The 72,089-nt window shown below is 35.4% G+C and overlaps 3 protein-coding genes and 1 pseudogene across 9 annotated transcripts; 2 read left to right on the plus strand and 2 right to left on the minus strand.

Annotated features, from left to right (window-relative positions):
* Positions 1–17,300: 17,300 nt before the first annotated feature.
* Positions 17,301–18,784, plus strand: LOC124889660 (uncharacterized protein ZMO1243-like). Its single transcript, XM_047401636.1, has 3 exons — positions 17,301–17,720; positions 18,377–18,427; positions 18,596–18,784. The coding sequence occupies exons 1-3, from the start codon at positions 17,301–17,303 to the stop codon at positions 18,782–18,784; spliced, it is 660 nt and encodes a 219-aa protein (XP_047257592.1).
* A 6,138-nt stretch (positions 18,785–24,922) lies between these two features.
* Positions 24,923–27,491, plus strand: LOC107851492 (receptor-like protein CLAVATA2). The gene has a single exon (XM_016696542.2). It carries the CDS (start codon positions 25,186–25,188, stop codon positions 27,424–27,426), a length of 2,241 nt encoding a protein of 746 aa, XP_016552028.1. The 5' UTR covers positions 24,923–25,185; the 3' UTR covers positions 27,427–27,491.
* A 1,367-nt stretch (positions 27,492–28,858) lies between these two features.
* Positions 28,859–43,075, minus strand: LOC107851017 (protein TRIGALACTOSYLDIACYLGLYCEROL 3, chloroplastic). Of its 7 annotated transcripts, none has more exons than XM_047400396.1 (12): positions 42,561–43,040; positions 39,895–40,026; positions 38,797–38,892; positions 38,598–38,675; positions 38,428–38,489; positions 38,198–38,273; positions 37,790–37,897; positions 37,680–37,705; positions 37,518–37,578; positions 34,070–34,245; positions 33,904–33,988; positions 28,859–29,374 (listed from the first exon to the last, which is right to left on the minus strand). In XM_047400396.1, exons 1-12 carry the CDS (start codon positions 42,798–42,800, stop codon positions 29,336–29,338), a joined length of 1,179 nt encoding a protein of 392 aa, XP_047256352.1. In that variant the 5' UTR covers positions 42,801–43,040; the 3' UTR covers positions 28,859–29,335. The 7 variants fall into 7 exon arrangements, with proteins under 7 accessions (XP_047256352.1, XP_047256353.1, XP_047256354.1 ...); XM_047400397.1 differs by having other exon boundaries at positions 39,895–40,023; positions 42,561–43,039; XM_047400398.1 differs by lacking the exon at positions 39,895–40,026 and having other exon boundaries at positions 42,561–43,041.
* On the minus strand, positions 40,370–40,496 carry LOC124889988 (annotated as a pseudogene).
* Positions 43,076–72,089: the final 29,014 nt, after the last annotated feature.

Raw genomic sequence — 72,089 nt, forward strand, 5'->3', positions numbered from 1 at the left:
TCCACACAAACACGAAGACTGATATTCCATCCTTCAAGAATGTTGTCCTAACTCTAGGAAGGAAATTTTTGGCAGTATAAAGAGTAAAAAACAATAATTTCAACTTTAAGCGAAACTCCAATCCACACTCAAAATTCATGCTGAATCTCCCGAATACAAACTAAATATGTCGATTAACCATAAAATATTTTTCAAGCCTATGGAAATCATCAAATCACCTATTTAAGGTCGTCTTGATCGAAAGTTGACCTTACTGCAAAAATTCATTAAATGACTCAAATCACTTTCAAATGTCTAGGGATTCATACAGACCATCCAACTCAATCCAAAATCACCTTCTAAATCTAATGAAACAATCAAAATTCAAATTGAACCTCACTAACCTAAAATGTTGACTATTCATAAATTTCTCAAATTTCAAACCTTCAAAATTAGAACTTTCATCTAATATTCATTCGATCACCTCAAAAATTACGACATTCATCTCCTCGAGTAATTAATAATATGTAGAAGCCACCTAAAAGGTCAAAATAAAAAACACCCAAAAATCCTAAATAACCATGAGGATCATTATAAAAGATACACTTGGAATCTGATCCATTCGGGAGTAAATTTTCTTTATGCATTTTAAGAACTCAGCACAAAAAAGGATTTATTTGCACATTTCTACTTTTGGTTCAACTTTAAATAGAACATGTCCTGCTATCTTCATATTGAGTCTGGTGAATGATGTATTTGGGGCAATAAGTAAGATTTTCCTAATAGGATAACTATTTAGTGCTAGTGGGTTGCTTGAATTCATATTTTCCACAACTCTTTGATAAACCATCTCTTAATCTTATGTTGCGATTTGTCACATTAATTTTCCTTGTTGCATTATTAGGATCTTTATGATTTCTTTCCAATCACGTTTCCATCATCATCCACATCGATGGAAGGCCAATTTCTAGTCATTTGCCTGTTGTTTTCTCCTGTGGAGTGCTGACTTTATTGATTTTAATAAGAAAGTCCTCATTTTCATTTCATGAAGCTTGTTTGTTGCCTATTTGTTATACTCAATTTTAGACATAGTTTTGTTGAACTTTTCACTAAACAAATCTTACCAAATTAGAAAAAAGACGAATGGCCTAATCAATATCAAATTTCTCAAGCCCCACAGTGGGCAATTATTTACTCTTAAAATTAGTCTAATTAAATTTGTCCACATAATTTAATGTCACGTGAGTTTAATTGACTAAATTACAAGATTGTAATGAGTTAACTCGTAAGAAATAAATACTAAAGTTGATAATTAAGTAATATAGATTTAAATTTGCCTAAGTCCTGAGAAGTTGGTTGGCAATGGCCCTGAATAATGTAATAGTGAGTACTGAAAATATAAGAGCTTGCTAGGTTTTAGAACATTAATGCAACAAAAGCGTGAGAATGAAATTCAAATGCCTCAATAATAAGATAAGCCTCTATCTATAGTTACTTATCCATGGATTAGATCGAAAAAAATACGCCTTCTTAAAGCCTATTACAAAAACTATTAATTACTCATTATCATCATTGAGTAACGACTGACGACAATCTCATGATATTGCATAAAGGTTAATGTTTGAGTATTTATAATTTGGTTTGCATAAGGTTGAATATTGAATGATGTCATGATCATTCCCATATCTTTAGACCTAAATAGCCATTTGTCTGAATATCAACCATCAAGGATATCGCATAGAACCTTCTAGTTATCAAGTCATTTATCAGACCTTAGGGTGCGATGTCATTTGACAAATGACATGAGTTGTGGGCTAATGGAGAGGGATAATCATGTGAAGTCCAATAAGATAGACTAACAATATTTAATTGGTCTTTCATTTAAATCAATACATAATGAATTTAGTGTGTCTTACGTAACTGTACATGAGACCCAAAAAATCAACAAAATAGTAGCATGTATATGTAATGTATTTGTTATTATATAAATAGTATATAATCATGTATATATGTGGTATAAATAGAGGTATATACATTCATATACACTATTTATACATTGTAATAGTTCGTCTTTCTTTGCGAGCTAATTTTTCTATCCCGACCAACTCAATTTTTTTTTTAAATAGGCTCAAATTTTAGATATGATCACTTCTCAATATTTCAATTTTTTGAAAATATTATTCACTCTAAATGATTCACGTTTGTGGCTAGTCAAATTTAGAAGTATAGCTTCGAAGCGTTTGAATGGTAGATTGTTTTATTCTCCTCTAAACAGTCTCAAATATATGAGCTCCTCTCAATATTTTAAGTCATTTAATATATTATTCACTCAAAATGATTCATATTTGTCATAGGGTGAATTTTAAAATTTGAGTTTCGAAGCTCTTCAATAGCAAATTATTCCATTTTTCTTTTTATGTTCTTTACTTCTTATTCCTCCATGTCTGAACTTCACTTGCAACAAGAAGAAGAACAATCTCTTCTTCTTTTGTACCTATTCATTTCTTGCACAAAGAAGAAAAAGTAGTTCGCCTGCACTTCATTGGAAATAAAAATGGTTGAACGACCATTTTGTGTAATAAGTAATAATTTGGTTACTCGGAATACGTAATAAGGCCTAATTGCCCCTCATCGAGTATATATTGTACAAAAATACTTTTCATCTATTTATTAGCTATATTATACCTGTGACATCCACCTTTGGGATCCATATTACTCTTCATTTTAACAAACCCCAAATTAAACCAAAAAAATCATTAGTGACCTGGCTCTCCCAATTGATCCAAATATTTCTACTATATAGAAAGGAGAGTTGAGGATGACCTAGGGTAATATCATAAATTCACACTAACAAATACTATCTTCAAGACTCTGGAACCATTCATCTCCATCTTACTTATTCCAAACAAACAACAGCATGCTCACTCTTATTTTTACCTCTTGAAAATCTTCAGTTTTGCCAAAAATTCTTACATATCTCTTTCAGCTTCTTAATTCATGGCTGAATGAATGTTGTTGCGTACTTTCAATTCTATATTTTGGAAGAATTGATAATTTTTTTAGCTAACGGGAGATCTCTTCACATTTGTCTTTGTTAATTGCTACTACTTCTTTACTATTTCAAAGTTCCAGGGATTTCTTGGATGAGTTCTTTCAACTTTTCATTCACTTTTCTACATTTTTCATGGTGCAATTTTAGGTCAACTTTTATCTAATTAATTTTGTCCTAATCATCTTTGGGTTTTCATATTTTTTTATTTTACAGCTTCAATTTATGACTACTGCCATTATTATTCTACCCGACTATCTTTTTAGTGTTCTTTGGCATTCATTTTCTTTCGTAGATGCTTATATTAGATAGACATAGTCTCTGTGAAAACAATAATAGCGTTGATGGACGTATCTCGAAATCTACTTTACTCAAACTCCTTAAAAATATGACTTATGTTAGATACTTCAAAAATAGTGAATATTTGGAGAGTCCAGCACGAGTGCAGTAATATCTTGGGAGAGTCCAAGCAACATAATCCAAAATTACTGCATAATAAACATAAACAACCATATAGATAAGAGGATTTAATGGAAACATATAAGATGTCAATAGAGAACATCTAATAGTTGTTTGCTTTATAAGTTTGAATTAGTTCCTAGCATAAGATGAAATTGATTACTTATTAGTATATAGAAATACCCAAGGATTGAAATCTCAAAATTGCTTCCTCTTTTAAAATAATTACTTTATGTATAAGATTTTCTAAATGTGATTCTTTTGTTATACTTGGTATGTTTGTTGTTGTTGTTGTTGTAGTTCTTGTGTTCGGAAGATATTGACACAATTTTATTATTCAACATTTATTTTTTATTTTTCATGCTAAAAGGTAGTAAAAGGAAGAACACCTTTTACCTAACTTAATAAATAAAGTTGCCCAAGTAATGCGGATTGTTACACTCGGATCCATATCAAAGATATGGATTTTCCCTGGTTGGCTTGTTACAAATGATCCAAACGGCATGCTAAAAGAACATGGAGTACTTTCCTATTTAATATGGTCATTATACTGCTCTCATATGTTTATTTTTGTGAAAAACTAATTTTACTTCAAATGTGTTTTGTCGTTGATACTATTATGTTCTTTATTACAATGAAATATTTCTCGTAGTACTGATGGTGCGGTCAGTTTATGCAATTTTCACTTTACTTTCTTGGGACTTCATGACTATCAGACTTTACTTTACTATCTTAGAAAATCTTGATTTCACCCAATGGTGCCTTTTGAGACACCCTTCCATCATCAACAAAGAGGTGATAAAATTGTGCCATGTAATTGGAAATAGAAGTTTTGTTAAGAACCTTAGAGTTGGTTCTTGTTGCAGTCCTTTTCCTTTCTCCCAGGTTTATGTCATTGATGGTAGGGATGAATAGGATCAACTGTTATTATATGAAGGACAGGGATAAGGAGGACTTTGGTGTCAGCTACATAAACTTCAGTATTTTGTACTTGGGCTTAATGATTGATTTAATAATGTGTTAAAAACATTTCTGTTGATATTCCTTTTTACTTCTAATGATTTTTTTGATTTCTTTTATTGGATTTTCTCATCAATTACTCTTGCTTAAATAAATAAATCATGAGGTACTCATTCTATGCTGGTTTTACTTTTAGTTTTTTGCGAGTATAACTCAAAACTGCTCAAATACAGTAATTACATCACCATAAGACAAGCTATCAAGGTAAGGGAAGCCACCCCTCTTCTTGTAGACAACTTGTGCTGAATAATATTCTTCCGAAAAAAATGTGTTCCTTCAAAAAATTTACACATCGTTCAAAAAGTATCTTTGTGGAACTGTGTGCACTAACTCATAATGTTTGATGAACATTTTCTACCTCATATACATAGAAAACTTCTTTTCTGGATCCCTTTTATACTAATCCTTATTTTGCTGAAAGAGTTATTTTTGCAACTTCTTTTATTTAGGGTTGTGTTTAAAGTCGGCATCATAATTTCTTTCGAAAATACTTTTATATGTACCTTTTGGGTTGGGGTTAGGATAAATCCTTGTTTCATGATTAAAGCAGGGAATAAGAAGAAATTGAGGGACTTGGATAAGAGAAAATTAAATGAAATTCATGTATTTAGAACTAAGCAGTTGTACGATTTTACTAGAATGGAAAGATACAATTTGTTCATTGATGGGAAACAAAACCTTTTGACTTTGAGGAGAAATTTACAATAGTTCAGTTTTTTCCCTTTTATGCAAGCTCTTTGTCATTTCTTTCTAACCAGAAATTCATATTGTTTTACATCACTAAAAGTCATTGTAATTCCAGAGTGTTTCTTCCTCACACAGTAAGTCTTTCCAATTTGTTTTTAGGCAACTGTGACTGGTATCCCAACAAGAATCCCTTTTTTGTTGATTTTATTTTAATCGTTAAAGATTTTTGTTTTATTAATGCAGATTTTGGGAGATATCTTGATCGGCCGCTCAAATTCTATCGTAATGACACATTGCGTCAGTTCAAGAGACAACTTAAGGATCCTTATAAATCTTCTCAAGGTGTTGAACTATATTTGTTGCATTGTTCTTATTTCAACTTTCTCTGTTGGACCATCATTCAACTTTATTTACTTGTATGTATTTTCTTGAAGTTTCATCATTGCTATCAACTGACTATCTTCCTATTTTGTGGGTGGTGGGAAATTTATCATATTTATGATGAAACGGTTGCATTTGATATTCGCTTTGCAACACCAGTTCAATTTTTTTGTCTGATAAGTACAACACTCCAACTCAACCTAATGGACAAATCGTTAACTCGTGAAATGAGTAAAAATTAGTTGTACCACTTTTTCTTAACACAAATACACTTGGAATTTGAATATATCACTCACTCATGTGAACAAGATAAAAAACTAGGATGTCAAATTGTCACTCTAAAAATCCAAGACTTCACTGATGTGGTACAATGTGTTGTTTCAACAAACAACAGGTCGCATTAGAGTGATTATAATTTGACCTTCTAAAATACATAAATATTTGTCAGGGCAGAGTAGTAAGTTTTACGAGGATAGAGAAAGTTGTGTGGATCCTTTCCGCATCACTTTAGCTGATGACCTACAAAGTGTAGCACGACAGTTGATTTTTATATGGTTATTCAACTAATGAATATTATCTCATAAATTCACTTTCTTGAGAAAATTGGAATCAAATAGAAAGGTGACCTTTTGAGATAGTAACTATTAATCAAGTGACCCCCTAGCACCAAGAAAAATGGCTAGGCCATCAAATTATCTTATTGAATTGTGTCATTTCTTGTTTATTGCCGAATTCCTTCTTCTGCAGGAGTCAAGCAAGAGTATCCAGATAGAAGCATTCCATGTTTTCAAGGTACACTCTATTGATTTTGACATTTTCCCAATTAACCTGTGTTGATTGTTTCGATCTCACTATTTTGTTGTAGTTACTGATCTTGCTTCAATATGCTTTGTCATACTTGTCATAGTATTTTTCCATGATTTCATCACTTTCTATATTTCTTGTTCGATCTATTTTCTTGAGCTGAGAATATATCGAAAACAACCTCTCTACTTCCTAAGATAAGGGCAAAGTCTACGTACACTACGCCCTTCCCAAACCAATTTGTTTTATTAATCCGAATATGTTGCTGTTGTTGTTGACTGTTCCATTAGCGATGACTTTGTTTGACTTTTAACTTTTGCAGTTATTTGTTGCAAACAAGAATAAGCCTTCAGATATTGTCAACATCCTCATCGCAAATAGAAGCAAGCTTCTACATCTCTTTGCCAATTTTAAGACTAAAAAATGTACATACTTACTGTTGTTTATCTGTTAAGCTCTTTTCTTTGGTAATTTTTACAAGTGGTGTGCCTTTTGCAATAGTTTTCTATATCAAAATAAAAATAATCAGACAAACATTATACAACAACCAATTGGATTGAAACTTCATTCTCTAATGCTAAAGTTTAAAACAGAATGACACTGAGTATAAAAACGAGAAGCACATAGATCAATCATAGAACTTGACTGACACATGATTCTCTAATGCTAAAGTTTGAATAGAATAACATGGGTGCATAAGAATAAGAAATACAAATCAATCATAGAACTTGATACAAAGTTAATGACTAATGTAGATGGATCCATTTACATTTTTATGGTGTTGATATCAAATCATCAATGTTAAAGGACAGTTACTTAAAATATTAATCATGTAGTTTAACAACCACCCAATCTTTGGGCTTAGGAATGGAAGAGGTCGAGGTAGTACCAAGTCAAGCAAGTTATGCAACACGAACTTACAAGACAGGCTACTTAATATGAAGCAATACAAATAATGGTACATGCTTCAGCAACCAAATAATAGTAAGGAGATAAACTAACAGAGGGTCTGGATTGGTTGTTGGAATGGTATCATCCTTGTGTAATTTTTCACTTAGTTTTGTAAAGAGAATAACAACATTATGTCATCTTGTGACTTATATGGAAAAATAATTTGAATATTGTTATTTTTATTTTTATATAGAGCGTGGAGTGTTGGGCCCGTGCATAGCAAGAGCATAATTATCTAGTAGCTAATTAAATTAATTTAAAATACCTAGCCCACAACCCGAATCCCCAATTAAAAAAAATTGCCCCATTACTTAACCCCGCATATAGTAAACCTTTTAACCCAAAATTCCTTACACATTGACATTTTAACCCATATATCCTAATTTTCTTTGGTAAATGATAAGTTCTATAACATAAAATGTCATTTTTTCCTCTCCAATAGCCAATCTGATAAACCTACTCTAGTTTATAAGTTCAAATTGACTTCTCATGCAATTTGTCTACTTCCACATTTCAAACTCTTAGTTACATAATTCGATAATAATTAATTAATATTATGAAATAACTAAGAATAAAGAAGAAGAGTAGAGAGAGAATAGAGAGTAATTCTTATTTCTCTTGAGGGATGATTTACAATGAACAAAGTCCTTCTATTTATAGGAAAAATTTACTCCTAGTTTCTGACTAAAAGGTGGATACTTCAAATCCTGATAGATATCAACTAGATCTTGATTGATCTTGATAAATCTTATCTATATTCTTGATAGACATTTACTATAATAAAAATATATTTATAACACTACTCCTTGAATGTCTAATTGATAGATAATGTGTCTTGTTAAAACCTTACTAGAAAAATCCGATGGGAAAAAAATCTAGTGAAGAAAAAAAAGTACTTATCTTTAACAATACGCATATAGGTTACCTCATTAAAAACCTTACAAGGAAAAACCGGTGGGACAAAACCTCATAAGGCAAAAAGATTACAACGCATATTAACTCCCCCTAATGAGAATATCCTTGAACCTTTGCATCCCAACCTTGTGTACTATCTTCTTGAAAGTTGCAGTTGGAAGAGACTTGGTGAATAAATCGGTCACATTATCACTTAAACGAATTTGTTGCACGTTAATGTCACCATTCTTTTGAAGCTCATACATAGAAAATCTTTAATAAAGTGCTTCGTTCTTTCTTCTTTTATGAATCCTCCCTTAAGATGTATTATACATGCTGCATTATCTCTATATAAAACTGTGGGTATATTGTCACATTTCAAGCCAATTTTTTCTCGAATGAGATGTATCATGGTCCTCAACCATACACATTCTCAGCTAGTTTCATGAATATCTATTACCTCATCATGGTTCGATGAAGTGGCTAGATAGACTTCTTTGTATATCTCTAAGATATGGCAGTACCACTACATATGAACACATAGCCTGTTTGAGACCAAAATTTATACGGGTTAAATTAATACCCAGCATCATCATAATCAACAAGATCGATACTGCAAGCTTTAGAATAAAATAAGCTCATGTCTTTTATACCATTTTGATGTTCCCTAATAGGAGCAAAAATATACCTTGCTAACAATTTGACTGAAAAGGTTATATCAAGCCTTGTAGAATTTGCAAGATACATTAGTGTTATGCACCAATTGCACTAAGATATAATACTTCATATTTCTTATTTCATCAAATAATCTATTATTTTTGAAAACTCTCCAAGAGTTTCAATAATATTCAAACCATCAATTTATCCCTAAAGATAATAAACAAGTTTTTCAGAAACTTTATATGATTCGGGCATTTAAAATCCTTTAGGGATTTTCATATAGATTTTTGTCAAGTGACAATATCAATATATATGAGATCTTTTAGTGTCTGTACTACAAATCAAATAAGTGTTATGCTTATCAAGATGCATCCTTTCATGTCACTTGATAAATGTTTCTGCGTCAACATGCTTAAATTAATGTAGAATTCAGATCCTCATAATCTTTTACAATATTGCATTAATATTGTATCAAAGATATCGTCGACGATTTCTCATTTTGTATCGGTTCACAATACGACATAACATTTTGAGATCTCATCACTTCAATATTTTCAGGTACCTGAACCTCTTATAAGGTTTCATAAAGTGTTATATTGTACGTTCTTCAAGAGAACATTGCCTTCTTATTATGATTATTTTTTCCTTATCCTTTTAAGAATTATTTCTTTTGAAACCGATTGGTCTAGCATGCTTCAGGCATGCATAGACTTTATCCTTTAGGGACACAAAATAGGGGCACTTGTATCTTAATGTGAGATGCTTTCAACATTTGACTTGAATTTTTTTTTGAAAGAGGATCTGATGATAATTTCTCACATATTTCTTAGTTGCTTATAATCTCCCCCTTATGTTAGTAAAATAAACATACATCCTCCATCTTTTTGAAGAATCCATCTTTGTGCATCATAGTATGTTCATTAATCGTATACCGCACATCAAAACTATTAAACGGAATAGTTGGTTCCTGACCTGGAACCAATTGAGGGGGGAAGAAATAATCATTATTTATTGGTCTAATGCATACAAGTGTTATTGTATGCAACATATCATATTTCAGACCAAAACATAAAGTTTTGTTCTCATTAGCAATGACTTAGCTATTTATCGAAGGCATTCAATGCCAAACCATCGTCATCAAGATGAATTGTCTTGATTCGACTATTTGAAAATTATGTTCTTAACTCAATTTTATTGAGAAAACAACTTTATGAATGTCAAACTACAGGTTGACAATAAATATAGATGTGATCATCTTATTGATACATCATTTCAACATATTACATGATAGGTGAACAAGCACTTATTCACCTTTTATACTTTTTAGATTTTAAGGGATCCAATCCCAAAATTAGTTGGTCCAACCAACTTATAGTAAGAACAAGCAACATTAAAACTAAAGAATTTTCTAATTCTTCAATATGTGCTCAATACTCAGTATGCACATATTTGAGATGTCGCAATCGTTCATGTCAATTTATGAACTTTTATACTAGTAAACTCCAAGTTTACCATGACATGTTTTTTTTGCTTTAGTAAATTTCAGATTTACTATTACATGAATAAATTTTCAAATTTACTACTTCAGAAGTAGATTTCAAAATAACTCTTCTCATTTTTTCTGCCTCATTCGGAGGTGAATTGTGATATCATCACAATCAAGTGCACGTTTTCATTAATAAGCTTCTCATTCCCCAGGAATGAAATATAATTGTTCCTTAATTCTATCAAATTATGATAGCTTATAACATCTTTCACGATATTGCTGCTTCAGGAGCAAATCGAGGCATTCGAGGCATATATATAATGTAGAGAATTTTTTTTGTAACATATCTTATAGTCATAATAAGCATGTGAAAATATCATCAATTTTGATGATTATTATCGTATTGTTCCTCCACACTTATATTTGTACTTGTCTTCTTTCAGACATATTAAACATTGCTACCACATTCACTTCAGGGAATGGAGCATATTCAATGAGACATGTTTCATGACTTTTCATGAAATACACATTATTTTGCCTTAGCTATCATTATATCATCAATATGGTGTATTGAGATTCAAACTCAACATTTTATCCATATAAAGGCGTCTTAGGCATAAATTGATGGGACTTGAACCCAACATTTTATCATCATCGTGCATCAGGACTGTCCTAATATTTTACTCTCTTGATGCGATGAAACTCAAATTCACCATGTTATTGTCAATCAATAATATAATGGACAAATATAAATTCAAAAGTCAATTATCCAATAATATAAAATATATAAGCTTCTAGCAAATTTGACGAAATGCCTTCTGACAATTAACAAATTAAACATGAAATATTATTAACAATTTGGTTGTTAAAGTGTAAAAGAAACTTAAAGATTAATTAAAAAGGCATAGCTCTTGACTTCTACTACTAATTTCAAGGATTATGCCGACTTGTTCTCTTTGTCATAAAAATTGGTCATTGGAATAATTACATCTACGCCTTTATTTGACAGTCGCATCAATTTTTATCAAAACAATGAATTGCTTCTACCAATATTTTCAACATAACAGAAGGAAGCAATAACATTAAAATAAGCGTCTGGAAAAGAAAGATGCCCACAAAATACCTGACGTAATTCTTACCTTATTCTTTTAAAATATTTATTTAAGATGGTAGAGTCGTGCTGAATATTTATTCAAACCAATAGAGTCGTGCTGACAACATGTTATGAAATAACTAAGAATAAAGAAGAAGAGTAGAGAGAGAATAGATAGTAATTCTTATTTCTCTTGAGGATGATTTACAATGAAGAAAGCTCTTATATTTATAGGGGAAATTTACTCCTAGTTTTTGACTAAAAGACAGATAATTTAAATTCTGATAGATATCAATTAGATCTTATTAGATCTTGATAGATCTTATCTATATTTTTGATAGACATTCACTATAATGTAAATATATTTATAACAATTAAAATATTTTACTATCAAACTCCAAGAGCACTAGACCATGTCATTAACATAAGACAAAGTATAACATGAGAAAATAAAAAAAAAAGAAATAAATTTTCAAGCAGCAATAAAAAATATATATATTTGCACAGGTATTCCTCATAAAATGAATAGGTATTGCCTAGACACTCATTCAGTCTTTTGTCTCCAAAGTAGAGTTGATATTCTAGATGTAACTGGCGAAACTCAAGACATTAATGTAGTTAAAATGTCTATGTGTAAGGAATGAAAAAAAATAACATAAACATACACCTTAATTATCATATTTATACAAACCTCTATTCTTATAAAGTAATTATAAAAATTTCAACTAATTATATATCTCAACAGACTTAAAATAGAAAAGTATGTATCAGGGGTTAATTATATATATATATATATATATATATATATATATATATATATATATATATATATATATTTGTTGGATGTATTTCAATAGACTCAAAATCAAAAAAAAAATATTGGGAGCTAATTATATATCTTTACAAAGAAAAAATATACCTTCATTGGATGTATAGTGTCGGGAGCTAATTATGTATCTCCACGGACACAAAATCGAATTTTTCAATAATTATACAAAATATCAAAATTTTCTATAATTAAGCTTCAAATTGTCGGGATTTATATTGTTTGCATTTGGGGCGGGTTTTTTTAAATTGGCGATTCAGGTTGTGCTTCGGATATTTTAAATTAATTCAACTAAGGGATAACTGTGTGGCTTATAGCAAACATAAGTTTTTAATTACTTTATTTAGTTTAAGTTTCAATTAGTTACAATTCATAGTTTCTCTTATCAATTAAATACAATTCATAACATCTCTCCTTTATTTTCTCTCTCTCTTTTTTTTTTCTTCTCAAGTTCTTTTTTCTTTTCCGTTGTTTTCCTTTCCATTTTTTCCTTTTTTTCTTTTTACTTTTTTTTCTCATTTTTTAGTATTCTCTTTCTTTTTTTTTTTCTTTTTTACATTTATTTTTTTTTCTTTGTAGTCTTTTTTTTATAATTTTTTCTTTTTTCATTCTTGTTTCATTTTTCGGTCATTTTCTCCTTTTTAAATTTTTAAAATTTTTCTTTCATTTATTGTTGTTGTTGTTATATTTATATTTTATATTTTTTATATTTTATATTTATTTGTATATTACTATATATTTCAAATAAATTTATTATTTATATTTGAATAGTTTAGCTATGATTATGTATAATTTATGTTTGTATTTGTATAGAAACAAGTATATGGATTAAATATATTTGTTTAACTCTAAAATATACAATGTGTCGTGGAATGCAAATGTAGCGTTAGTATTTGTATGTCAAATTTATCATTTGTGTTTATATATAAATAAGTATTATTTGTTTGTGTATAATTCAACTTGTATAAACATGTATCATTTGATACAAAAGTAACATTTGTATTTGTATAATTTAACATTTGTATTTATATAGTTTATCATTTATATTTATATGGTTCAATTTTTATCAATAGAATACAACATACAAGTATTTGTAGAAAGAAAAGTAATATTTTTTTTAATTTATTTAAAAATAAAAATGATGTCATCAACTACAAATTAAAATATAAACAAATAAAATAATAAATTATATATATAAATGTAATATGCGGGCAACTTACAAATACAAATATAAAATCGATTTTTAACAATACAAGTGTACAAGTTTATCAACAAAAATAAAATACAAATACAGATATAAATACAAACAAAATGAAATCATAAAATACAAATACAATATGCAGTCAACTACAAAATACAAATATAAAATAGTTCTTTAAAATACAAGTGTAAGTGTATAAAATATAAATGATGGTGTGAACTATAAAATACAAATACAAGGGCGAATTATAAAATACAAATACAAATGTTAACTATAAAATACAAATACAAGTGCGAACAATAAAATATAAATACAATTATATCAATGAATACAAAAATATAAATGATGATGCGAATACAAATACAATAAGTGATTGTGATATTATTGTTATCATACATGGCTTGTACTCGACGTAGCCTATTTTTCAAAGATACAAAATATAGAAAATAGAAAAAAAATATAAAAAAAAAACAAAAACAAAAAAAAAACAAAAAAGAAAAAAAGAAGAAGAAAGAGAAATAAAAGTTAGAGATAGAAGAGAGAAAAAATTGAAAAGAAAGAAAATACAAAAATAGGAAGAAGGAAAAAAGAAAAAAAACACAAAATAGAAAAATATGAGAATGAAAAAAATTAAAAATAAAAGAGAAATAGAAGTTGGAGATAAAAGAGAAAAAAATGAATAGAAAGAATCAGAAAAGAAGACGAAAATAGAAAAAAGGCAAAAAAATAAAAAAAAAATAAAAAAATGATGGTAAATACAGATACAATGAGCGATTATGATGTTTATGTCATCATCATAGCTATCTTTTGAAAATATAAAAAAATATAAAATATAAAATATAAAATACAATAAAAAAAAACGAGCAAGCAAAAACAAGAAAAAAAAAAAGAAGAAAAAAAAGAACGAAAAAAGAAAAACAAGAAACCAAAAAGGGAAAAAAAAAAGATAAGTAGAGGCTAGAAATAGAAGAGAGAGAAAAATTAAAAAGAAAAAAAAGAGATAAGAAACCTAGAAGGGAAAAAATTTAAAAGAAAAAAAAAAGACAAATCGAAAAAAAAAAAAAAGAAGACTATAGATTGTAAATTTGTAATTTTAAAATTTTGAATAGAGACACCTTCACTTTGTTGAAACTTTATGTAAGTGTCTAAGTAATTATATGGAGATCAGTATGGAGAGCCACATCATTAATGGTTTTTGCTTTTCAGTTTAATTTATGAGTTACTAAAATGAAGGGCAATATGAAGCACAAAAGTAAATAGTCTATTTTCAATAGATGAGGAACAATTTAGTCTCTTTTTCATTTTGAGCACGAAATTTTGATGCGTTGGATATTTTATTTAATTCTCCTATGAATTTAAATACTAAATCCTATTATGTTAGTTCATAATGTTTGTTTGGATCAATACATCCCAAATTTAAAAGTTCTTTAAAATATGATCCAAATTAGTTAATGAATTTAAGTACGATTAAATTTTAAAGCCTGCAGCTATATTATTAGTTCTAATTAATAAATAAAATTTAACTTTTTAGTCAAATATTTGGTACAAGATGGTTGAGGAAGTGAAAGGAACAAGAGCATCGGAACAATACTTCATCGTATGCTTTCACACGCTCACTTACCGATAATAAAGGTTAAAGAGAACTTGAAAAAGAAAGATGAAAAGAAAAAAAAAAAGGCAAAATGTTCGATTGGACCTCTGTACTATGTCAGTTTTGTAAGTTGGACACTTCTACTTACATGTTTATCATCTGGACCTTTGAATCCATCAAAAAGCAGCATTTCACACCCTTTGACCGTTGACCTTGCCTGTGTGGCAAGGTCATGGTGAATAGGACAAAGAGAATGTAACCACTCGCCTAGGGGTGCGAGTGGGGTAAATTTTTGGCCAATTTTACATTAAAATAATTAAAAAAATAAAAATAATATTAAAAATTAAAAAAAAATTAAAAAGGTTCTTTTTTTCTCTTCATTTTTTAAATTTAAAAATATTATTTAAAATTTAAAAATAATTTAAAAATATTTTTAAAAATTTAAAAATAATTAAAAATATTTTTAAAATTAAAAAAAAATAAAAAGGATCCTTTTTTTCCCTCCATCTTTTTTAATTTTAAAATATTTATAAAATAATTTAAAAATAATTTAAAATTATTTTTAAAAATTAAAAAATCATTTTAAAAATATTTTTAAAAATTAAAAAAAAAAATATCCCTCCCCACCCCACCACCCCCCCTCGTCCCCACCCTACCCACCCCTCTCTCTAACCCTTCACCCCACCCCAGCCCATCCCCAGCCCCACGTAACCCCTTCCCCTTTCCCAGCCCATCCCCATCCCACCCAGCCCCACGCAACCCCTTCCCCAGCCCGCACCTAAACCAACCCCCTTCTTCCAGCCCCCCACTCTACCCCCTCCCTCAGCCTCCATCACACTCAGCCCCTCCCCCAACCCCTCCCCTCACAATTAATTTAATTTAAATATTTTAAATATATAAATCATATTTAAATTAATTAAGATTTAAGTAAATTTTTTTTAAATTAGGTAAGAATTTTAAATTTGATATATTAATTAATTTAAATAAGTTAATTAGTTAAGAATTTTAATTAATTAATTTTTTACTAATTTAATTTAAAATTTAAATTAATTAATTAAATTATTTTTAATATTTAATTAATTAGAATATTTAATTAACTTTAATGTAATACTTTTTTTATTATTTTTTTATTTTTTATTTTAAAAATGATTATTCAAATTTTTCAAATTTTAAAAGCATGATTATTCAAATTTTTCTACAATTTACAAATTTTTCTTATTTAATTAAATTAATTAATATTTAATTTGTTGTGTAGCATTTTAAAAATGACTTGGAATTTAATGTAATACTTTTTCTAATTTTTTTTATTTGTTTTAAATGACATGGCAGATGACGTGGCACACATGACAGATGACATGGCACACGTGACAGCTGATGTGGCAGCTGACATGGGAGAGTGTGCTACACTCTCCAAAAAAGTGTTTAAAATGTAGTTTTTTCATGGGTTCATGGGTCCAGATGACAAATATGTAAGTAGAAGCGTCCAACTTACAAAACTGACATAGTACAGGGGTCCAATAGAGCATTTTGCCCAAAAAAAAAGGAAAAGTGAAGTTTTACACTTCTCCAGGCAGCACCAAACACCTTTTGCCTCCCACCCCCCACCCGCCTTCACCCCCCTCTCTCTCTTCAATGAGATGGTTTTCATTTAATAATAAAAATAGTCGGAATACATCGTCAGACTTCTTAACTTGGCATCATCTTTCAGTTTGATACCTTAAGTAGACATTGTTCATTTTTGACACCTCAAGTAGCGTACGGATGTGTCATTTTAACATCTTTTATAGAGTTGGTAAGGTATGTGTATTACACCTAGATGAAGGTGCATGAAAGCCCTTTTTCGATTGACATGGCATCCAAGTTGGCCGACAAAAAATATATTAATTCATCTCCATTAATTTATGTCTTTTTTCTCATTTTTATCCACTATTTTTGTCAATCTTAAATTTATTTAATGTTAAAAATTATTGAGAAAAAATTAAAAATTGCATACGCATTTGGGGGTTCGTGAAAATTAGATAATAAGCACTATTTTATTAATAAGAAAAAAGAAGATGAATAATAACTGAAAATCAAACAACATCAATGAAAAAAAATTAAAAAAAATTTAGACCAAACGAATCTATATATGCTTTAGAAAAACTTTGTAATCACAATATTTTTACTTCACTATTTAAATCTGATCCACATTTAAATTATAGCATTAGCTACACTGATCCATGTTAAATTTGCTGGAATTGAAGAAGTTTAACAGGACAATTATGAGAAACATAGATCAAAATGGTACAATGTTCTGTCTCGATCAGCTAAAGAGAAAACATATGATGCAAGTGTATATTTTTTTGGTGAAGACGTTTGGAGAAGATAATTATGGTGGTGGGAAGGGGTTGGGGTTGGGGTTAGGGGCGGCATTTGGAAAAGATTCGAGGGGTTGGGTGAAGGGGGCGTTTGGAGAAGATGATTGTGGTGTGGGGGGGGGGGGGGGGGGGGGGCAGGGGGGGGCGTTGGGAGGAGATGGGGGGAAGGGGAGGGGGGCTGGGGTGTTTGCAGAAGGGCGTGGGTATAAGGAAGAAGATGATTGGAGGTTGAGAGGGGGAAGTATTTGGAGAAGAAGACTGGCAGGGAGTTTGGGGGAGGGGGTAATTTTTTTTATTTGAATTAATTTAATTATTTAAAAAATATTTGAATAAAAAAACAAATGTTTTATTATTATTAGTCACTTTACACGTTATAATATTCACTTTAATCATCATAACGCGTGTAATACACGCATACTATATATTTTTGCAGATTGTGCAAAAGGTGCCACAATGACACACTCGTACGCTATTTGAGGTGCTAAAAATAAATAATGTCCATTTGAGATGTCTAAGTAAAAAATAACGCCAAGTTGAGGGGTCTAACAATATAGTCGGTCATAAAAATAATGTTGGAGGAACTTGATAAACTTTAGTCGAGTAATATAAAATCAAGAAAGTACATTTAGTTCATAAACTATAGCCTTTAGGCCAGTGCACAACCAGAAAAATATTGCCTGCCCAAGAATGCTGCTACTGCATTTTTACCAGGACTTCTTTTGAGTTATTGATTTATTTTTTTCTAAAAATTACATAAATACACAATTTATGTTTTCAATATTACAAAAAATCCCAACTCCCTAATCATATTATAAAAATTCCAACATATACATAGAATGCTATGTATATGTTGGGAAAATTTTTGAACTCGAAGCTTTAACGTTCTTTCTCTAGCGTTCACTCTACGACCTAACGTTCACTTCACCTGAACCGTACAGCTCGCGTTGATTGGCCGACCGTCTCCGACGCCGACGCCGGCAATAGGTAAGGTACTTTTCCCCCTCGTTCTTTCTCTCTCTCCCCTAAGTTCTCTCTATCCCTTCTCTCTCTCTTCCATCCTTTCTTGTACTCTCCCCACTGTTATTGTCGGCGAGATTAGGGGTTCTCGTCGGCTCGACTCCGGCAACGATGTAAAGAGACAGCATCGGTCATAACAGGTTGGGACGACGACGTATAGCAGGCCAGCGGATTCTAGACTTGCGGCAATAGCCAGAAAAAACTCTGGCAAACTCCGGCGACGCACTGGCAGCTGCTTGTCAGCGACTCTATTCTGGCAACCAGATTCGACTCCAAAATTGTCGAAACCAGCAGCACGTAGGAGTATCTCAGTGACATCTAAACTTTGATATTTAGTTATTTCTTACCGTTTTTGATTCTTTGTATTACTCTGTCGCTTGTAATTTTAGTTTTGACAGGCTGCTTTTACGTATTGGTGGATAGTGTTGTTTTGTTCTAGATACTAGGCCGAATAGAATATTTTGTGCTTGTCTTTTGTTTTCTTACTTTTTTTTATTTTTCCCTATTTTCCTACGGTTGCTCTGTTTGTTTGTCGGTTTGGGGTTTTTTTTGCTTTTTGAGTGGTGGTTGTGAGGATTGATAGTGGAATAGGGTCATGTCCGAGAGAGCTGAGGTTGAGGGTTGTTTCGGGTGGGGGTGAAGAGGGAAGGGTAGGGGGGATGTGCGGTCCAGGTTGGGTGGTAGGGCTAGTGCAGCGAGGGGTGGTAGAGTTAGGCGGGAGACGAGAAAAGATAGGTTAAGGGTAGGGTCTTGGAACATAGGGACCCTTCAGGGTAAGTCCATAGAGCTATTAAAGATTCTTAAGAAGATGAGGATTAACATTTCGTGTGTTTAGGAGACTAAGTGGGTAGGGTCTAAGGCTAGGGATGTGGATGGGTCCAAGTTGTGGTACTCAGGGAGTGAGAGACGTATTAATGAAGTAGGAATTTTTGTGAATAAGGAGCTTAGAGAGCAGGTGGTGGAGGTTAAGAGGATCAGTGATAGGCTGATGACGATTACGTTGGTCATTGGGAGGTTTTCGCTGCACGTGTGTAGTGTTTATGTGTCACAAGTGGGTTTGGAAGAGGAGTTAAAAGTGAGATTCTGAGAGGCGTTGGACGTGGTGGTGAGAAGCGTGCCTATCTCGAGGAAGATTGTTATTGCGGGAGACTTTAATGGGCACATTAGGGCTCTTTCGGGAGGTTATAACGATGTGCATGAAGGTTTTGGTCTTGGTGATAGAAATAGCGAGGAAGTTGCTCTGTTGGATTTTGCGAGGGCTTTTGGGCTGGTGGTGGTGATTCCGAAGAAGGAAGATCACCTGATTACTTTCAGAAGCGCGATAGCCAAGATTCAGATTGACTTTATGCTGCTTAGGAAGGAGGATAGGGTTTTATGTAAGGACTGTAAAGTCATTTCGAGTGAGCATCTTTCGACCCAGCACAGGCTTCTGGTGATGGACTTGATTATCAAGAAGAACAAAAAGAGAAGGGTCGGGAAGGGTCGACCTAGAATTAACTGGGGTGGCTGACGCCAGTTAGCGCACTGGAGATAGGAGAGAAGGTAGAAGGATTGGGGGTGTGGGAGTGTAAAGGGAACATGGATGTTAGATGGAATAAGGATGCCAGCTGCATCACGGAGATTGCTAGAGAAGTGTTGGGTGTTTCGAGAGGGCGTGCAGGAAGGCATAAGGGGGACTGGTGGTGGAATGAAGAAGTTAAGAATAAAGTGGAGATTAAGAAGGGGCATATGTTAAGTTGATTGAGAGTAAAGATGAAGAGGAGAAGCGGGTGAATAGGGAGGTTTACAAAGTGGCAAAGAAGGAGGCTAAGTTAGCAGTTACGGCTGCTAAGACAGCAGTTTTTGAGAGCTTGTATGCGGGGTTAGAGAAAAAAGGTAGGGGAAAGAGGTTGTATAGTCTTGCTAAGGCTAAGGAGCGGAAGGGTCATGACCTTGACCAAGTGAAGTGTATTAAGGGGGAGATGGTAGAGTTTTGGTAGAGGATGTTCATATTAAGAAGAGATGGCAGGAGTATTTTCATAGACTTTTGAATAGGGAAGGGGACAGATGCATTGAGTTAGGGGAGCTGGAGTATTCAAAGGAGAGCCATGATTTTAGTTACTGTAGACGTTTTAAGGTGGAGGAGGTCAGAGAGGCTATTGGTAGGATGAGGATGGGTAGGGCGACGGGGCCCGATGAGATATTAGTGGATTTTTGGAAGTTTGTGGGTGGGGCAAGCTTAAGGTGATTGATTTGTTTAACGATATTTTTAAGACTGCGAGAATGTCTGAGGCCTGGAGATGGAGTACGATGATTCTGTTATATAAAAACAAGGGGACATTTAGAGTTGCAACCACTATAGGGGTATTAAGTTGTTGAGTTATACTATGAAGATTTGGGAGAAGGTGGTTGAGCGGAGATTGAGGAAAATCGTGTCCATTTCTGAGAATCAGTTTGGTTTTATGCCTGGTCGCTCGACGACAGAGTCAATCCACCAGGTGAGGAGATTAGTGGAGCAGTATAGGGAAAGAAAGAGAGATTTGCACATGGTGTTCATCGACCTGAAGAAGGCTTATGACAAAGTCCCTATGGATATTCTTTGGAGATGCTTGGAGGTGAAAAGGGTTCCAGTGGCGTATACCAGAGCTATTAAGGACATGTACGATGGAGGAAAAACTCGGGTGCAAACGGCGGGAGGAGACTTAGCGCACTTTTTGGTCGAGATAGGGTTGCATCAGGGTTTGACTCTTAGTCCGTTCCTATTTGTGTTGGTGATGGACATGTTGACGCAGAGTATTCAAGGTGAAGTGCCTTGGTGTATGTTATTTGCAGATGATATAGTGCTGATTGATGAGACGCGGGGGGAGAGGAGGGGAGGGGTGTGAATGAAAAATTGGAGGTATGGAGGCAAACCCTAGAATCTAAGGGGTTCAGGTTGAGAAGGTCCAAGACAGAGTATTTGGAGTACAAGATTAGTGACTTAAGGCAGGAAGACGAAGTGGTGGTGAGGTTGGATTCCCAAGTTGTATGTAAGAAGGATAGTTTCAAATATCTTGGGTCTATGATTCAAGAGAATGGTGAGATTGACGAGGATGTCTCTAATTGTATTGGAGCTGGTTGGATGAAGTAGAGACTCCCCTCTGGAGTGTTGTGTGATAGGAAGGTGCTCCTTAGGCTTAAAGGCAAATTCTATAGAGTGACAGTCCATCCAGTCATATTGTATGGAGCGGAGTTTTAGCCTGTCAAAAACTCCCATATTTAAAAATTGAAGGTGGAAAAAATGAGAATGTTGCGTTGGATGTGTGGGCTTACAAGAGGGGATAGAGTTAGGAATGAGATTGTTCGGGAGAAGGTGGGAGTGGCTTCGGTGGAGGACAAGATGCGGGAAGGGAGGCTGAGATGGTTTGGGCATGTGATGAGGAGGGGCGCGAATGCCCCAGTTCCCAAGTGTAAGAGGCTAGCCTTGGATGACTTCAGGAGGAGTAGAGGAAGGCCGAAGAAATACTGGAGGGGAGTGATTAGACATGACATGGAGCAGCTTCAGCTTACCGAGGACATGACCCTAGATGGAAAGGTGTGGAGGTCACAGATAAGGGTAGAAGGCTAGGGTGAGTACATGGGTTGTAGCAAGTAATTAGGAGAGTCCCTGTTTAGCCGGGGTAGTAATCGTAGGACTGTGTCGATAGGTAGGAGCCGCTAGTCAGGAGAGACTAGGTGTGGTGGGTGGCTTTGGTCTGTGAGTGTAGGTTACTACTAGGCGCGTACCCTATTCTAGATTTTATTTTTCTTATTTCTTATAGCTTATGGCTCTTAGTTCCCCTATCCTGTATTGCTCTGAGTTCTATTTTACTATTTCTGATTCTTTATTTCTGTTAAGCCACCAATCCTGCTTCACGTTTCATTATGATTTTTTTTATATTTATTTATATTGAGTCAGGGTTCTATCAAAAATAGCCTCTCTACTTCTTCGGGGGTAGCGTTATGGACTGCGTACATTTTACCCTCCCCAGTCCCTACCGTGTGGGAATACACTGGGCTTGTTGTTGTTGTTGTTGTTGTTGTTGCTATGTATATGTTGGCTATGTTATGTATATTAATAGGGAAAGAGAGTAACGTAATTAAAAAGTGGGAGAGAGTGTAATTACTTTCAAAAGGGTTGGTATTTATGTTGCTTATACTTTTTTTTTTTTTTGGTTTTTCATTTGGTGTTTGGTGTCCGCATTAGAGTCCCGACTAATTCGGATCGTGCGTTGCAGGGACCACTAAGGTGGCAGCGCTCCCAATAGAGTTTTCTCCATACCCAGGGTCGAATCCTGAATCTCTGATTAAGGGTGGAACAACCCATCCACTGTACCACACCCCATGTTGGTGAGTTATTGACTTTATTCCCAAATAAATACATGTTTAAGTTTTTAAAAATATTTTGATTATAATCTTTCTAATATTTATTTTAATTTAAATATAATAATTAACGTCAACTTAGAAAGAAATAAAAGCAATTAGAAATAATTTGATAAAATTATCTTTAGTGAGTAGTTTATTAAAAGGTCCAAATCTAAAAGAATTATTTAAAATGGAGGGAGTACTTAAAAGGTGAGGGCATAAAGCAAAGTGGATAAAATATTTAAAACAAAATTTCGAGATTCCAAGAAATTAAAATCCTTTAATTCGTAAAAAAATCACCCAGTGCTTGATCATTTGTGAGAAAATCGCAACAGCAAATTGATATTTGTTGATGATACATATAGGAAATTTTTTACTATGGGCCTCATGCACCATGAGATTAATTTTTATTTTTTATTTATTTTTTATTCTTTATTTGTTCTTTTCTTCAAATATTTTTTTTCTTGGTGTTACTATACTAAATAAATTGAAGTTTTTATTCTTTTGCTTCATTATTTCCTCCTAGTTTTTATTTGTTGATATTTGTAAGCTAATTAATTTTTTTTATCACTCAATCATGGAGATAATTTATATTTTTTGATTATATTCTCTTAATTTTTGTTAGTGTAAGAAAATTTGGATATTGCAAATTTAAAATTAAATCCCATAAGAAATAAATTTATCTTTCATAAGTCTATATGATATTATTTAAATGCTTTAGCATTATTAAAGACATCTCTAATATTTAGAAATTAAGAAATTATCATATATTTTTTTAATATTAAGTACATCTCTTGTATAGTAAAATTTAAAGTCGGTAGGATCAAGAAGTGGGTCCTAAATAAATCTAAATATTAATTTAATTTTTTAATATTCTTTCCTAAAATTTTAGAGTTTTTCTATCATTAAATAGACAAAAAAATTAAATTAAAATAACTTTTAGAGTCCGTTCGGATAAGATTAAAATATGATCAAGTCAATTTTTAATTTCTTTTGTAGCTTTTTTAGATGTATGATAAAATAAAAAAGTACTTAAAAAAAAAATTAAAATTCAATTAAAAAAAAGCAAAAAGTGAGACGCCGGGTTCCCCCGACTTTTTACATTTTAGATTAAAATTCTTTTTAATTTGACCAAGACATTTACATTTTTATCTCTTATATTTTCCTCTAATTTTAACAATAACCCAAATTTGTAGCCCTTATATATATACAGAGAAAAAAAGATAGAGATAAGTATAGATTTATATAGATAAATATATATATTTTCTCTTTGCCTCTTCTCTCCGTCTCTTTCCTCTAGTTTTCTCTTCATCTTTCTCCTTTATTTTTGAATTATTAGGATTAAAAATTATATATAATTCAATGTATTTATGATGTTAGCAATTTTAATGACATTTAAGTCATTTTGATGATAAAAAAGTGTTTATCAACACTTGTTTATCAAACACATCCATAACTTCTTTTCATTTTTATCACTTCTGTTAAACCATTTATCTGCTTAATCTCTAAATACTTATTTTCAGCTTTTAAACACATAAATTAAAAAAATATTTTTTAATTTTATCCAAACGAGCTCTTAATTGGTCTTAACTAAAAATATATAGAATATATTAAAGTATTCTTTAACTTTTGTAATTTTAAACATATTATGTAAAAAATTAAAATTAAAAAAATTTTAGAAAATGAACAAGACATTCCTTTTGAAATAGACTTATAAAAAAGTGACATAAATAAATTAAAATAAAAAAAATACTACTGTATATAAATTTGATTTGGTTACAAATATCTACAAATAAGAATTAGAAAGAACAAAAGACAATCAATTTGATTAGTTTCATCGGCATGAAAAAAAATGAAAAGCAAAAATAAAGAAAAAAATAAAAAAATTCACCCCAAAATAAAAAAGTAGAAAATTTGTAAATAAAAACGGCTAACTACAGTGAAAAGTCAAAGAAATATAAAGACGAAAAGAAAAAAATATTTTGATAGATGGGACCCAAAAGGTCCATGTGTCAAAATATAGAACGTATAGAAGCATTTGTTTTGAAAGGGGCAGTAAGGGTATTTTCGAAACATACGCGTGTGCCTCGATAAAACATGAGTACACTTATTAGGAAAAAAAGCAAAAAAAAGAAACCACAAACAAGAAACAAGAAAGAATGTTGGTTCTTTAGTGGTGTGACTCTCAATGAAGTACCGACTTTGAGCTTACTGATCTACTACTGCTACTCACTACTGATTCCTTTCACACACAGACACATTCTGTAGAAACCCTGCCCAGGGACCCCCCATTTCCCCTTTCCCCTTTCCCCTTTCCCCCTTCCTGAGTACCCACAGAAACACACATTTCACTAGCTAATTTTCCTCCATGGCAGAATCATGGGGTTCACTTATTGAGCCTTGTAGAACCTCTTATTTGCTCAAAGTTCCTTTCTTTTTACTATTCTTCTTGATTTTCCCACTTTCCTCTGCATTTTCTGTTTCTTTTGATGGTAATGCAACTGTCGAAGCTGCGAGTCTTCAAGACCCAAAAGACATGGCTTTGCTTTTGCTCTTCAAGTTACAGTTCCAAGAAAATCCTTTGTCAAGCTGGGATGCCAATGTTCCTATGTCAAACTGGACCGGTGTCACCCGGTCCAACCAGACTGGACGAGTCACTGGACTCAACCTCACTCGGTTCAACTTGTCAGGCCAGGTCCATCCTTGTTTGTGTAATCTCACTTTTCTTGAAACTCTTGTCTTGTCTCACAACAGCTTCAATACTTCAATACCATCTTGTTTATGGAGGTTGTGGAGTCTTAGGACTTTAGATCTTAGTTATAACATGTTCACTGGTGTTCTTCCTAGTACTGCATTTGCAACCATGAGCCAGATAATTGAGCTTGATCTTAGTCATAATATGTTGAGGGGTGAAATTCCAATGTGGATAGGAAATTTCTCAGTCATACTTGAAAAACTCAACTTGGGTTTTAATAGTTTTCATGGGGAGTTACCTAAGAGCTTGTTAAATTTGATGACATTGAAGTATCTGAACTTGTCTCACAATAGTTTGATAGGAAACGTGGGTGATTTCAGCCAAGCATTGGTTTCACTTAACCTTGAGTCTAATATGTTATCGGGTACTTTGCCTTGTCTATTTTCGTCGAGGGAATCACTTACAGTTCTCAATTTAGCGAACAATTCGATTCTTGGAGGCATACCAACATGTATCTCTAGTCTTGGGGGTTTGACACAGCTCAACTTGTCACATAATGAATTACGATATGGTATCTCTCCTAGAATGGTTTTTTCGGAGAGGTTGTGTGTGTTGGACTTGAGTTATAACGAGCTATCAGGGAAGATTCCAAGTAGGATTGCCGAGGCATCAGACAAGTCTGGACTTCTACTTCTTGACCTATCTCACAATCAGTTCTCTGGTAATATTCCTGTAACAATAACAGAATTGAAGAGTTTGCAAGCATTGTTTCTGTCTTACAATCTTCTTGTGGGTGAAATACCAGAAAGGATTGGTAATTTGACCTATCTACAGGTGATTGATCTCTCACATAACTTACTCACTGGCTCGATTCCTTTGAACATCGTAGGTTGTTTCCAACTACTGGCACTCATACTAAACAATAATAATCTTTCTGGGGAAATTCAGCCAGTGCTTGACGCGTTGGATAGTCTAAAGATATTTGATATAGGAAACAACAAGATTTCTGGTGAGATCCCACTGACGTTGGCAGGCTGCAAGTCTTTGGAAGTTGTTGACTTGAGCTATAACAATCTCTCAGGATCTCTAAATGATGCAATAACCAAATGGCCAAACCTCAAATTCCTCTCCCTTGCTCGGAACAAGTTCAGTGGATCTCTGCCTAGTTGGTTATTTACATTTCAGGCTATTCATACTTTGGATTTTTCTGGAAACAAGTTCTCAGGATATATACCAGACGGTAACTTTAACAGTAGTCCAAATTTCTACAATGGCGACATTAGGAAAACCACTCTTGCAGTACCATCAATTTCAGATCGAAGCCTGGTTATCAAACTTTCCCTCGTTGCTGATGAAACTAGTTTGATCTTCAACTATAACCTCACAACCACAATTGGAATTGATCTGTCTGAGAATTTGCTTCATGGCGAAATTCCGGTGGATCTGTTTGGATTACATGGTTTGGAGTACCTTAATTTGTCATACAATTTTCTTAATGGTCCGGTTCCAGGGAGTATAGGGAAGTTGCAGAAGCTAAAGGCTCTTGATTTGTCACATAATTCTTTGTCTGGACACATCCCTGAAAACATTACTGTCCTCAGAAATTTGACAGTTTTAAATCTGTCATATAATTGCTTCTCTGGTGTTATTCCAACAAAGCGAGGTTATTGGAAATTTTTGGGAGCATTTGCTGGTAATCCAGACTTATGTATGGAATCATCTAGTAATGTCTGTCAGAGAACTTTCCCAGTAGAGCCAGGGAAAAAGTTTAAAGAGGAAATGGAAGAGGGACCATTATCAATTTGGGTTTTCTGTATAAGTGCTCTAGTTAGCTTCTATGTTGGCGTCATTGTTTTATTTTGTTCAACTCGAACAAGAAGCTTTATTCTGCAAACGAAAAGTTTAACAGGTTGAAAGTGATAACAGATCATTGTACAGCAACTTATGAATTGTATTATATAGCAAAACTGCTTCAAGCATATGTTGTTCACTAACCTGCCCTTTATTTTTAGCAGTTAACTATGGTAAATGTTGATTTTAGTTAGTTGAATGTGATCCTTCAAGATGCATTAGAACAGCTTGATCATATACAGGTTTTACCAAGAAATCAGCTAGGTACACAGTGCCACTAACACTTAAGTCTCTCTTTGAACTTCATGTTCAGAGTTTTGTGTGTTAAATTAGCACATGAAATCTTGAGCTCTCGGAGTTGTAATGTCATTTGAAGCAAGACTCAAGCATGTAAAATTCTATGAAGCTATATATATTTGATTTGGATCGTTTTCAGATGTGATACTTTGAATGGAACATTTCTTCTATGGCTTTGTCTAATTGAGAACAATCAGCAGCAGGGGAATTCAATGAAAGTATGCAGTCACCTATCCAGCTAAGAGACTTCTATGTGATAAGTGGAAATATTTTTGTTTACTCTTTAATCCTGTCACTTCAACTTGTGACAAGTAGGATTTATGCTCAACGCTGCAGAAACAGCCTCTCTACCTCTACGAGGTAGTGGTAAGGTTTGTGGTATGTTGTTGTTGCTACAGAAACTAGAAATTCATCAATTTTTTCAGTTCTTTTGATATCATCTACACTTGTCGTGATGGTGATTTTCAAATTCGTGATTCCATAAAGATTTCAAAATTCATACTGATATTTTATCATCTATTACAGCACCATAAGACTTCCACTTTTGGTTGTGTTAAAGCATTTGGTAACAGGAACTCACTTGCTCGATTAATAAATTTGCACTCGCTAGATTCACTTAACATAAGAAAAACCTAATCTCTCTGTATGTGTGTGTGTGTGAGGGGGCGGGGAATCCTACACTCGACAATATTCTTATGTGAGTTATCAAGGAAATAGAATGTCTGAAGACTAGAACCACCAACGTCCAAATAAAACTTCCAATTCGTTTTTTAGTATCACGTTGTAAACAAATTAACAAAATTAACGGCTCCAAATTGACTTCCCAATACAATTGCAGAACATCTGTTCGATGTCACATATTCGTACATTGCCTCAATATTTTAAATAAACATAACCTTTTTCGAGCTAGATTCCAAGCATGTCAACAATCAAATCGTTGGTCTTCAAGCATAAGCTTATTTTCCTTTTGTAGTGTCATGGAATTTATTCCTTTCAAAGTGTTGCAGGAAAAAATTGTACTCATCCATGGAATAATTAGGTGGTAGTAGTGATAAAAGTAATCAAAATTCTATGATGTAAATGACAGATGAAAATAGAAAACCATCTCTACACGATTCCTTACTATCAAGATAGTATCATGTTAAACAATTTGGCAGCTGTGATCGAAGTTGCTATAATGTATATAACAAAGCTGAAATAAAATCATCACAATTTCTACACGATTCCTCATATAAAAATGTTATTATGTCACAATGTACAACTGTAAGGTATTCAAAATTGCTATAATGTAGTATATAAAAAATTGAAAGGTAAAAAAAAGATGGCAATTTGTTTCAGCATGAGTCCTTGCTATCAAGCTGATAAGCTGTTATAACATGATGCCACAGTTGGATTCTCAATACTTTATAAAGATGATGAAGATCAGTTACAAAGAAGAATGGGGGAAAAAAACTAGAGGGATGAAGAAGAGTAAATAAAACCAGAAACTTTTTCTATGACGTGCAGATTCATGGGAACAGGCTCAGAAAAATAACAGCTGCAAATGTGACTACTTTTTAGGCCTTGATCTCTCTTTTGTTAAAGCAGCAAGCTGGTGTAAGAAGTTCCAATGGTAGGCAAAATCAACTCTACGAGTGGGACCAAGTATTTCTTGTATTTGCTGTGGCAGCAGAAGCTAATATCTAATAGGACCATCCAAGCTCCCCGATGCAAACTGACAGACAATGAAACAAACAATGGTTTAAGATATTAACCCAGAAAAGCCAAATAACCAGAAGAAAACGTGAAAAATCCTCCATGAAATGCATCAATCTCGTTTAAGATCCATAAATATTCAATTGATATTCCTTCTGTTCTAGTTGGTTTTTTAAAAGATGGTGCAGCAAAAGAAGTTGGAAAAATGATTAAAATTCTCTTTATAATTTTAACATAGAGGGCGTCAAATCGCCAACTTGAAAACATAAAATCTACAGGTTAAAATTCAAAAGCATATAGCATCTCTCAATTAGGCTTCTCTAACTAAATGTAATTTCAAATAAAGACTCATCCTACAATTAAACTAATTATTCTAGTAAATCAATAGTAACAGAAGTAAATATTCAACAGTTCCCTAGTGTGCGCTGGCTGGCCATGGGAAAGAGAGCTCATGCTCCAATGCAGAACGCTGTAATGGCACAAAAAGGAGCGATAATAAGTCAGTAACAATGAGGGAAGAAAGCTCAGCAATCGCACTGCGGGAAGAGACCGAAATTGGATATGAATCCAATCAAACCGTAACGCAAGAGGAGGCGGAGAAAGCAACACAACTGGCTGCGCAGAAAGCTAAAGAGGCAACAAAGGAAGTTAAATTACTAGCTAATCAAACTAAGGAGAAGGAGAAAGTGAACCAGCTACAAGCACAGAAGGAGACTGAAAAGGGGATAAGGGTGACGGCGCCAAAGCACTGGGCAGAAATTGTTTCACCACCACTGTCGAGGCAAGAGTCTCCTTCTGAGAGTGCCCGAGATCGTGGGCAGATGAGGTAGAACAGGAGATAGAGCAACGTCCAAGGAAGAACACGATATGGGACACATCTGACATCTCAAAGCTATCCAACGCATAGTTCAAATTAGACTACACAGTTCCGGAGAAACATGGTGAGTCTTCGATTTTTGGAATGGATCTAGAGGACATTGAATCTGAAATTAGCAATTGGAACACTGCTGTTGTATGTTATGTTACGTCACACCGTCCATTCATAGTAATCAATGGATACATACAGAGAATCGGGGCTAAGTATAGTTTAAATAAGGCGTCTGTGTCGAAAAATGGAGCCATTGTAGTTCAATTTGATTCAGTTGAAGGGACAGAGGAAGTTTTGAAAAGGGGAATATACCATTTTGACAATAAGCTATTTATTATCAAAGCATCGACACTGGACATGGAGTTTACTAGGGAAGAACTGAATTCCGTGCCTATTTGGATTAAGCTCCCAGGGTTAAGACTTCAAGTATTGGAGTTCTACAGGCTTAAGCAAATTAGGGAGTTCAATTGGGAAAAGCTTTGATGGCTGAGCACAACATTGAAAACAAACAGGGCCTCAATTTTGCTAGAATTTTGGTTTAAGTAGAATTGGGAACTAAACTTCCGAAACAAGTGTGCTTCAGGAATGAAAATATTGGTGATGGAACAAAAAGTTGTATATGATTGGAAACCAACACATTGTATTCACTATGAAACAGGAGAGGAAGATAGGGAAACCTATGGGTGATGTTGCAGTAAAGGTGGAGAAACAGGCTGATCCAAATCATGGAGAGCAGGCAGAGGCAACATCGAAAAAAGTCTCACATAAAGGACAGCATCAGGTGATGAAAGGGGGTGCCTTCTCTTTTGGTTGGGTGACACCATCAAAGACAGGACGAAACCAGAGTCCACAGCAAACACAAGTAGCTAGCAACAACTCATTTCAGATTCTGAATAAGCCCACTGAAGTGCAAAAACTGGACAGACTATGGGTGGCCAAACCCTTTCCCCTTAGGGAATGGTTAGTCTCTTATGCTGGAATGTGAAAGGGCTGAATGCCCTGAATAAGCAGAAGGCATTATTGTCAAAGGCGCACTTAAAGCGTGCTTAATCCCTAAAGTGAGGTTCAAAACACGTTGAGCGCTTCGCCCCGCTTAATCTGCACTTAGGTATGTGCTGCCTAAGAAGTTTGGTGGACTCGATATCAAAGGAAAACAAGTTGTGGAATGTGGCATCAGTAGGGAAGCTGTTGTGGCAATTGGCAATGAAGACGTGTTGTGAGTGAGATGGGTGCATGGGGTGTATTAAGACGACCAAAACATATAGGGGCCGTTTGGTAGAGTGTATTGGAAAATATAATGCATGCATTAGTTAATGCTTACTACTAGTACCTTGTTTGGTATGTCTTTTTGCCTATGTATAACTAATGCTTGTATTAGTAATACACTATTGTGTATTGAAGTGTGTATTAGTAATACACTCCATTTCCTATGTACTAGTAATACAAAGACTTTTAACATATGCATTAACTTATTAAATGACCTTAATAACCCTCAATTTCCCTCTCAAAATATTTCATAATTTCTTTTCCCACCATTTTAATTTTCAAAAGTGAATCTTCTCAAAACATTTCACAATTTCTTTTCCCACCATTTTAATTTACAACAATGAATAATTGATTTAAATAACCGCAACATATTTTTGCTTTGCTTCGAGGGTCTTTAAAAAGATTAAAAAAAAAATTCTTGAGACTATTCCTTAATTTTACATCTTGTATTTTATTTTTGTTTCGACTATGTTAATCCGTCGGCGTAACATTTCATGCACAAAGACGAAGGTCTTGCAATTAATATATCTCTATATACTAGTTCAACAATACTAATTATGTTTGAGATGGCAAAAGAACTTTGTTGCAAAAAAAGTGTACAAAGTCAAAGAAGGGTATTTTTGTAAACAAACACTTCTTTTATAGAAATTATGTAGTAAGATATATGACTTCTTATACATCAAACCAAACAATGCATAAGAAATAATACATGAATAACTAATACAAGCATTACTAATATACTATATTCAGCATTGTTCTTATACACTCTACCAAACGACCCCACAGAAGCATATACCCCCACAGAAGCATATACCCCCACAGGATAGTAATTGGTATTGGAGAAAGCTGAATGCATTGAAGAAGGATGCGTGGATTGGTATTCTCAAGGATCCTATCTCCTCATAGCCAATGGAAGATATTCAACAGGATTAGTTACATTCCAATACTAGGTGATCAAAGTAGCTGAGAATTGCTAATCTGGAGCAGAACTGAACAGCTAAGACACAGATTCATAATTTGGCTAGCTGTAGAGGTAGATTGCTGACTAAAAGACAGACTCCAAAGACTACAAATCCCAGAGGACAACATGACATGTAGTTTATGTGATACTCGGGCTATAGAGACACAGAATCACTTGTTTGCCGAGTGTGCTTGGACTAAAGTAATCATAACTGCTATGGTATAAGGGGTCGGGTTGCAGATTCCCCCAGGAAGTGTTAAGCAACACCTATTTTCTTTTTGTCCATTGACTGATGTGGTTTCCAGTCAAGTGTTATATTCTGAGGTCAGGTCTATTCCCCCTCATTGTAACTTTTTGTTGGAATATAACTTATGCTACCTGATGGTAGTTTAACCAAAAAAAAAAAAAAAAGTGCTCACAAGGATCAGGAAAAAGAATTGGAAGCAGGTTTACAAAGAGGTAATAGCGGCACTTTGGTGATCAATAGTATATCATGTGTGGCAGGCTAGGAACCGGAAACTATACAGGGCGACAAACATCAACACTGACAATGTAATTACTCAGATTAAGCAAAGTTTTACCGTTACACTAGACATAGCTAGGGAAGGTAGAAGAGGTCGTAGGTGTAGCACCTTTATTCAGAAGTTCTTTATGCAAATACAGTGATGTGGCCTTAACTCTAATAGCACCCTTCCATGAAGGTGGTTATGTAGTTAGGTGTATTGGGTCTGTTGTTAATGGTAATATTTAAATTTACAACAACAACAACAACAACATACCCAGTATATTCCCACCAAGTGGGGTAATATTTACATTTGTTACCCAAAAAAAATAAATTTAAGTATATCTATATGTATACTTTCTACTATTTGATAGGGACAATTCAACTTATAATACTTTTTGTATAGTTTCTAAATATCAAGAGAAAATTAGGACCAATTCATATTCATATACAGAAGGTTGTTTCATATGGCACGGTAAGTTCTATCTATCTGTACCGCGTGTTTATACCCCATCAATGAATGCCAGACGCGGTCTTTTATACAAAATTTTGTCACTGAGAGCTTGTTTGGATTGACTTATTTTAGGTGCTTTTAAGCCAAGATAGCTTTACGCGCTTTGGGAGTGCTTGGGTAAATTAACAAGGTGCTTATACACACTAGGTTTTAAGCTAAAATGCTAAATTAAGCCAAAAGCCTTAAGTTAGGATTTCTAACTTATGTCTTTTGGCTTATAAGTCAAAAGCCAAAAGCCCATCCAAACGGGCACTTAACCATGATAAAGTGATATGCATTCTAAACTATAATTTTTAGTTAACTGGGGTTAAAATGATTGAGTGGGTGTAAACACCCGGTGCGGTAAGCATTTACTGTTGTACCTTAATCCTTGCTTGTAACATAAGTAATCAGCATTCAGTTTTACAGAAATGAAACCAAACCATGACCATCATTACCTGCCGAACAATAGGATTAGCTGACGTGGAGAATTCATGAGTCATTCCTTGCCAGACGACCTTCCCTTCATAAAGAAATATTAGCCTGCACAGAAGAAACCTCAAAGTTTACAATGGTTTGTAGGATAAGCAACATAATCATGTCTAAAACAAGAAGAATCAGAACCTATCAACAGCTCTTTTAATAGTACTGTGTTGATGTGTGACGACAACATAAGATGCAATCTTCCCAGGCTTCCCAAGTGCATCCTCGCCGGTCACGTGAACTGAACGAATGAGATCTTCCACAACAGTTGATGCAATCGGATCAAGCCCAGCTGTTGGTTCATCATACAGGAGCACCTACTCAGAATGCATATAACTGAGATTACTTGGTTAATCATGCGGTAAATATCCCAATAGTATTATTTATTTTCTACCAGCCCAAAAAATGACGGAACCACTGTGAAATCAAAATCTTCTAATGAAAAAGAAAGAAGATATGTAAACCCACAATGGCATGGTTTTTCATCAAAAACAAGCATAAATGGTTATATAGGGTATCATGTGACATCATGAAGAAAGTAGAAAACAACTCAAACAAACAGCATAACTTGATATCAAGTTATTCCATCATGGAGTACCCGAAACAAATTCCATCAGGAGACAATGAGTACACCATATACATCTAAATCCTTGTTTTCGAAAGAAAACAATCACCAATGCCTTGACCTTTGTTCTATTACCTATATTGCTTTAGCAACACATTTTCAGGCTAATCTTAGATGAAGAAATAACAAATACTTTTGCAGATATTAATTAGAAAATATAACTAAAGAGAAAAACCAGGATAGTGGAAGGACAAAAAGAATGTAGACAGAAGCATATTGTAGAACTGGTACAACATACTAGTCCACCTCTTATGATTTTCACCCTGAAAGAATTTCTGTGAAAATATGTGTTCAGATTTTTGATTACTAAACTTCACAAATACTTTTGTAGATATTAATTAGAAAATTTAACGAAAGAGAAAAAACCCAGACTGTGGTAGGACAAAAAGAATGTAGACAGAAGAATATTGTAGAACTGGTACAACATATTAGTCCACCTCTTATGATTTTCTTTCACCCTGAAATAATTACAGTGAAAATATATGTATATTCACCTTTTAGATAAGTAAATTCAGAGATATTGAAATGTGATATATTGACAAGCCCAATAAGAACTGTTAAAACATACATGAATGGAACTTCCTTTTGACATATAGCAAGAACGCCAACAGACCTCTCAGAGAATTTTTTGAGAAAAACTAGAACTTTAGATTACCAAGAGAGAACTTCATCAGACAACTTACTAAAATGGTTAAAATAGTACCAATATATTTAGTTTTCATAATTTGTGAAGTAACAGACGTTAACTGTCGATCTGAAAGTCGAATGGTTTTCAAATAACATGTTTTTTTCGTCTCCTCTGTATATATATATATATATATATTTTTAATCCTTATAAACCTTAGAAAATCTCACCTTCCTCTCTCAAAAACCCACACTATCCTTTGCTTTTCCCTCTCACTTCACTTTTCCATCACCTTCTATAACTATTAACACATTATGCGCCCCCTCATTTCATATTCTTGGTTTAATTTTTTGCAACCCCACCCCCATCCCAGAAAAAAAGATCTTTGTTGAGCTCTTATATGTCCCGTCCTATGTAAATGGTTGATCTGAAATATCATAAGTGGATAAAGCTGAATTTGACTACACCGTTCTTTTTAAAATAGTCCACTCTATTACTATGGAGGAGCCAATGGCCAGCCTATAAGACTCAATTCCTAAAGCAATCCAGCTGATTGTTGTTATCACCAACCTCTCGTCTATCCATCATTATCTGGACATTGTTAAAAAGAAGTTCTCAATTCGGAGGCAGATTCCCAGGCTTAGCAGAAATAGAGGTCTATCATGCATGCTACAATTAAATTGTTCAGTGCCCCATGAAGTTAAAAGACGGAAATTTTACTTATTGGGAGAAGAAAATAATAGAGTTAATTACACATACCATCCCCGTTCTCTTGAGGTTTAAAATATTGAATAAACCTCTTCTTCCAAATTCGTGTAACAAATCGGATATATTTTCACCTTATTAACACCATTTTTGTATAGTAAAATTATCTTCTCTTATTTTGGTGATATGAATCAAAATCCTATAATCCCCCATTTAATTTCTTCAAATAATTTCCTTCTATTTCCAAATAAAAACAGAATAAATATATTACAGTATGAACAGGCAAATAAGACTAGATAAGATCAAAATAGTCAACTTTGCTTGGTTACTTGCAGCTTTTAGTTCCAATTTTTATTTTGTTCTTATTGTCACTGTTTGTGCAAGTGTATCATTCAAAGAATGCCAATAACATGAAATAAAGAAATTCACTCTTCTAATGACTTAAGAAAAACAAGGTACATTTGGTATAAAAGTAAAAAAAGGCAAATTCATACATAATGGGCAAATATTTCAAATTTGCATATTGCAACAGGATTCTTGTAGAACAACATATGAAAGAAAAGAGGTATAGTCAGTATTTGCAACCAAAGGGAGATATGTGTTACTCCTACATGCTAAAGCTTAAGCATAGTATTCTTGACACAGTAAAACAAAACAACCAAAAATGAGAAGACCCCAAAAGAAAACATTGAGAACTGCATCTTGAGAAAATATGAGCACTTCTTACTTGTCTCTCTATAAAGAAATGAATATACAACCAATGCATCAATACATCAACCATGGTCAGGATATGTGCTAAAAGCCTTTTGCATGATAGATTTTTGAAAAACATATATTGAAGTTCTTTATTAAAAACATAGAGCCCAGAATCTTTCAGCAAACATGAACACTTTTTACGTTCCACTCCAGGAAATGTATGAATATACAACTGTGCGTCAATACATCTACCAGGATCAGCGGATATGCATCATAACTCTTTTGCATTGCCGATTTTTGTAAAGCATGCATTGATAGTATTGTTTAAATATAAAGAGCCTTTGATAGATTTTTAAATAAAGAAGTTATATTTTTTAATAAAGAAGTTATCAATAAATACGACAACATCAATGGCGGCTCAATCGCTAGCTAGCTGGTCAGCTATATGAATCCTCACTAACCATTTATTGGCAGTTTAACACTGCACAATCAGCAATAAGCTGTATTTTCCAGGCATCCTTTCCTTTTGCTAGCAAATTGCACTCATATTATCTTTATGGAGTAAAATTCATCAAGATAAAAATCATTTAACTTGCCTAGAAGATCAGATTTGAACTTAGTTTTGCTTTACAATTCATCAAGTCAAACATTTAACTTGCCTAGAAGATCAGATGTGAACTTAGTTTTGCTTTTCCATCTAGTATCACCATGAACAATACCAATTGGACATCCAACCTTGTTCTCAAACAATACAAACAGAGTCTAAAAGTGTGAACTCATCTTAAAACAACAGGTCATAGTAAATGCTCTCTTGATTACAGAACTATCACGACGTTCGGTAAATGTATTTCAGAAGAATGGGAGCAACTCAAGTTTAAAAACATCACATCCCTTGGACAATTAATTGAGTAGTGCTATCTCCATCATAACTTATCTACCTTTCTATTTTCTCGTGTCATTTGGACCAACTTTAGGAGTGAAATTGGAAGTGGATACATCCTTCATTTGAAAATACTTGCCAATTCAGAACCACATGAAAGACATTACAAGTTGACTTCCAATAGCCAAAGTGGATGATGATTTTGGACAAAGAGACTAACATGCACAGATGCTTGTAGCATTCAGACTGCAGTGGAAGCACGAAGTGAAAAAAGTAATTAACAGATTCCATACAAACTGATGATCATGTCATGAAGCACCTGTAACATACCTCTGGCTCTACTACGTCTTTCGTGGTATCAAAAATTATAGAACGAGCTAGAGCAACTCTTTTCTTCATACCACCAGACAATTCAGACGGTAATCGGTCTTCAACTTCCTGCATGGAAATAAAACTGAAGATTGGCATACATGAAAAATCAATCATCATAAAATAAACGAATTACCATAATTATGAATCCGCTATTCCCTCCTTTATTGACTCTACTCAAAGAACAGATGAGCGAAAAAGAGAAGGCATTTCCCTACGGTGAGAGGGAGGAGATCTTGAAGTGATAATGCAAATAGCAGTTTCAAAGTTAAACTATTTTCATTGACACACTATGTTGGGAACCTGGATACAATTATTAATGAAAAATATAGACATCATTATCATTTATATATCCATCATTGCACATACCTTCAACCCAACAGCAGCTAAAGTTTCAGTTACAAACTGTGCAATTTGATCCTCTGGCATATTTGAATTCTCATATCTAGAATTCCATAGAAAAAAAAAAGGGAACCAGTTAATCTATGTATAAACTGGATTTCTGATTTTTAACAAGTATAACTAACAGAAAACGGAATCCAGTAGAGCTGAAAATATCTTTTCTTTATGGAATAAGTAGAGCGTTGAGAGTATCTTACAGCAAGAAACCAACATTTTCACGAACAGTTAATGAATCAAAAAGTGCACCACTCTGAAACACCTGTAACGGGGATGCATATGCTTATAAGATTACAAACAATTCAAAAAGTATCTCCATAGTACGACTTCGCTGGACAAAACAGAAAAGAGCTCAGAACATGTAACTTACTAAGCCAATTCTAAGCCCAGAAATTTCCTCATCACTGACTAATCCATTACGCAGTTTACCTCGGATTAAGACTTCCCCCTGCATTCAATGAAGTCTATTAGCAGAAGAAATGGCATCAGAATTCAAAATTTTCAGAAATCACCAAGCTGATTTCTGAGACAAATACACACGCCACAAGAGAAACATAATGCCCACATACTTTATCAGGAGCAAGAAGGCCTGCCATTATCTTTAAGATTGTAGACTTCCCTGTGCCAGAAGGCCCAATAATTCCAACAGCCTCACCATGTCTGATCTGTAACAGCGGGTAAGAGTGGTGATTAAAGGTTGTTAGCACTTTCACAAATGCAAAGAATGAGAAATCATGAACATAGAACCCAATAACCCAGGTAAAGAATTTAAAGCAATCAGTTTTACTGTAGCCAACCAACTTTCTTTCCTCAAGTGAAGTTTCCTAACCTCTACCTTTATTGCTCTTTCAGAAACAACCTCTCTACTTCTTCAGAGGTAGGAGGTAGCGGTATGGACTGCGTACATCTTACCCTCCCCAGACCCTACGCTGTGGGGATACACTGGGTTTTTTGTTGTTGTTGTTGTTGTACCTTTATTGCTCTTTCAATCATAATCCATAAAACTTCTAACAGGAAAAAATTTTTAGAAGCACCCCAAATTGCAAGATCCAATAGCTCAAAGAAATTGAGAGTTAAAAATTAACTTCACCCAGGGGAACTCTTACTTTTCACAAGCAATTCATGATGAATCTACTGGTTTATAGCACATATGCGTACACATGTTTATAAGCTAAATCTCTACCTCAAGCAAACTTATGCAAATCTAACTCTACTACTCTTATTTTGGAATCTATAAGGCAAAGATTGCATACAAAACAGTTTATCACAACATAAGATAGATTTGCATCAGGCATAAGAAAGCAAGAATTACAATATCAGACTAGCAAACACAGGAAAGAAAAGAACCTTTAACCAATGTAAGAAGTGGGAACTGGGAAGTAAGGAAAGTAGCATTTGTGTGTGTGTATTGGGTGGGGGGGTGGGGGGTGGGGGGGTTGAAAAGTCTAGCTATCAAGTGTCAAAGCATTGAGTAAATTATTCATTATATCAGTTTTCCAATCATAACATATAAGTAGGTAATGATTCACTAAAACACCATCCGTCGTTGTTTGCATGAAAGCTCCAGAAGTAATATCAGCTTCTCAATCGCTGAAGTAGAATAGACCAGAATTTAAATGCCCAAGGTGCATACAAGCAGTCGCTAATGGAAATAAATGAAATTTCACCTTTAAGCTCACACCTCTTAAGATATGCTTGTCCCCAAATGACTTGCACACATTTCTACACTCAATAAGCACATCTGACTCATCCTCAGGCTCCCTCAACAAGCTCACATTCTCCGATTTAGCAGATTCCTGCTATTCAAACAAGATAAAGAGCAAAATCAAGGTAGATACAATAAACCATGCAGGATTCAAAAGTTTTCACCATCTGCTAAAAGCAAAGCAACTCATCTATGTCCTAAAAAAGAATATATCCAGCAGACTAATCATTTATCTGGAAAAAAAGTACCTTCTAGCACAAAAGTTAGTTAACACAAAGTTTCCCTAGTTGAAAAAGGTGTAATAAAAAGCGTTATCTAATAAGATTCCAACAAAAGAAAGCACACCGTATTTGCAAGTATCAAAATTTAAAAAGTATCCTGGAAGAGTTCTCCAAAATGTAAAGCCCAAAACCACATGCTTCTTAAGTTCCTTTAATGTTCTTATGCCATAGGCTTGACCTCCTGAGCCAATCTTATACTGGTACCACTCCCAAGTGCAGCAGGGATCACCAACCTAGGTCATAGACCTTCTTGATCACCCATTGACCCCGTCCGGGTAAGTAATGCAATGATAGGACTGTCTTTGGACATGAAAATTAACTTTGGCACTTCCGTGGAAGAGGTTTTGACTTGAGTATCTAATAAAACACATATTACTAGCAACTTTTGCAATGAGAAATCAAGTCTTGTCACCTTTTGAGCACCCATGGCATATCCCAACTCAACCAGCAATAATAGGAATACCTCATCTTTATTTGGAACTCTCCACCAACATTCCCCTTGGCCCACCATTTCTCAGTATGTATTCTGCTTACTCGGGGTTCTTGTCTTGACCTTCTGCTTCTCTCTCTCCCCAATTGGTCTTACTTCGGTGCTTAAAGCACTTGTATACACCCCAAAGATGAATTTGGGATAACATGACTTCACAACACTATACTTCATGCGACACACTTTGTCCATATCAATGCTTCTCGCGGATAATGCTTTAGTGAGCTAAGTCCTCTAAATTATTTTTTACTCCCTTCGTTTCAATTTGTTTGACTTAGTTTGACTAGCAACAAAGTTTAAGAAAATAAAGAAGACTTCTAACTACTATGGTCTTAAACAAAAGATGTGTATAATGTACCAAAATTCCCTTTGAATATGTCATGTAGGATGTGGGTGTAAATGCTACTAAGTGCCCAATTGGCTATGGATATTTTTCACCCTTTTCCAGAATAAACTGTTTTGGACATAACATTATTACAATTTTCCGGAATCAATTTCAATTTCTGGAATTCGAAAAACTCCTGAAAGTTGCTTTCACAATTTTCACTCACAAAAATTCAAAAATAACTCCAATTTGTATTCACGTTCAAACACAACTCCAGTTTTCAACATTTTTCCAAATTTCACAATTTTTATGTCCAAAAACCCACCAAATATAGAGAATGAAATTTCTTTTGTAAAAAACTAAGAAATGTAAATAAGACAAGCAAATTGAAACGGAGGGAGTATGTTGCTTTGTGTATTATTTCTGATTAGCATTATTTAATAGATAATTAAAATTTTGAAATAGTACTTCAGATTAGTGTTTAAAGTAATACTGGTGAAAATTAGAGGAAAATGTTTTACATTCAATATGAAGGGTGTCTTTCTGCATTTGATTGAAATAAATTTTCCTATGTTTAAGACAACAAATGCTCGAAACAGCTCACTGAGCAGTAACTTTCTTCTAATACCGAATGGAGTCCAAAAGAGATGTCTGCCAACAAGGACATTAGCATTATGGAACTATTAGCATTTAAAGATAAACATTGTCTACCTTGATACTCTAACTTATACTGTGATCTCAATAATTGACCACCTTGGCTAAGAGAACCAAAAAATCCACCGCATACACAGTAATTTCAGTATCTATCTCAATCTGACATGATTCATATAGCTCTTGCACATACTAGTACTCTTGCTATCCCAATTTATATGACATTCTTTCTATTTTGGAGGGCCAAAAATGTACTACACCTTCTACACCATTCCATTTCTATAAAAGTTCCACAACTCTCAAGCATTCAAAATCATAATACTATTCAAATTTCAACTTTGATGTGATGTTTTAGTATCAAATTAGATTAGGAACCATTATTTTCTTATGCTATAGCTAATACTCCCTCTGTCCCAATTTATGTGTCACCCTTTCCTTTTCCTCCTGTCTCAAAAAGATGTCACATTTCCGCAACTATTTTGATGGCATCATCCCCATTTTATTTTTTGGGGGTGCCAATTAACACTTTATTGTGAAGAAAAGTCAACTAAAAGCAAGCATTAGAGTGACTTTAGTAAAGGCAGTTTGATAGTAAAGCTTAAAAAAAAAGTCCTTCCTGATTTCTTAAACTCCGGGCACGGTCAAAAGAGTTTCTTAAACCCGTGCACGGTCAAAGAGTGTCAGATAAATTGAGACAGAGGTTGTACGATTTATAAGAACCCAATTTAACATCCTAAACTTTGTGTCCCATCAAATCCCACAATATAAAATGGAATGGATGGAATGCTGCAAACAGCAAGGGATGGAAAAGTGAGCTAGCCCATGCAACAAAAACACACACGAATTACAAAATATAACACAAAATCAACTAACTATGGTCTTACATTGAATCTTTTGGTTTGAAACCGATCAGAATCAGCAGCTTTGTATTCCCGAGGGGGTGCAACACAAGCACAAACAGTCCCCTTATTCTTCCTATTCGTCACCAAGAATGGCTGCTTTTCTAAATTAGAATTGGGCAAAAATGTTTTCATGTAGCTAGACGAAGAAGAAGAAGAAGAGCCACTGCTGCTTTTGCAAATGTTGACGGCAGGTAACATAACAGAACCCACAAATGAACCCATAAAGTTTCGCCAAATAAAACAAAACTCGGTTTGGAGAATTTAAGATGGGAAATTGTGGAGATGGCCTAGATCGAGTTTGGACAACACAAAAAACATGAAATTAGATCGACTTCTAGGGGAAAATTTGGGGGGAGGGCAGGGAATTAGATCGACTTCAATGAAAAGAAATAAAGGCTTGTCGAATGGTGGGAGGAAGCGGGCGGAGAGTGAGAGGAGTCTAATGTTTATATTTGTTCGTTAGTTGCCTGCTTTTTATTCTTTTCCCTCAAATCAACAAACCATTTCATGGTGATACGTGTCATCATTTCGTACTAAAAATCTCTTCCAAATTGGATGACACAGTTATTATGATTAATAATGTAATTTTATTATTTTGTTCTTATTAATTGTATCATATTATTAGTTTCAATATTGATGGAGTTATTATATGGCTGATACCAAAGCACTTTTTGCATGGATAAATAGGATTAAAAGATTACCAAAGTATTTGTAATATTTTTCAAGATTTGATAATTTAATGTTAGTAACAAGGAGTAATCAATTACTAAGTGTATAATAGGAAAAAAATTGTCTTGTCTTGTTTGATTAAAAAGATAATTAAAATGAAAAATCAAATTAAGAAATTTGGGATGGATAATTTAAGACGGAGGAAGTAGTTTTAGGGGTGTGCATTGGTAGTTCGATTTGATTTTACATATTACCGATTTGGTTTATCTGTTTTTGATTTTTAAATATGTTAAATCAATAATCAAACCAATAAGATATTTTTTATCAATTTTCGGTTTATCGATTTTTAGTCCTCAACGATTCGGTTTAACCGATAAGAAAATGGTTATAAAATAGAAATACTAGTAACTAACATGAAAAATAATCCAATCTTATTTGCAAACAAAAATCCTACATAATGTGTTTTAATTTATAAGAATCTTCAAGTTTAAACTAAATGTTGTTAGGAGAAATTAAGAATTTGTATAATTGAAATAATATGTTTCTTAATTTGTAGAGAGATTAAAGAGAAATTAAGATATATATATATATATATATATATATATATATATATTCTTATTGGGTTAGCGGTTTACCCAATAACTCAATAACCCAATAAGAAAAAATCAAATCGAACCAATAACCCAATAATTGTTTTTTATAAAACCACTAAAAAACTGTTAATCCAATAACTCAATAACAATAACCCAATAACATTTTTATCGATTTGATTTATTTGTCGGTTCGATTTTTGCACAGCCCTAAGTAGTTTGGTATACTAAAATTTTGAGCAAATCTGGAAAAGAGCTCCACCATATTTTGTGAGGGGTTTTATCAAGGGCAAAGCAATCTGAATGGAGTAACAAAAATAAGCCCTTAATTAAGCCACATAATAATATTTAAAATAATTATCTAACACAATAAAAGTAATAATATTTTAGTACAATCCTCATTTTGTCAATATTTACCCCACCCACATTCATGCCTCATATTTCAACTACTTTCTTTTTTAACTTTATATCTATTTTATTTTACTCTTATTTGTGAAATAAAAGTTTAATTACAAATTTATTCTCTCTTCTCCTCTCCTCTCTCTCATTTTCCATGGCTAAGAGAACAATCTCTACTTTTTCCTTCCTCCCAAATCCAAACTCTCCCTCACCAAAAATTTTTGTCCCCTCCCATCTTCTTCTTCCTCCTCCCTTCGATACACCGTACCATCGATGAAACCATAAAAAAACAACCATTCGAACACCAGTAACATACATCCTTTCGATTTTTTGAGAGAACAATCATTTAAACACTAGCAAACCACAATGAAACATAAGCCAAACAATCCCAACTCAATTAATCCGTACTGATGTTTCATTTTCGTGGTAGTTTCGACAGTGATCGAATTTAAATTTCATAAAAATATAAAATTTGGTTTCGACGGTTTCATAATGGTTCCAACAATTCGACAGTGGTTAGGTAACTTAAGTTTAATATTTGTATTTTTATGATTATTTGTATTAGCACCATTTACATTTGTATTTGAACTTGCATTATTATTTTTTGTGTATGTTTGTTGATATAATTGTATTTGTTGTAACAACTGGTAATATCTGAATACAAATGTTATTTTTTAGACAATTTTATTTTCGTCGATGAAATTATATTTTGAAGAATTATTTGGTATTTGTAATTGTCGTGACTCTATATTGTATTTATAGTTTCATTTGTATTTTTTATTTATTTGGATTTGTATTTGTATTCTATTTTCGTTGATGAACTTGTATTTTAAAAAACAATTTTTTGTATTTTTAACTTATTTTAACATATTTTTTATATTTGTAACCGACTGCACATATTTGTATTTATAATTTCATTTGTTTGTATTTGTATTTGTAGTTAACTGCATTATTTGTATTTTAAAATAATTAAAAAAGAACGGTGGATTCTCTTTCTATGGATAATTGTATATTGATACAAATTGAACCATACAAATATGCAATGTATCATTTGACACAAATCATTATACACAAACAGAAATGATAAATATATAAATATAAATAATACATTGCATATTTTGTCTATGATAAACTCAAGCAAATACTTGTTTATATAGAAATAGAAATAAAATATAAAAAAAGAAATATAAAAATAGAAATACAAAATTGTAACACCCCGAGTCTGTACCCCGGACGCTACACGGTGCTTACGACCCCGAAGGACCATAAGTCAACCCATGACTGATATCTGCTGTGAGCACTGAATAATAATACTATAATAAATGCGAAAAATAGGCTGAAATGCCATAAGGTTCAAAACATTTGAAATACTGATAAAGTATATTACTGAAATAATAATTTACAAAACTGAATACTATCTGAAAGTCTAGTCTGAAAAGCCTCTAACCAAACTGTCTAAAAGCGGAGTTGATGGGACAAGACCCCAACCAACTCCAGCTACAGAAATAATGATAAACTAAAATACTAAAATAAAAGCATGCCCTCAATAGATGAGGATTCATTACTGAAACTGCTGTTGATAATTGGATCTGTCTATGCGCGGTCAGGAACCTGAACTTTCGAACCTATGGTATGAGACATCATAGTGCAAAGAAAGAGTATGCGTCAGTATGCGGAATGTACTGGTATGCTAGACGAGGTAAGGCTGAATACAAGGGTTCATATGCATGAACAATAACTAACAGAATGATATAGAGTAACTGAATATGAGAGTACATGGATAACTAATACTGCTGTAAACACTGAGTATGCACTACTGTGTATATAAATAAATACTGTGACCGAGCTTGTCTGAAGCTAAGTCTTGAGTTCTGATACTGAGTAACTTATATCTAAAGTTACTGATAACTAGTTAATGATACTGATTGACTGTATTTGACAATCTTAATTCTGTAGAACTGAACTGAGTTCTATTCTGAAGACTAAAACTAAAACTGTGAGAGATAATCATCTAACCGACATGCCCTAAATAAGATAACTGAGTTGGGGTCCAACCTGTGGCTCCAGTTGGAAGGGTGTCAGTACTGTGCCATGGGTAAAGACACTGAAGAGTCACCCTCTACTAGCAGATGCCCTAAACGAGAACGATGATACCCTCTACTGGCAGGTAAAACACCTCATCAACCACACCTCATCAACCCTCAACTAGCAGGTTGATGTCTCAACCTATGCTAGTTACGTAGTTCTGGAACGCAAGGATTGCTTCTATGGATCATACCCTCTACTGGCAGGTGAGTCCCCATCCTTGGGTTCACTTGGTGTTGAATCCTACTCTCAACTGAATAGACACTAAATTAATTATACTAAACTGGACTGGTCTGATACTGAGTTTACTGAGTTTTTCTGAGTTCTATAACTGACTAAGTTCTACTGAGTTTTGTAACTGACTGAATTGTAATACCCCGAGAAATTTTTTGTTGAAATTTTATGTGTAAACATGTTGGGTTCTATCATCTAGAATGAATTATAATTTTTTTGTGTGGAATGTCATAGATTATGATCCACCATTGCGTAGAGTATCAAATAAGATTTCCAATGATATGTGGATCATCCAAAACAGACACCCGAGCGATGAGTTATGAACATTCCGATCAAACTGTGAATAGTAGTGAACAGTAAAATGTGCAGGAAAAAGTACTGAGGCCTGACGTATTTTTGCTCCAACTTTAAATGATCATAACTCCTTGTACATAATGATCTGGGTGATCTACTATATATCAACGGAAAGCTCTGCGAGTTCTCTTTCCAATGAAATTGGTTTTATCCAATTTGTCTATCGAAGCAAAAAGTTATGGTCAATCTACTTCAGCCTATCAAAAGCAAATTTTTGGGTCAACTTCAAACCATCATAACTCCTCGTACACAATGATCTAGGTGAGATACTATCTATCAACGGAAAGATATGAAAGTCCTCTTTCTAATGAAATTAGTTTCATCCAATTTGGATAGCGGAGTAAAACATTATGGTTGATCTACTTCAAACTATCAAAACAGTCCACCAAATGATAGATTTGAGAATTATTTGATTTTTAAGAGCGTTTTGGTCATTCCCCCTCACCCAAAATCCGTCCAAACCCTATATTAAAGCCTATTAGAAGCATTATATATTATATTTCATTAAATTCCCTAAAAAAGAAAACCCTAAGCTCCTACATCCAACTTCAAGAACCTCCAAAGTTCACCATTAATTTTGCAAATTTATTTAAGATTCCAAGTTCCTAGTTCAAGAACTCCAAGAACCATCATTCAAAGGCACGATTAAAATCTCAAAAATAAGTATCGATCTAAATTTCATCATTCAAGGTATGTGGGGTTTTTTCAATAAGAACTTTCTTTCGTTCTAGTGCCCAAAAGTAATTTTCTTTACAAAGGCATGATTTTTATTTGATTTTTATGAATTTGAAGCATGAACCCATATCTTATGATGATTATTATGAAATCTTGATGTTTATGATTTTGAAAGATGAATTTACATGTGTGGAGATATAAAGCATAAATCTTGAACGATATTTATCATGATTTTGATATTTGGGTCGTGAATCCCATTGAAAATTATGTTTTTTTGAGAAAGTGCATGTTTAAGCACGTTGATGTTTAAAATTTGAGATATTTTGAATGATTTGACCTTTTGGTCTTAATGGAGTTAGTTTGAACTCGAGTGAGAAAGAAATCCACAATGTGGTTGATTTTGATAGATGGGAAGCATGATGGCTCCCGATATATAGTTATATATTACTGAAATTGTTTTGTTGTGGATTGTCTTTGAAATGATCTGAGCTAAGTCCGGGAGAAATCTTTAGCACCGAGTGGGAGGTATAAAGTGACCTTACTTCCCTAACTACGTGCCCCCGTAGGAGTGAGCCTGAGGTTAATTTATATAGTGATCACTAGTTTGTGTGGATTTGATATCGATAGTCCTACTCCGATGGCAAGGATAGGACGGCTCTCCCCAACGTGGGTTGTACGTTGGACTCTACGTAGCTCACATGGTTCATGTCGGTTATAGGATCTCACAGTGTGTGTGTGTGTTTTCTTGTGTTTATGGTGAATAGTGAAGTGATTTGAAAGTGGAATTGTGAAAGTTATTCTTTCGAAAGATTTAAATAATATTTACATTATGAGAATTGATATTCTTGATGAACTAAAATTGATTGACAAATTATATGATGACTCACATGTGTTATTATACTTATTTCATCTTCTCATGATTATGATGATTTTCTTCGGGCTATGTGAGTCTTTCATACATCCTGTATATTTCTTATAAATATTTATGATGATGATGTTTATACAACTGCATACACCCCCATATAATCAGTTCCTTTCCATAGTACTGACCCACATCTTCGGATGTGGGCTGTATTTTCTCGAAATGTAGGTTCAGGTGCTCAGTTCCAGGTTTGACAGTGATTCTTCAGGCACGCTGTTCTATATCCTTTGTTGTGGTGAGTCTTCATGTTCCGAGGACGTGATGTCTGATGTTGGTTTCACGAAATCGTTTACATTTGATAACTGAGTATGAGTCAGTTGGGGCATGTCTCAATGGCTCGCTGGTTTTATTGATCTTCTTAGAGGCTTGTCAGACTAGTATAGATATTGGAAGTTGACTAATAAGTCATATTTTGTTATCTTTCTGAATTTTTTTTATTCTTGGATGATGATTACTCTGTTGATACTTGAGGGTTATTTATGGAAACCCCATTGATTTGTGTTGAACTGAATGAAAATGGCTCAAAGGGTTTGCTTGGGACTACTTGTAGCCTCAAGCACCGTGTGATGCTCCGGGACCCATTTTCCAGGGTGTTACAAACTTGGTATCAGAGCGTAAGGTTTTAAGGTATCCTAGGGAGTCTGACAAGCCACGTTAAGTAGAGTCTTGATCATCGGTGTGTAGCGCGCCATATTTATGAGCAAGAGGCTACAAGATATTTTAGGAAAAAGTGTGATTCTTTCTTTCAGAAGTCTATCGTGCTTAAAGTGTCTCTCTCTGCTATTGATTCGTGCTCTTCTCTTTCAGAAATATGCCTCTACGTCGAGCGAAAAAAATAATGATGGTCAGCAACCTCAACCCGTTGACCCATTGAATGAAAATGTATCTCATGCTGAATTTCAGGCAGCCTTTTAGGTGTTGGGCCAAGCTATTACTACAAATATTCAGGCCAACCCAGCCTCGGCTCCACAGCAGTAGGGAGGTGATTCAGCTGCTACCAGGATTCGTGACTTTATGCGGATGAATCCGCCAAAATTCTATGAGTCCAAGTCTGATGAGGATCCACGGTTGTTTTTAGAGAAGGTGCAAAATATTACTCAAGTGATGCATGTATCTGAGAAACATAGTATGGAGTTAGCTGCATATAGATTAAAAGACCTTGCTTATGACTGGGTTGTTTCTTGGAGGAAAGGTAGAGGTAAGGGAGCTGTCCCTGCAACTTGGCAAGAGTTCCGGGATGCATTCCTGGATAAGTTTTTCCCTTTGGAGATGAGGGATGCGAAGGTGGAAGAGTTTATAAACCTGTGACAGGGCTCTATGACTGTTAGGGAGTACTATCTAAAGTTCAATCAGTTGGCCAAGTATGCTCCTGACTTAGTGGCTGATAATCAGGATAGTATGAGTAAGTTTGTGACTGGAGTATCTAGTTATGTGGTTAAGGAGTGTAGGTCTGCTATGCTTAATAGTGAGATGAATCTTCTAGGATGATGACTCATGCCCAACAGATTGAGGCAGAAAAGATTAAAGAGAGAGATAAAATGAGAGAGAATAAGAGAGCTAGGTCCGAGCAGCATGGACAGGGTCAGACTAGATCGCAAGGAGGGAGTCACCCTCAGTATCAGGATCATTCATCTATGCCAGCACCATCATCTGCTAGTGCTCCCGTGCCTAGAGGTAGGCAGGAGCAAGGTAGCAGGTCATATGCATCCAGGTCCCAGTACAGTACTAGCAGTAAGCCAAATCGTCCGCTATGTCCTAAGTGTGATAGGGCTCATTTGGGTGAGTGTTAGGGTGAGAAGAGAGGTTGTTTCCGGTGTGGTGACATGGGTCATAGAGTTAGAGATTGTCCACAAAATGGACAAGGGCATCGTGACTATCGCCCTCAGACCCAGACTCAGACTGTTAGTGCTCCAGTTCCAGCGACTCGCCCAGCCCCAGCTTAGGGCGCCTCTTCTAGTAATGCTGGCGGGCAGTGCCAGAATAGATTCTATGCTTTACTGTCCCGCTAGGAACAGGAGGACTCTCCCAATGTTGTTACTGGTATGCTTTGTATATTTCAATTTGATGTGTATGCTTTGTTGGATCCTGGATCCAGTTTCTCATATATTACACCTTTAATTGCTGTGAATTTTGAAATAATTCATAAGATTATTCCTGAGCCTATCCTAGTTTCTACCCCAGTGGGTGATTCGATTATTGCCCAGAAAGTGTATAAAAGGTGTTCTGTTACCGTTCTTCATAGAGTCTTGGTGGCTGATCTGATTGAGTTAGACATGGTAGATTTTGACGTGATTCTGGGTATGGACTGGCTGTATTCTTCTTATGCCTCTATTGATTGTCGAACCCGAGTGGTTAAGTTTCAGTTTTCGGGTACATTCGTGTTTGAGTGGTCTGGGAATTCTGTGTCACCCAAGAGTCATTTTATCTCTTACCTCAAAGCTAGAAAGCTTATTTCCAAGGGGTGTATTTACCATTTGATTAGAGTCAAAGACACTAATTTTGACACTCCAACTCTCCAGTCTGTTAACGTCGTCAATGAGTTTTCTGATGTCTTTTCAGATGATCTCCTAGGGATACCTCCTGATAGAGAGATAGAGTTCGGGATTGATTTTCTTCCTGATACTCAGCCCATTTCTATTTCTCCTTACTGTATGGCCCCTGCAGAACTTAGGGAGTTGAAAGAGCAACTCAAAGATCTACTAGATAAGGGTTTCATAAGGCCTAGTGTTTCTCCTTGGAGTGCTCCTTTGTTGTTTGTGAGAAAGAAAGATGGCTCTTTGCGTATGTGCATTGATTACCGCCAACTGAATAAAGTCACCATAAAAAATAAGTACCACCTTCCGAGAATAGATGATTTGTTTGACCAATTGTAAGGTGCAAGTTATTTCTCAAAGATAGACCTTCGTTCCGGCTATCATCAACTCAAAGTTAGGGAGTGTGGCATCCCAAAAACTGCTTTCCGAACTTGTTATGGCCATTTTGAGTTTCTTGTTATGTCTTTTGGGTTAACTAATGCCCCAACAGCTTTCATGGACCTCATGAATTGAGTGTTCAGACCATATCTGGATATGTTTATCATAGTGTTTATCGATGATATACTAGTGTACTCCCGTAGTGAAGATAAACATTCTGATTATCTCTGAACTGTCTTGCAAACCCTTAGAGATCACAAGTTGTTTAGTAAGTGTGAGTTTTAGCTAAGGTCAGTTGCTTTTCTAGGTCATATCATTTCTTCTGAGGGTATTAGAGTTGATCCCCAAAAGACCGAAGCTGTTAGAAATTGGCCTGGACCTATTTCTCTGACTGATATCCAAAGTTTCTTGGGTTTAGCTGGCTATTATTGCCATTTTATTAAGGGTTTCTCTTCTATAGCATCTCCTATGACTCGGTTAACCCAAAAGAAAGTGAAGTTCTTATGGTTCGAATCTTGTGAGACAAGTTTTCAGGAGTTGAAGACTCGACTCACTTCAGCCCTTGTTTTGACTTTACTTGATGGTGTTGATGGTTTTGTGGTGTACTGTGATGCTTCGAGAGTTGGGTTAGGTTGCGTATTGATGCAGAAGGGTAAGGTGGTAACTTATTCTTCTAGACAGTTGAAACCCCATGAGAAAAATTACCCCACCCATGACCTTAAGTTGGCTGTTGTTGTGTTTTCTTTGAAAATCTGGAGATACTATTTGTATGGTGTCCATGTTGATGTTTTCACTGAACATAAGAGTCTGCAGTATGTATTTACCCAGAGAGAATTGAATCTTAGGCAGAGAAGATTGTTCGAATTATTAAAGGACTATGATATGAGTGTGCTATACCATCCGGGTAAAGCCAATGTTGTGGCGGATGCCCTAATTAGAGTGTCCATAGGTAGTGTTTCGCATGTGGTAGAAGGTAAGAAAGAGTTAGCTCGTGATGTACATCATTTGGCTAGATTGGGGGTTAGGTTGTTTGACTCTGCTAAAGGTAGTATAGGGGTTCAGAGTAGTTTCGAATTCTCTTTGGCTTCGGAAGTGAAGGAAAAGCAATACTTAGATGCTAGTTTGGTTAGACTGAAGGAGTTAGTCAAGGACCAAAAAGTAGAGGTTTTCTCCCAAAGGGGAGATAGTATGTTGAGATTGCAGGGTAGATTGTGTGTCCCGAATATTGATGATCTGAGATAGAGGATTATGGCTGAAGCGCATGAGGTGCGATATTCTATTCATCTTGGTTCCACCAAGATGTACCGAGACTTGCGGGAAATCTATTGGTGAAGTAGCATGAAAAAAGATATAGCAGCATTTGTAGCTAAGTGTGCAACATGCCAACAGGTTAAGGTTAAACACCAAAGACCTGGTGGTATGATGCAAGAGTTTAGTATTCCCACCTGGAAGTGGGAAAAGATAAATATGGACTTCATGATTGGTTTACCTCCTTCCCGATGCCATCATGATTCTATTTGGGTTGTGGTTGATAGGTTGACTAAGACTGCTCATTTCTTGCCTGTTCATACTTCATATACTGCTGAGGATTACGCTAGATTGTATATCCGAGAGCTAGTCAGACTGTATGGAGTTCCATTGTCTATCATTTTGGATAGGGGTACTCAGTTCACTTCACAATTTTGGAAAGCTTTTCAGAAGGGTCTTGGTACCCAAGTGCTTTTGAGTTCTTCTTTTCATCTGCAGACCGATGGTCAAGCTGAGCGTACCATCCAGACCTTATAGGATATGTTGAGAGCTTGTGCACTTGACTTTAAAAGAAGTTGGGCTGATCACTTACCGTTGATAAAGTTTTCTTAAAATAACAGTTTCCACTCAAGTATTGGCATGGCTCTGTTTGAAATCTTATATAGGAGGAAGTGTAGATCACCCATAGGTTGGTTTGAGGTGGGTGAAGTAGCTGTGAGTGGTCCTGATTCGGTATTTGAGGCTATGGAAAAAGTTAAGTTGATTAGGGAAAGGTTGAAAACTGCGTAGAGTCATCAGAGGTCATATGCGGATGTCAAAAAGAGAGACATTGAGTTTGAAGTTGGTGACCTAGTGTATCTAAAAATTTTACGCATGAGGGAGGTGAAGAAATTTGGAAAGAAGGGGAAGCTTAGTCCCCATTATGTTGGTCTTTACAAAATTCTTAACCGTATTAGTAAGGTAGCTTATGAGGTCGAGTTGCCTTCTGAGTTGTCATCTGTTCATCCAATATTCCATATTAGCGATGCTGTGGTAGTGGATTCCTCTGTGAGTGCTGACATTCAAGAAAATCTTTCTTTTGATGAGATTCCTGTTGAGATTCTTGATTTCAGTGTCCGAAGACTAAGGAACAAAAAAGTTCCCTTGGTCACGGTGTTGTGACGAAACCAATCTGTTGAGGGTGCAACTTGGGAAACTGAGGCGGATATGCGATCCAAGTACCCGCAACTATTTTTTGCGAACTCCGATCATGCCAAAGATACCGTTCTTTCCTAAATCATGCACTTTTGATAAAAGTTGCAGCAGTTCAACTGTCATTCATTATGTGTTCAGCTATAAATTCATGAATTTATGCATTCTATGTTGCATTTGGAGTGAGAAACGATGTGGTGATGAGTCAAATGAATGGTTTTAGCTGGATGCTCTATTCTCTATCTAATCTTGGCATGTCTAGCGTCATTCGAGGACAAATGTTTCCAAGGGGGGATGATGTAATACCCCGAAAAAAATTTTTCATTGAAATTTTGTGCGTAAACGTGTTGGGTTCTATCTTCTATAATGAATTATAAATTTTTCGTGTGGAATGTCTTAGATTATGACCCACCATTGCGTAGAGTATCGAATAAGCTTTTTAACTATATGTGGATCATCCAAAACGGACACCCGAGCGAGGAGTCATTAACATTCCGATCAAACCGTGAATAGTAGTGAACTGTAAAATATGCAGGAAAAAGTACTGAGGCCTGGCGTATTTTTGCTCCAACTTTAAATGATCATAACTCCTTGTACATAATGATCTGGGTAATCTACTATATATCAACGGAAAGCTCTGTGAGTCCTCTTTCCAATGAAATTGGTTTCCTTCAATTTGTTTATCGAAGCAAAAAGTTATGATCAATCTACTTTAGCCTTTCAAAAGCAAATATTTAGGTCAACTTCTAACGATCGTAGCTCCTCGTACACAATGATCTAAGTGAGATACTATATATCAATAAAAATATATGAGAGTCCTCTTTCTAATGAAATTGGTTTCATCAAATTTGGATATCGGAGTAAAACATTATGGTTGATCTACTTCAAACTATCAAAACAGTCCACCAAAAGACAGATTCAAGAACTATTTAATTTTTAGGGGAGTTTTGATCATTCCCCCTCACCCAAAATCCATCCAAACCCTATATTAAAGCCTATTAGAAGCATTATATGTTATATTTCATCAAATTCCCTAAAAAAAAAACCCTATGCTCCTACATCCAACTTCAAGAACCTCCAAAGTTCACCATTAATTCTGCAAATTTATTCAAGATTCTAAGTTCCTAGTTCAAGAACTCCAAGAACCATCATTCAAAGGCATGATTAACATCTCAAAAATGAGTATCGATCTAAAGTTCATCATTCAAGCTATGTGGGGTTTTTTTTAACAAGAACTCTCTTTAGTTCTTGTGTCCAAAAGTAATTTTCTTTACAAAGGCATGATTTTTATTTGATTTTTATGAATTTGAAGCATGAACCCATATCTTATGATGATTATTATAAAATCTTGATGTTTATGATTTTGAAAGATGAATTTACATGTGTGGAGATATAAAGCATGAATCTTGAATGATATTTATCATGATTTTGATATTTGGGTCGTGAATCCACATTGAAAATTGTGTTTTTTTGAGAAAGTGTGTGTTATAAGTATGTTGATGTTGAATATTTAACATATTTTGAATGATTTGACCTTTTGGTCTTAATGGAGTTGTTTTGAACTCGAGTGTGAAAGAAATTCACAACGTGGTTGATTTTGATAGATGGGAAGCATGATGGCTCCCGGTGTATATTTATATATTACTGAAATTGTTTTTTTGTGGATTGTCTTTGAAATGATCTGAGCTAAGTCCGGGATAAATCTTTAGCACCGAGTTGGAGGTATAAAGCGACTTTACTTTCCTAGAACTACGTGCCCCCGTAGGAGTGAGCCTGAGGCTGATTTATATAGTGATCACTAGTTTGTGTGGATTTGATATCGATAGTCCTACTCTGATGGCAAGAATAGGATGGGTCTTCCCAACGTGGGTTGTACATTGGACTCCATATAGCTCACATGGTTTATGTCGGTTATAAGATCTCCTAGTGTGTGTGTGTTTCCTTATGTCTATGGTGAATGGTGAAATGATTAGAAAGTGGAATTGTGAAAGTTATTCTTTCAAAAGATTTAAATGATATTTACATTACGAGAATTGATATTATTGATGAACTGAAAGTGATTGACAAATTATATGATGACTCACATGTGTTATTGTACTTATTTCATCTTCTCATGATTATGATGTTTTTCTTCGGGCTGTGTGAGTCTTTCATACATCCTGTAATTTCTTATAAATATTTATGATGATGATGTTTATACAACTGCATACACCTCAATATACTCGATTTCTTTCCATGGTACTGACCTACATCTTCAGATGTGGGCTGCATTTTCTTAAAATGTAGGTTCAGGTGCTCAGTTCCAGGTTTGACAGTGATTCTTTAGGCACACTGTTCTACATCCTTTGTTGCGGTGAGTCCTTATATTCCGAAGATGTGATGTCTGATGTTGGTTTCACAGAATCATTTACATTTGATAAATGAGTATGAGTCAGTTGGGGCAAGTCTCAATGGCTCGCTGATTTTATTGATTTTTTTAGAGGCTTGTCAGACTAGTAAGGATGTTGGGAGTTGACTAATAGGTCATATTTTGTTATCTTTCTGAAATTTTTTTATTCTTGGATGATGATTACTTTATTGATATTTGAGGGTTATTTCTGAAAACCCCATTGATTTGTGTTGAACTAAAGAAAAATGGCTCAAAGGGTTAGCTTGGGTTTACTCGTAGCCTCATGCACTGTGTGATGCTCCAGGACCCATTTTCCGGGGCATTACAAACTTGGTATCAGAGCTTAAGGCTTTAAGGTGTCCTAGGGAGTCTGTCAAGCCCTGTTAAGTAGAGTCTTGATCATCGGTGTGTAGCGCACCACATCTATGAACAAGAGTCTACAAGACGTTTTAGGAAAAAGTATGATTCTTTCTTTCAGAAGTCTATCGTGCTTAAAGTGTCTCTCTATGCTATTGATTCGTGCTCTCCTCTTTCAGAAATATGCCTCCACATCGAGCGAGAACAAATAATGATGGTCAGCAACCTCAACCCACTGACCCATTAAATGAAAATGTGTCTCACGCTGAATTTTTGAAAGCCTTTCAGGTGCTGGCCTAAGCTGTTACTGCAAATGTTCAGGCCAACCCAGCCCCGGCTCCACAGCAGCAGGGCGATGATTTTGCTATTGCTAGGATCCGTGACTTCATACGGATGAATCCATCGGAATTCTATGGGTCCAAGTGTGATGAGGATCCATGGTTATTTTTAGAGGAGGTGCAGAAGATTACTCAGGTAATGCATGTATCTGAAGAACATAGTATGAAGTTGGCTGCATATAGGTTCAAAGACCTTGCTTATGACTGGGTTGTTGCTTGGAGGAAAGGTAGAGGTGTGGGAGCTGTCCCTACAACTTGGCAAGAGTTCCAAGATGTATTCCTGGATAAGTTTTTCCCTTTGGAGATGAGAGAGGCAAAGGTGGAAGATTTTATGAACATGCGACAAGGCTCTATGACTGTTAGGGAGTACTGTCTATATTTCAATCAGTTGTCCAAGTATGCTCCTGACTTAGTGGCTGATAATCAGGATAGTATGAGTAAGTTTGTGACTGGAGTGTCTAGTTATGTGGTTAAGGAGTGTAGGTCTACTATGCTGAATAGTGATATGAATCTTTCTAGGTTGATGACTCATGCCCAACAGATTGAGGCAGACAAGATTAAGGAGAGAGATAGAATGAGAGAGAATAAGAGAGCTAGGTCTGAGTAGCACAGACAGGGTCAGACTAGATCGTAGGGAGGGAGTCGCCCTCAGTATTAAGATCGTTTGTCTATGCCATCACCGTCATCTGCTAGTGGTCCGTGCCTAGAGGTAGGCAGGAGCAAGGTAGCAGGTCATATGTGTCCAGGTCCTAGTATAGTGATGGTAGTAAGCCAAGTCATCCCCTGTGTCCTAAGTGTGATAGGTCTCATTCGGGTGAGTGTTGGGGGTGAGAAGAGGGGTTATTTCCGATGTGGTGACATGGGTCACAGAGTTAGAGATTGTCTACAGGATGGACAAGGGCATCGTGACTATCGCCCTCAGACCCAGACTCAGACTGTTAGTGCTCCAGTTCTAGTGACTCGCCCAGCCCTAGCTCTGGGCACCTCTTCTAGCAATGCTGGTGGGTAGCGCCAGAATAGATTCTATGCTTTACCGTCCCGCCAGGAATAGGATGACTCTCCCAATGTTGTTACTAGTATGCTTCGTATATTTTAGTTTGATGTGTATGCTTTGTTGGATCCTGGATCCAGTTTCTCATATGTTACACCTTTGATTGCTGTGAATTTTGAAATGAGTCTTGAGATTATTCCTGAGCCTATCCTAGTTTCTACCCTAGTGGGTGATTTGATTGTTGCCTAGAAAGTGTATAAAAAGTGTCCTGTTACCGTTCTTCATAGAGTCTTGTTGGCTGATCTGATTGAGTTAGACATGGTAGATTTTGATGTGATTCTGGGTATGGACTGGCTGTATTCTTCTTATGCCTCTATTGATTGTCGAACCTGAGTGGTCAAGTTTCAATTTTTAGGTGTATCCGTGTTTGTGTGGTCTGAGAATTCTGTGTCACCCAAGAGTCATTTTACCTCTTACCTTAAAGCTAGAAAGCTTATTTCCAAAGGGTGTATTTACCATTTGGTTAGAGTCAAAGACACTAAGTCTCAGACTCCAACTCTCCAGTCTGTTAACGTTGTCAATGAGTTTTCTGATGTCTTTTTGAATGATCTCCTAGGGATACCTCCTGATAGAGAGATAGAGTTCGGGATTGATCTTCTTCCTGATACTCAGCCCATTTCTATTTCTCCTTACTGTATGGCCCCTGCAGAACTTAAGTAGTTGAAAGAGCAACTCAAAGATCTACTAGATAAGGGTTTCATAAGGCCCAGTGTTTCTCTTTGAGGTGCTCCTGTGTTGTTTGTGAGAAAGAAAGATGGCTCTTTGCGTATGTGCATTGATTACCACCAACTGAATAAAGTCACCATAAAAAATAAGTACCCCCTTCCAAGAATAGATGATTTGTTTGACCAATTGTAAGGTGCAAGTTATTTCTCAAAGATAGACCTTCGTTCCGACTATTATCAACTCAAGGTTAGGGAGTATGACATCCCAAAAACTGCTTTCTGAACTCGTTATGGCCATTTTAAGTTTCTTGTTATGTCTTTCGGGTTAACTAATGCCCCAACAACTTTTATGGACCTTATGAATTGAGTGTTCAAACCATATCTGGATATGTTTGTCATAGTGTTCATCGATGATATACTGGTGTACTCCCGTAGTGAGGATGAACATTCATATCATCTCTGAACTGTCTTGCAAACCCTTAGAGATCACAAGTTGTTTGCCAAGTTCAGTAAGTGTGAGTTTTAGCTAAGGTCAGTTACTTTTCTGGGTTATATCATTTCTTTCGAGGGTATTAGAGTTGATCCCCAAAAGACCAAAGCTGTTAGAAATTGGCCTAGACCCATTTCTCTGATTAATATCCAAAGTTTCTTGGGTTTAGCTTGCTATTACTGTCATTTTGTTGAGGGTTTCTCCTCTATAGTGTCTCCTATAACATGGTTAACCCAAAAGAAAGTGAATTTCTTGTGGTCTGAATCTTGTGAGAAGAGTTTTCAGGAGTTAAAGACTCGACTCAGTTCAGCCTCTGTTTTGACTTTGCCTGATGGTGTTGATGGTTTTGTCTTGTACTATGATACTTCGAGAGTTGGGTTGGGTTGCATTGTGTATTGATGCAGAAGGGTAAGGTGATAGCTTATGGTTCTAGACAGTTGAAACCCCATGAGAAAAATTACCCCACCCATGACCTTGAGTTGGCTGCTGTTGTGTTTGCTTTGAAAATCTGGAGACACTATTTATACGGTGTCCATGTTGATGTTTTCACTGATCATAAGAGTCTACAGTATGTGTTTACCTAGAGAGAATTAAATCTTAGGTAAAGACGATGGTTAGAATTCTTAAAGGACTATGATATGAGTATGCTATACCATCCGAGCAAGGCTAATGTTATGGCAGATGCCCTAAGTAGAGTGTCCATGAGTAGGGTTTCGCATGTGGTAGAAGGTAAGAAAGAGTTGGCTCGTGATGTACATCGTTTGGCTAGATTGGGGGTTAGGTTGTTTGACTCTGCTGAAGGTAGTATAGGGGTTCAGAGTTGTTTCGAATCCTCCATGGTTTCGGAAGTGAAGGAAAAGCAATACTTAGATGCTAGTTTGGTCAGACTGAAGAAGTCAGTCAAGGACCAAAAAGTAGAGGTTTTCTCCCAAGGGGGAGATGGTGTGTTGAGATTGCAGGGTAGATTGTGTGTCCCGAATGTTGATGATTTGAGACAGAGGATTATGGCTGAAGCGTACGGGGCGTGCTATTCTATTCATCCTGGTGCCACCAAGATGTACCGAGACTTGCGGTAAATCTATTGGTGGAGTGGCATGAAGAAAGATATAGTAGCATTTATAGCTAAGTGTGCAACATGCCAACAGGTTAAGGTTGAACACCAAAGACCTGGTGGTATGATGCAAGAGTTTAGTATTCCCACCTGGAAGTGGGAAGAGATAAATATGGACTTTGTAATTGGTTTACTTCCTTCCCGACGCCATCATGATTCCATTTGGGTTGTGGTTGATAGTTGACTAAGTCTGCTCATTTCTTGCCTGTTCATACTTCATATTCTGCTGAGGATTACGCTAGATTGTATATCCGAGAGCTAGTAAGACTGCATGGAGTTCCCTTGTCTATCATTTCGGATAGGGGTACTCAGTTCATTTCACAATTTTGGAAAGCTTTTCAGAAGGGTCTTGGTACCCAAGTGCTTTTGAGTTCTGCTTTTTATCTACAGACCGATGGTCAGGCTGAGCGAACCATCCAGACTTGAGAGGATATGTTGAGATCTTGTGCACTTGACTTTAAGGGAAGTTGGGATGATCACTTATCGTTGATAGAGTTTGCTTACAATAATAGTTATCCACTCTAGTATTAGCATGGCTCCGTTTGAAGCCTTATATGGGAGGAAGTGTAGATCACCCATAGGTTGGTTCGAGGTGGGTGAAGCGGCTGTGAGTGGTCCTAATTCGGTATTTGAGGCTATGGAAAAAGTTAAGTTGAATAGGGAAAGGTTGAAAACTGTGCAGAGTCGTTAGAAGTCATATGCGGATGTTAGAAGGAGAGACCTTGAGTTTGATGTTGGTGACCTAGTGTATCTGAAAATTTCACCCATGAGGGGGGTGAAGAGATTCGGAAAGAAGGGGAAGCTTAGTCCCCGTTATGTTGGTCCTTACAAAATTCTTAGCCGTGTTGGTAAGGTAGCTTGTGAGGTCGAGTTGCCTTCCGAGTTGTCATCTGTTCATCAAATATTCCATGTCTCCATGCTTAGAAAGCACATTAGTGATGCTGTGGTAGTGGATTTCTCTGTGAGTGCTGACATTCAAGTAAATCTTTCTTTTGATGAGATTCCTTTTGAGATTCTTGATTTCAGTGTCCGAAGACTAAGGAACAAAGAGGTTTCCTTGGTCAAGGTGTTGTGGCGAAACCAATCTGTTGAGGGTGCAACTTGGGAAGCTGAGACAGATATGCGATCCAAGTACCCGCACCTATTTTCCGCAAACTCCGATCAAGCCGAAGGTACCGTTCTTTCCTAAATCAAGCACTTTTGATAAAATTTGCAGCAGTTCAACTGTCATTTATTATATGTTCAACTGTAGTTTCATGAATTTATGTATTCTATGTTGCAATCGGAGTGAGAAACGATGTGGTGATGAGTCTAACGAATGATTTCAGCTGTATGCTCTATTCCCTATTTAATCTTGGCATGTCTAGCGTCATTCGAGGACGAATGTTTCTAATAGGGGGATGATGTAATACCCCGGGAAATTTTTTGTTGAAATTTTGTGCGTAAACGTGTTGGGTTCTATCTTCTAGAATGAATTATGAATTTATCGTGTGAAATATCTTAGATTACGACCCACCATTGCGTAGGTATTGAATAAGCTTTCCAACGATATGTGGATCATCTAAAATAGACACCCGAGCGACGAGTTATGAATAATCCGATTGAACTGTGAATAGTAGTGAACAGTAAAACGTGCAGGAAAAAGTACTGAGGCCTGGCGTATTTTTGCTCCAACTTTAAACGATCATAACTCTTTATACATAATGATCTGGGTGATCTACTATATATCAACGGAAACCTCTGCGATTCCTCTTTCCAATGAAATTAGTTTCATCCAATTTATCTATTGGAGCAAAAAGTTATGGTCGATCTACTTTAGCCTATCAAAAGCAAATTTTTGCGTCAACTTCAAACGATCATAACTCCTCGTACACAATGATCTGGGTGAGATACTATATATCAATGGAAAGATATGAGAGTTCTCTTTCTAATGAAATTAGTTTCATCTAATTTGGATATTGAAGTAAAATATTATGGTTGATCTACTTCAAACTATCAAAATAGTCCACCAAAGTATAGATTCAAGAATTATTTGATTTTTAGGGGCGTTTTGGTCATTTTACCTCACCCAAAATCCGTCCAAACCCTATATTAAAGCCTATTAGAAGCATTATATGTTATATTTCATCAAATTCCCTAAAAAAGAAAGCCCTAAGGTCCTACATCCAACTTCAAGAACCTCCAAAGTTTACCATTAATTCTGCAAATTTATTCAAGATTCCAAGTTCCTAGTTCAAGAACTCCAAGAACCATCATTCAGAGGCACGATTGACATCTCAAAAATGAGTATCGATCTAAAGTTCATCATTTAAGGTATGTGGGATTTTTCAACAAGAACTCTCTTTCGTTCTAGTGCCCAAAAGTAATTTTCTTTACAAAGACATAATTTTTATTTGATTTTTACAAATTTGAAGCATGAACCCATATCTTATGATGATTATTATGAAATATTGATATTTATGATTTTGAAAGATGAATTTACATGTGTGGAGATATAAAGCATGAATCTTGAACAATATTTATCATGATTCTGATATTTGGGTCGTGAATCCCCATTGGAAATTATGTTTTTTTGAGAAAGTGTGTGTTATAAGCACGTTGATGTTGAATATTTGAGATATTTTGAATGATTTGACCTTTTGGTCTTAATGGAGTTATTTTGAACTCGAGTGTGAAAGAAATTCACAACATGGTTGATTTTGATAGATGGGAAGCATGATGGCTCCCGGTGTATATTTATATATTACTAAAATTGTTTTGTTATGGATTGTCTTTGAAATGATCTGAGCTAAGTCCGGGAAAAATATTTAGCACCGAGTTGGAGGTATAAAGCAAACTTACTTCCCTAGAACTACGCGCCCCCGTAGGAGTGAGCCTGAGGCTTATTTATATAGTGATCACTAGTTTGTGTGGATTTGATATCGATAGTCCTACTCTGATGGCAAGAATAGGACGGCTCTCCCCAACATGGGTTGTACATTGGACTCCATGTAGCTCACATGATTTATGTCGGTTATAGGATCTCCCAGTGTGTGTGTGTTTCCTTATGTCTATGGTGAATGGTGAAGTGATTTGAAAGTGGAATTGTGAAAGTTATTCTTTCGAAAGATTTAAATGATATTTACATTATAAGAATTGATATTCTTGATGAACTGAAAGTGATTGACAAATTATATGATGACTCACATGTATTATTGTACTTATTTCATCCTCTCATGATTATGATGATTTTCTTCGGGCTATGTGAGTCTTTCATACATCCTGTATATTTCTTATAAATATTTATTATGATGATGTTTATACAACTACATACACCACCATATACTCGATTCCTTTCCATGGTACTGACCCACATTTTCGGATGTGGGCTACATTTTCTTAGAATGTAGGTTCAGGTGCTCATTCCAGGTTCGACAGTGATTCTTCAGGCACGTTGTTCTATATCCTCTATTATGGTGAGTCCTCATGTTCCGAGGACGTGATGTCTGATGTTGGTTTCACAGAATCGTTTACATTTGATAACTGAGTATGAGTCAGTTGGGGCATGTCTCAATGGCTCGCTAGTTTTATTGATTTTCTTAGAGGCTTATCAGACTAGTATAGATGTTGGGAGTTGACTAATAAGTCGTATTTTGTTATCTTTCTGAAATTATTTTATTCTTGGATGATGATTACTCTGTTGATATTTGAGGGTTATTTATGGAAACCCCATTGATTTGTGTTGAACTGAATGAAAATGGCTCAAAGGGATAGCTTGGGGCTACTCGTAGCCTCAAGCATCGTGTGACGCTTCAGGACCTGTTTTTCGGGGCATTACATGAATTCTACTGATCGTGACATGACTGATATTATTCTGTTACTGACACTGACTCTAGGTAAATAGCTAGATTGTCGGGTATTGAATACCCCAAGACTCGATAGCATAAAAGAAAGGCATAGCATAATCTGGAATAACATAACAATGTTCACTTGATCATAATTCATCCATAGAGACATTTCATCAAATACTTGTAATGCATTAACTTGTACATGAATGGGGAATACATGCTATCATGTTATAATGGCACTATTTCATTCACATAGGTATTTTATCAAACACATGGGGAGCACACTTAGGTTATACAATAATCAACACATATAGTTATTAATTTCTTAAAAGCTTGTAATTTAATCGTGGACTGAGACCCAACAATAACATGAACATGAATTCAATTCAATTTCAAGCATGTAATTCATAAATCAACAATCTTGTAGTTTTAAAATGGATTCGTGGACTCCATTGGTGAAAGGAACCCGTAGATGAGCACCTAACATACCTTGGGTTGTTAATTCTTGAAGTTTTGGAGAGATTCTTGAGATTGACCTTGATTTCTTAGAGCTAGGGTTTTGCTATTTGGAGAGAATGCTTTTTGATCTTGAGAAAATAATGAAATAATGAGCAATTAGTGCTTCTTTAGGGTAAATTTCGTGTTTAGAACTAATTAGGGCTGTGAAAAAAATACCAAACTACCCTTGGGAATAATATAAAATTCATCACTGAAAAACCCGATTTGGGCACCTAGAGAGACACGCCACTATTGTGCCAAGCCACTGGAATCCAGTGGAAACTGTTTAAAAAGTATGACTGGGAAATTGACCTGTGGCACGACGCGGTAAAATCACAGAGCATCACTGGAAATTGACAATTATGAAAATGACTGGTGGCGCGACACGATGGTATCGCGTTGCCACACTGAATAAGACCTGGAATTTCACTGCAATGTGGGGTTATCGCGTTGGCTCACTGGTTTCTGACAATTGCCATTTGGCATGCCTCCGCGATGCGCTGAAGTGCCAGTGGCCCACTATTTTAGTAAAATGACTCTAACTCTTCACCCGAGTATCAGATTTGGCCGAACTTTATATCGTTGGAAAGCTAACTGAATTTCCTACGTATTGGCAGGCTCTAAACTTAAAAATACTAAGTATTTCAAAAAATTTTTATAGGGTAACCTATGTACTGAGGGTTAATTTAAGTTAGAAAAATACGGGGTATTACAATATCTCCCCCTTGGAAACATTCATCTTTGTATGAGATTGACTAAGATGAGGAATAGTGATAGACTGAGCTTACACACTGAACATGCACACTAAAATATGACTACATGACTGAACTACTGACAAGTAGAGTTCTCATACTGAACAGGCATATTTGATGCATGAAATATATGACTGAAGTTATTGGTAAGCTGAATTTTTATACTGAACACACGTATCTGATGCATGAGTACATAACTGAACTGATTAATGAATGCATTACTGAATATACCACGATAATTGATACCAAGATTATAACTGTAACTGACATGGAACTAAGTAAAGCTAAGAAAAACTATTACCTTAAGCTGAATTTGAATTTACGGAGAAGAGGTGAGGATACTTGGTTCGCATATCTACTTTTGCTTCTTAAGTAGCTCCCTTAACAGACTGATTCCCCCAAAAAACTTTGATCAAGGGAACTTTTTTATTCCTCAGTCTGCGAATTTAATGATTGAGGATCTAGACTGAAACCTCTTCGAAAGAGAGATCATTCGGAATATCTACTCCCTTTAAGGGAACTATGACTGCTGGGTCACTAATGCATTTCTTTAGCAAGGAGACATAAAATACTGGGTGTACTGAAGCTAGATCTGAAGAAAAATTGAGCTCGTAAGCTACCTTTCTGAAATGATTGAGAATTTTGTAAGGATCGATATATCGAGGATTGAGTTTTCCCTTCTTGCCGAACCTCTTTGCTCCCTTCATGGGAGATATTTTCAAGAACACAAAATCACCAATCTCAAACTCGAGATCCCTTTTCCTTACATCTGCATACAATTTCTGTCAGCTCTGGGCAGCCCTAAGCCTTTCTCTGATTAGCTGAACCTTTTTTAAGGCATCAAATACACTGCGGCCTCACCTACCTTGAACCAACTAATTAGAGATCTACATCTCCTACCTTAGAGAGCCTCAAATAAAGCCATCCAAATACTGGAGTGATAACTGTTATTGCATGCAAATTTGATCAAAGAAAAGTGGTCATCCTAACTACCCTTAAAATCGACAACGTAGGATCTTAGCATATCTTCTAGAGTCTGAATGGTCCTTTCTGCTTGACCATCTATCTGAGGGTGGAAGGCTGTATTGTGGTGAACTCGGGTACCAAGACTCTTTTGGAATGCTTTCCAGAAATGAGAGGTAAACTGGGTACCTCTATCTGAGATAATGGATACTGGGACTCTGTGTAACTTAACCAACTGTCTGATATAGAGTTTGGTGTAGTCCTCAGCTGAATAGGAAGTATGAACTGGCAAAAAATAAGTTGATATGGTTATCTTATCTACGATAACCCAAATAGAATCATGATGATGACGAGTATGAGGCAAACCCATCACAAAGTCCATGTTCACTTCTTCTCATTTCCATGTGGGAATACTGAACTCCTGTATGGACCCACTAGGTTTTTGGTGCTTAATTTTAACCTGCTGACACGTAAATCACTTAGCTACAAACTCTACAATATCCCTCTTCATCCCACCCCACCTATAGATCTCCCACAAATTATGGTACATCTTAGTGACCCCTGGATGAATAGAGTATCGCGCACCATGCGCTTCTACAAGAATTCATTGCCTCAAATCATCTACATTTAACACACATAAACGACCCTAGAAATGTAACATACCATCTCCCCTTTGAGAGAAAACCTCTATTTTCTGATCTTTGACTGGCTCTTTCAACTTAACAAGTCTGGGATCTCTATCCTGCTTTTCCTTCATTGTGGAAACTTGAGATAATTCTGAACTATTTTGCACCCACATACTACCCTCTGCTGAATTGACTAAGCGAACACCTAGTCGGGCAAGATGATGAATTTCCTGAACTAACTTCATCTTATCATTCTCAACATGAGCAACACTACCCATAGATAATCTACTAAGAGCATCATCCACTACATTGGCCTTGCCTGGATGATACAGAATACTCATATCATAATCTTTTAATAACTCTAACCACCTTCTCTGATGCAAGTTCAAATCTTTTTGAGAGAACACATACTGCAAGCTTTTGTGATCTTTGAACACATCTACATGCACCTCATACTAGTAGTGCCTCCAAATCTTTAAGGCAAATACTACAGCTGCTAACTCGAGATCATGAGTCGAGTAATTTTTCTCATAGAGCTTAAGTTATCTGGAAGCATAAGTTATAACCATACCTCTCCGTATGAGGACACAACCCAAACCTACTCTGGATGCATCACAGTACACAACAAACCCATCTGAACCATTTGTTAGAGTCAAAACTGGGGCTGAGGTGATTCGAGTCTTCAACTTCTAAAAACTCTTCTCTCAAGAATTTGACCACTAAAACTGGACTTTCTTCTGAGTTAATCTAGACATGGGGGATGCAATGAATGAAAAACCTTCAATAAACCGACGGTAATAGCTAGCTAAACCCAAAAAAGTCCTGATATCTGATGGAGAGATAGGTCTAGGATAGTTTCTCACCGCCTCGGTCTTTTGAGGATCAAATCTAATGCCATCATTAGAAAAAATATGACCAAGGAATGCTACTGACCTTAGCAAAAATTTGGACTTACCGAATTTGGTGAACAACTGATGAGTTTTGAGAGTCTGAAGTACGATTCTGAGTTGATCTGCATGATAATTCTCGCTATAGGAATATACAATAATATCATTGATAAAGTCTATAATGAACATGTTCAAGTACTTCTTAGACAGGTAATTCATTAAGTCCATGAAAGTTGTTGGGGGATTTGTAAGACCAAAGGCCATGACTAGAAACTCGAAGTGGCCATATCGGGTTCTGAAAGATGTTTTCGGAATGTCACATTCTCTGACTCTGAGCTGATGATAGCCTGATCTGAGGTCTATCTTAGAAAATTAACTAGCACCCTAAAGTTGGTCAAATAAGTCATCGATTCTAGGAAGTGGATATTTATTCTTGACTTTGACTTTGTTCAACTGACGGTAGTCCATACACATTCTAAGAGAACCGTCTTTCTTATGCACGAATAAGACTGGTGCACCCCACGGGGAAATATTGGGTCTGATGAATCCCTTATCTAGGAGATCCTTCAACTGTTCTTTTAACTTTCTAAGTTCTGTTGGTGCCATTCTGTATGGCAGAATAGATATGGGCTGAGTATATGGAAGAAGTTCTATTCCGAAGTCTATTTCCCTAACGAGAGAAATTCCAGGAAGATCTTTGGGAAACACATCTGAGAAGTTATTTACTATTGGAACTGACTCAAGACTGAAGTCTCTGAACTAGAGTCGTTAACTCGTACAAGATGATAGACACATCCCTTGGATATCATTTTTCTTGCCCTAAGGTATGAAATCAACTGACCCTTAAGCGTTGTGGTACTACCTCTCCCTACAAGGACTGGTTCATTTGGAAACTAAAAATAAACTATTTTGTTTCTACAATCAACTGAGGCATAACATGAATGGATCCAATCTATGCTGAGAATAACATCAAAATATACCATCTCTAGCTCTAAAAGGTCTGCTGTAGTAAATTTCTAAGATATCATAATCAAACAGTTCCTGTATACCCATCGAGCTATGATAGATTTACCCACTGGGGTAGAAAATGAGAAAGGCTCTGCTAGGATTTCTGGACCGACTTCGAAGTTAATGGCAATATAAGGAGTTATGAAATATAAAGAAGCTCCTGGATCTAGTAAGGTATAAATATGTAAATAGAAGATCTGTAACATACCAGTGACCACATCAGGAGAATATTCCTGATCTTGTCTGGACTGAAGTGCATAAAGCCTATTTGGGCATTACCTACTGGTGGCACTAGAAGTGGCACCCTGCTGATTCAGGCGACCTGACTGAGCTGAAGGATGATTATACTGACCCTGAGAACTTAACTGAGGACAATATCTGACTTTGTGGCCTGGCTTTCCACACTCGAAACAAATATCACTGCCAGCTCTGCAGACACCCCTATGGTTTCTACCATATGTTCGATAAAGAGGATTTGTTAGAGAACTGCTGACACTATCCTAAGATTTATAGACTGGTGCCTTATCTTTGTTACCATTTATGAACTTAGGTGCTGGAGTACTGGCTGAGGACGAAGTTGGAACTAAAGATTTTGGGCGAAACTAGAAACGATTACCACCCTTTGACTTAGGCTGATTGAAATTGAAGCTACCTATTCTAGCTCTCTTATTCTTACTCTATATCTCTTTATTCTTAGCCTCTTCTATCTTCCGAGCATGGACCATGAGCCTGGATATGTCCATCTCCTTAATCAATATCGTAGTTCTACACTCCTTAACCACACTATATGACACCCCAGACACGAGCTTGATCATTCTGGACCTACTGTCTGCTACTACATGGGGAACATACCTGGCTAACTGAGTAAAGTTAAGGGAATAATTTTTCATACTCATACTTCCCTACCTGAGATTGATGAACTCTAACACCTTGGCTTCTCCCATCAGTAGTAAACTCTTCCCACTCTATGGGCTCTGCATCTGTGCCCCTGTCTACCTTCCACTGCTTAAACTATGTATGTGCTATATCTTGTAGCTAATAGGCAGATAACTCAACACTCTCACTGAAAGTCACTCTCATAATATCTGTGACTTTTTGGACCTGATCAAGGAATTTTTATGGATCCTCTTCTGACTTAGATCTTGTGAATAGAAGAAAATTCAATCGAGTGAAGTCCCAAATCCTGGTTGCAGCAGTATTGGCCACTAAGTTGGCCTGAACAACAACTGACCATTCATTCTGAGCTTCTATAGGGATAAAATAGTGAACGCAACTCTCAATTCTGCATAAGAGACATGCTCGTCTAGGGGATCTTTCTGAACGGGCTGAGGTGCTGACTAATTTTTGGTTCTCCTTTCCTTAGTCTTTTTAGGAGCCATATTATGTAAACAAAATGAAGAAATAGATTAGACTAAGAGTTTAACTTGAGCTCATGCTCACTTGCATGACATGAATACTAAAAGAAGGGAAAATTTTCCTAAAACATCTCATAGCCTCCTGCCCATAAGTCTGGCACGCTACACACCCATGCATAAGACTCTACTTGATGCGGCTTTCAGACTCCCTAGGACTCTGTTGAACCTTAGGCTCTAATACCATATTTTTAATACCCCGAGTCTATACCATAGATGCTATACGATACTTACGACCTTAAAGGACCATAAGCTAACCCCATGACTGATATCTGCAGTGATCACTGAATAATAATACTATAATAAATGCTAAAATAGGCTGAAATGCCATAAGGTTCAAAATATTTGAAATACTAATAAAGTATATTACTGAAATAATAATCTGCAAAACTGAATACTGTTTGAAAGTCTAGTCTGGAAAGCCTCTAACCTAACTATCTGAAAGTGGAATTAATGGGACAAACCCCCAACTACTCCAGCTACTGAAATAATGATGAACTGAAATACTGAAATAAAAGCATGCCCTCGATAGATAAGGACTCACTACTAAAACTGTTGCTGATAACTGAATTTGTCTATGCGTGGTCAGGAACCTGAGCGTTCAAACCTATGGTATGAGACATCATAGCACAAATAAAGAGTATGCATTAGTACATGGAATATACTGGTATGTTAGATGACGTAAGGCTGAATGCAAGGGTTCATATGCATAAACAATAACTAACTGAATGATATAGAGTAACTAAATATGAGAGTACATGAATAACTGATACTGTTGTAAATACTGAGTATGCACTACTATGCATATAAATAAATACTGTGACTGAGCTTGTCTAAAGCTAAGTCTTAAGTTTTAACACTGAGTAACTGAGGTCTGAAGTTACTGGTAACTGAGTTACTGATATTGATTGACTGTATTTGACCGTCCTGATTCTGTAGAACTGTACTGAGTTCTATTCTGTAAACTGAAACTAAAACTGTAGGAGATAATTATCTAATCGACATGCCCCAAATAAGATAACTGAGTTGGGGTCCAACCTGTGACCCTAGTTGGAAGGGTGTTAGTACCGTGCCATAGGTAAAGATACTGAAGAGTCACCCTCCACTGGAAGGTGCCCTAAATGAGAATGATGGTACCCTCTACTGGCAGGTAAAGCACCTCATCGACTGTCAACTGGCAGATTGATGTCTCAACCTACCCCGGCTATGTAGTTCTGGAGCATAAGGATTGCTTCTAAAGATCACACCCTCTACTGGCAGGTGAGTCCCTATTCTTGGGTTCACTCGGTGCTGAATTCTACTTCCAACTGAATAGACACTGAATTGATTATACTGAACTGGACTGGACTTATACTGAGTTTACTGAATTTCCCTGAGTTCTGTAATTGACTGAGTTCTAGTGAGTTCTGTAACTGACTGAATTTTACTGATCGTGACATAACTGATACTATTCTGTAACTGACACTAGCTCTAGGTAAACAACTAGTTTGTCGAGTATTGAGTACCCCCAAGACTCGATAGCATAAAAGAAAGACATATTGTAATCTTGAATAACATAACAATGTTCACTTGACCATAATTCATCCATAGAGGCATTCCATCAAGTACTTGTAATGCATTAACTTGTACATGAATGGGGAATACATGCTATCATGTTATAATGACACTATTTCATTTACATATGCATTTTATCAAACACATGGGGAAGATGCTTAGGTTATACAATAATCAATACATATAATTATTAATTCCATGAAAGCTTGTAATTCAATCATGGACTGAGACCCAACAATAACATGAACATGAATTCAATTTAATTTCAAGCATGTAATTCATAAATCAACAATTTTGTCGTTTA

Source organism: Capsicum annuum, chromosome 12 (assembly GCF_002878395.1).
Source record: "Capsicum annuum cultivar UCD-10X-F1 chromosome 12, UCD10Xv1.1, whole genome shotgun sequence".
NCBI classification, from domain to species: domain Eukaryota; kingdom Viridiplantae; phylum Streptophyta; class Magnoliopsida; order Solanales; family Solanaceae; genus Capsicum; species Capsicum annuum.

Bases quoted from the DNA above. Each gene is read 5' to 3' on its own strand.
- LOC124889660 (XM_047401636.1), top strand. From the start codon at position 17,301: ATGTTAAATTTGCTGGAATTGAAGAAGTTTAACAGGACAATTATGAGA. The intron at 17,721-18,376 runs GTAATTTTTTTT...TGAACCGTACAG, and splicing joins CAGGGAGTTTGGGGGAGGGG to CTCGCGTTGATTGGCCGACC. The intron at 18,428-18,595 runs GTACTTTTCCCC...CGGTCATAACAG, and splicing joins CGACGCCGGCAATAGGTAAG to GTTGGGACGACGACGTATAG.
- LOC107851017 (XM_047400396.1), bottom strand. From the start codon at position 42,800: ATGGGTTCATTTGTGGGTTCTGTTATGTTACCTGCCGTCAACATTTGC. The intron at 38,490-38,597 runs GTAAGTTACATG...TCCCCGTTACAG, and splicing joins CTGGGCTTAGAATTGGCTTA to GTGTTTCAGAGTGGTGCACT. The intron at 37,579-37,679 runs GTTAGTCTCTTT...TTTCAAATGAAG, and splicing joins TGCTACAAGCATCTGTGCAT to GATGTATCCACTTCCAATTT.
- LOC107851492 (XM_016696542.2), top strand. From the start codon at position 25,186: ATGGCAGAATCATGGGGTTCACTTATTGAGCCTTGTAGAACCTCTTAT.